We start from the raw sequence: 72089 nt of genomic DNA on the forward strand, positions 1-72089 counted from the left end.
TTCTGAAGAGTCCGTCTTCCTCTTTTTTTAACCGTTAGACGAATTTCATCTGTTAAGCAACGGTTGAAAAGGAACAATCACCAAAACGAATGTCCTAGTAAAATACTTAAACGTAAATCCAAGAGTAACTATAGGGACCACTAAAAAGCAGAAATAGCTGACTTGTCCTGCTCTGAGGTCCGGGGCCACCATAAGGAGTAATTAATAGTACAGTAGTAGTATGATTAATAATTTGAAAATTTTAATTGAAAATTAGAAATTTTAGGAACGGCTATAAATATGGCGAACTTCACTCCCTGTCCTCGTGTCCACAAATCTCCAACATTTCCTCTGCAACTTCTCTTCTCGCCCTTCATTTTCTCTCAGAAAAAGACCGCTTTATTTTCAATTTAAAAATTTGTCCATTAAAAAATGGCGCAGGTTCGTATCAGCAGCGCAGCCTTATGCGTGTTCTTCGCAGCGGGCCTTCTCTTATTGGGTGTTGTGAGAGCGCAAGATAACGAGCTGGCACCGTCGCCGTCGATTGAAGCTAGAGCAGGGTCTCTCGTCACGGTCTCAAGCGTCCTCGTTTGCTCTTCATTGCTCTTCTCCGTTCTTGCTCTTCTTCGGCATTAAATATTCTTTACTTTATTAATTAAAATTTTCGGGGTTGAATATTTATGAGAGTCCGAGACAGAGTGAGTGTGGTGGTGATGTATTTCGATATCTTCTTTCGTCCCTAATTTTCAGTTAGGGATCTGAGTGCTATATTGATTTTATGTGATAATAAAAAGATCTATAAACATAATTATTTTATTTATTATGTTTCGAATATGTTTTTCCTTTTTTACTATTTTTTTGTATTAATAATTCAAATTCAAAAAATTCCGTTTGGTGACAATGCAAACGGCCAGATATTTCGGTATTTTAAGATTTAGGGCTTAGACCACCATATTGTCATAAAATTTTCAAAATGGAAAATAATTAAATTGAATAAAAATAGGAAAAAAAACTTGGAAGAATAATGTGCTGAAATTTGATGCAACGTTTTTATGGTCTTAGTTATTATATATTTGGTTTTTTTTTATAATGAGTTATTATTAAAATTTGAGAGTGGATCTCTATGGCTAGTACCTTGATGTACATTTTTTTTATTAGTGTAGATTTCAGATATCGAAACGACCAAATTAACACCAATCAAGCTGTGGGCATATTATTCATTTTTTTTTATAACAATGAGTTATTATTAGTACCTTTTGATTTTAGCAACTCTTATATTGTTTAAATTTCACAATCAAACTTAAAATGTTGTCATATATTTCTTAGGTTAAACTATAATAAGATTATTATGATACATCTTTGAAGTTTTTAAATTCCATAATTGAGATTATTATATAATTGTTATAAGTTTTTTAATTTTTTTTAAAAATACTACGGTGGAGCCCACGTGTTGATGTGGATCTATTATTTTTAATTGGAGTAATTAAAATTATGAGTAAGCATAATATTTGTTTATTAATAGTTAAATGAACACATGCTAATTTCAACAGAAAAACTGCAAGAAGCACATTAATGAGCAATAAAACAAACACTATTTTCTAATTTAATCAAATAATCACAAATATTAACAGTACATTATTTATATTGGATATTTTCAACATTAATGAGTGTGAGATACTATCTCACATTGAAAAAAAAAAGTCATTTAAATAAAGAGGAGTATAAGTTCATTATAGTTAGACTTTAGTAGCCAATGGATCGTGGATGGGTTTTTCTGGACTTGGGTGAGCTTTAAATTAATTAAATTTAATATTTAATTAATTATAATGACATTTGGCACTTGCAGACAATTAGAAATAATTTTTAATTTTTTGCCAATAGATAACTATAATTGTTGAAAACAAACAAAATAATTATTTTTGTGATTTGAAAAATAATTATGTCTAAAAATAGATAGAAACAAATTCTATTTAAAATAGTCACAATTGTGTTTGTTGAAAAACCGTATCGGTCACCTATAAATAAGACCCTTCTTTGAAACAAAAAAGACATAAAATAACCAAAAAAGCATTCCCTTCCTTTCTTTTCAATGTTTTACATATTTTCTTTTATATCATTTTACTGCAAAAAATCATATAGAAGTCTAAATAATCTTGCCATTTATCAGTGGATGCTTAGTGGATTTACTTCGTTAGTGCAAAAAGTAATCAATCATTAGGCTTGTTGTATCCTCAATGTTTTTCGCCTGTAACCTTTTTACACACAATCAATGAGGGCAAATAAAACCTTAAGGACAATGGTTGAAGCCATTTTGGTATTTTCCAGTTTGATGATTTAACAATCTTTAGGTTTTACTCATTTCAAAATAGCTACCGCAAGTAGATCACTAAGAAAATTGGCTTTCGACTTTGTGAAATTGGATCAGTTTGATGGTGGTAACTTTTTAAGATGGTAGAAAAATATGCATTTCTTACTATCAACATTGAAGGTATTCATTTTCAGGAGCAACAAAATGATAACTCGATTATATAGAGTTATCTTTCCGTATTTTGAGAGATAAAATGGCTAAGTCTTTGAATTTAAGCAAAATTTTAAGTAGTTTTTTCATTTTTCTTTAATTAATTAACACATGATTGAGTTGGTTTACTTCAAGTTATTTTAGGTCATTTGTAAGGTAAAAATGCCTATTTTTAACTATAGCTGATTTAGTTCCTATGTTTTGAAGGCCTTCAAAAGAGATGGGGTCAATTAGCAAGGAATTGTACAAGTTGGCAGGTGTAGACTTCATCAAACATGCTGTACTATTTCACACATAACACAAGCTATAGAATTCCAATCAAAGTGATTGTTGGACCATTGGAAAGCTAAGACGAAGGGTTACAACTTTGCTTAGTTTAGATTAGAGCATGGTTGAAATTACATTAGAAATAGCTAGACCATAACAATTCTGCACTAGGCAACTTGAAAAGCCAAGACTACTTGTTCCCACACAAGTTAAAAAGTTTGGCGCTGCAGCACCATACGAGCCTCAGTACTAGGGTAAATAGAAGGTTTGGTGCCACAACGCCAAACATTTGGCATTGTAGTGCCAACATGGACTTAAAAACATCTCAGCCTTCGATTGTTTTATCAAATGGCTATGATAAGGGGTATAAAAGGTAGCTTTTTGGTTTAGAAAAAAGGGTCGGAGGCAGAGAACTTTTTGAAAGAAAAAAAAAAGCTTTCTACAAAAGAGGAAAGGAGAGAAATCAAGGAACATTGGATTCTAAAAGTTACAGCAACTCATTTCTCTCACTAGTTTTCTCTTTTTCTCTTTACCTTTTATTGTAGAAATGATTTATTTTTTGAGAATATTGAACTTTGCTGTAAATATGATGAGCTAAATATTTTTTTCAAGGATTGTGGTTGATCTCTTAATATAGTTTGGATATTTTAACTTTCTTTTGCTTATTATTAATGGGTATTGTGTTGTTTATTTCAAATATAAACTTATTGCCTCTAATTGCTTGGTCAACAATTAAATTGATTTGAGTCTCTAAATGCAACTTGACAAAGGAAGTTTTGAATAAATCATGGTTTGAATAACACGTGTTCATTTCTCTTAAAGATTAGGTGCTTTGATTAGTATTTAGGATAGAAATATACCTAAATACCATATGCAGCCAAATTAAGAGTATAAGCTTAGTGAACCTACCCTTAATTAATTTACATAAATATATGGAAAATTAATTATGAGATGTATGTTTATAATATCTTGATAGAAACTTATAGATAAATTAGACTTTAGGCTAGCAACTAACCCACTGATATAAGTATAAAGAGAGAGATTAAATTCAAATGAAAGGTAAAGTAATTCCACAATCCTAAGCCTTACTTCACTGATCCTTTAGTAATTTTTAGCATTAAGTCCTTAGTTTAGACTTACTATTTTAAATTTCATTTTTAATTAATTTTCAAATTACATTTACTTGGATAAGATTAGGATGCCCAATTTTAGTATTTACTAAGAATTTAGATACAATTCCCTGTGGAGACGATACTTACTTACTACTATAGTACTTATGCAACACGTGCATTTGCGTTTGTATAAAACCAGTAATAAGTTTTTGGCATCGTTGCTAGGGAGGGAGTTGTTTTTCTATTCGTTTGCTAATATTAATACCAAACAAACTAATCTTAATTCAAGTTTTGTTTTTTTTTTTTTTTCAAGTACTTCTTGGCCAATGTATGAAAAGAGTAAGGAGCTTGGAAATTATCTATTGTGATTTAAAAATCGAGAAGACATTTCAAAGATTAATTAGACAAAACTCTCAAAACTCTAATTAATTGGATACAATGGCTGAGAATCGAGTTGAGTAACACATTCAAGGACATGTAGTTGATAATCAATCATTGAAGGATTATGTTGTTCCATTAGTCCAAGAACTTCATTCAAGCATTTAGAGCCCTACAATTCAAGCCAACAATTTTGAGATTAAGTCGACCATCATTCAAATGATTTAAACGTCTATTCAATTTGAAGGCCTCCCGCATGATGATTTGAATGCACACATTTCAAATTTCTTGGAAATTTGTGACATCTTTAAGCATAATGAAGTTATTGATGATGCCATTCAATTGAAGGTGTTTCCTTTCTCACTACCAAACTAGGTTAAGGTTGGTTGAATTCTCTTTCCGTGGGGTTTATCATTCCATGGGATGATCTTGTACAAAAGTTCTTGTTAAGTTCTTCCTTTCGACAAAGATGGCAAAGATAAGGAACAATATCACATCTTTCACGCAATTTGACTTTGAATCTTTGTACAAAGCTTAGGAAAGGTACAAAGACTTGCTTCGGAGATGCTCACACCACGGTCTACCCAACTGGCTGCAAGTGCAAATATTTTATAATGGGTTGTGGAACCCTAGTCAAACTACTATGGATGTCACAGCTGGTGGTGCTTTAATGCCTAAATCCATTGATGACGCCTATGACCTTTTGTAAGAAATGGCGTCTAACAATTATCAGTGGCACTTTGAGAGGTCATTACTTAGGAAGGTGGCTAGAATTCTTGAGTTGGATGCAATTAAAGCCTTAACAACTCAAGTAACTACCCTTACCATGAAATTTGAGATTGTTGGTGTTCACTCCATTCAAATTTCTTTTGTCATATATGATTATTATGAGGATAGGCACTCAACTGATCATTGTCTTGTGAGTACTGAATTGGTTTAGTTTGTGAGAAATTGACAACAAAAGAACCTATACTCCAACACTTACAATCTCAAATGAAGGAATCACCCAAATTTTTCTGAAGGTGGCAATCAAGGATCTTTATTTGCTTTAAGACCAAACTTTCCTTTGGATTTTCAACCTCAAGTGAAGCCTCCTGTGCAAACGAAGAAATCCTCCATGGAAGAGCTATTGATAAAATACATAGCTAAAACTGATTCCCTTATCCACAATCATTCAGCTTCAATCAAAAATTTGGAAGCTCAAGTTGGTTAGTTAGTTAACTTTATCAATGTTAGGCCTTAAGGAACTTTGACTAGTGACACAAAGCCAAACCCTATAAGAGAAAGCAAAGAGCATGTGAAAACCATTACTCTTTGGATTAGGATAGTATTGGGTGAAAGTAGTAAGCCAGTTTAAAGGCAAGAGAAGATAGTGGAAAAAGAGGTAACAGTTGATGATTCAGATAAATAGATGTAAGAAAAGGATGTAAATGCAACACACCTTCATCTTCCATTTCCTTAACACTTTTAGAAGCAAAAGTTGGATACTCAATTTCAAAAAATTTTAGAAGTGTTTAAGAAAATCTATACTAACATTTCTTTGCTAAAGACTTGGAGAGCATGCCTACTTATGTTAAGTTTTTGAAAGACATCTTAACCAAGAAGAGGAAATTGGGAGAATATGAAACTGTAGCACTCATTGGGAAGTGTAGTGCCATAATCCAAAACAAGCTATCACCGAAGCTTAAAGACTTAGGGAGATTTTCAATCCCTTGTCATTGGTACAATTCAATTACTTAAGCTTTGTGTGATTTAGGTGCCATTTTATCTGTCATGCCTTTGTCTATTGCTAAGAGTCTTGAACTTAAAGAAATCAAGCTTACTATAGTGACTTTACAATTAGCAAATAGATTGATTAGGTACCTTTTTCGAATTATTGAGGATTTATTGGTTAATATAGGGAAGTTGTATATTCTTGTGGATTTTATTATGCTTGGAATGGAAAAAGATGTTGAGATTCCACTAATCTTGAGAAGGCCATTCTTAGCCATTGTTGGTGCAATCATTGATGTGAAGGAAAGCAAAATAACATTTAAAGTTGGACATGAGGTAGTTGAGTTCAATATTTTCAATGCAATTAAATATCCTGCCTTTTTAGTTAGTTGCTTTAAAATGGACGTGGTTGATGAAGGCAAGAGTAAGCTTATTTCTCCACTTGTAACTGATCAAGCACTAACCTTTGAGTTACAACCACCACCTCCACAAATAAAAAACGAACAATTGCCTAAGGAGCGTCATTCACCACCTCCCAATCATCATGATTTTCATTTTGGACAACAAATGTTACTCAATAATTCTAGCTTCAAACTTTTTCATGAAAATATAAGGCAAGATGGTTTAGTCCTTTAAAAGTGATTAAGATCTATCCGTGTAAGATAACAGTGATTAAGATCTACTAGAGTGCTTATGGTTAATGGAATGAGCCTCAAGCTGTATGTTATGGATGAAGAAATGCAGAATGGGGTGCCATAATCAAGCTAATGACTATAAAAAAATGCTTCATGGGAGGCAACCCAAGTTTTTGAAACTTTTACTCTTTTTACTTGAAGTTATTTTTTTAAGATTTTCACATTAATTTGTTTTTGTTCTTTTTCTTATTTAGATTTTTGTCACCTTAATGGATCCTCCTAACAACTTTGGATATAATGAGGATGAAAAGGAAGATTAAAGCATTTTCCCTACCCAAGGGAGTATTCTTGACTTTTCTTTTTTCCTTTTTAATATTGAGGACAATGTTAATTCTAAGTTTGGGGGCAACTTTTTAGTTTTTAAGCTTTATTTTCTTCTTTTTGCATTTATATTTTTAGACTTTAAGTTTGGTTAAGTTATTCATCATTTAATTTATTTGCATATTTTAAGATTTTAAACTAAAGTTAGTCGTGCCAATTTTTTTGATTCACCTATCCAATGATGAAAATTAATTATCTTATTCTCTTTTTCTTTTAGTAAATGTGTATATTATTTGATTATTATGTTGAACTCTCATGTTAAGCATTATTGTAGGATGAGATTTTTCGCAATTTGAACTATATCTCTTGCATTGAATTATTGTGGACATTTAGAGAAAATTTATATGAATGTAAATTTTTTGAACAATGTCTTAAGTTTCAAAATTTGTTTAAGTTTCTTTTAAGGCGAAATCCTAAGCTATATTTAGTTAAGGAAATGATTTAGGCCATCTTTGGACTGATCGACATTTTCAAGCCACCTTGCTTTATATTTATCCTTAGATTACCCCTTTAATCCTCATATAGCCTTTTCTTTGTTTAAACACTTAATTATTAACTTAGACCCTTACATGAAAAGTTTCAATTTTTGCATGCCTTACTTCAAAGTGCATAAGTCAATTTAAGAAATATAATGAGCTAGATAATGAAAAAAGGTAGTAACGATGAAAAGTGATTAAAAGTTCAACAACATGATTGTATTCATTTCAGAACCCAATAAAAGAAATAAGTTTGAGGGTGTGATATTAAAAAAATAAAAAAAGAAAGAAAAAGAATGAAGTGTTGATCAAAAGAAAACATTTGATGAAAAAGGAGTGTACTTAGTGAAGGAAAATAAAGCTCTAAATAGATTTTCGGTTGACAATGTGCTTAGGCTGATTTGAGCCACATATTATCCTGTATCTTACCTTGACCTTAGCCATACGTTACAAGCTTGATAAAGTCCTAAAGATCCTTGAGTAAGTGTTAGTTTACATTAGTGGAGAGAAAGATGAAAAGCAAACATTATAAACCCATCTGAATGGCATGATATTCATTGTAAAAGACTACTTACACACACATGAGAATCCATTTGAAAATATATTTGCAATCAAGTTAAAATGTTTTCATCTTTTATGTTTCTTTCTTTTATTTTCAAGGTAAAATGTGAACTTGAATAATATTTATTCTTTGCTTTGAGTTGAGAAAATAAGATAACTTACGAGGAAATTAAAGATGAACATTGATTTGGTGCAACAAATTTGTAGTTAAATGTTTTCATCTTTTATGTTTCTTTCTTTTGTTTGAAGGTTTTGCTCAATGACTACCAAAATATTAAGTTTGAGGTTGTGATAACTCTATTATATAGAGTTATCTTGCTATATTTTGAGTGATAAACTTTGAGTTTAGGCCAAATTTTAAGTAATTCTTTTTATTTTTCTTTAATTAATTAATGGATGATTGAGCTAATTTACTTCAAGTTATTTTAGTTCATTTGTAAGGTAACAATTCCTATTTTTAGCTATGGCTGATTTAGTTCCTATATTTTTAAGGTCCTCAAAAGAGAAGGAGTCAAGTGGCAAAGAATTATACAAGTTGGCTAGGTGTAGGCTTCACCAAATATGCTGTAGTATTTTAGACATAACTTGAGTTACAAAATTCCAATAAATGTGATTTTTAAACCAATGGAAAGCTAGCAAGAAGGGCTATAACTTTTATGTTTATCACGTTTCCTTGTTCAAAACAAAACATGGTCAAAATCATGTTATAATTAGCCTGACCGCAATGGTTCTAAACTAGGTAGCTTGAAGAGCCAAGAATTCATGTTCTCCACACAAGTCAAAAAGTTTGTTGCCATAGCACCAAGCTTTTGGCACTACAGCACCAACCGAGCATCTAGATAAAAAGTTTGGTACTGCAATGCTAAATGAGCCTCAATACTAGGGTAAACAAAAGGTTTTGCTCCAAAACGCCAATACGAACTTAAAAACATCTCAACCATCGATTTTTTAACCAAATGGCTATGATAGGGGGTATAAAAGTAGCTTTTTGGTTAAAAAGGGGTTAGAGGTAGAGAACTTTTTGGGAGAAAAAAGGAAGTTTTCTACAAAAGTGGAAATGAGAGAAATCAAGGAAGATTGGATTCTAAAAGCTGTAGCAACTCATTTCTTTTACTAGCTTTCTCTTTCTCTCTCTACCTTTTATTATAAAAATGATTTATTTTTTGAGAATATTGAACTTTGCTATAAATATGATGAGCTAAATATCTTTTTCTAAGATTATGGTTGATTTTTTCATATAGTTTGGATATTTTAACTTTCTTTTACTTATTATTAATGGGTATTATATTTTTTATTTTAAATCTAAGTTTATTGCTTCTAATTGTTGGATCAACAATTAGATTGATTTGAGTCTCTAAATGCAACATGACAAAGAGAGTTTAGAATAGATCATGGATTTGAATAACATGTATTCACTTTACTTGGAGATTAGGCAATTTGATTAGTATTTAAGATAGAAATATCCCTAAATACCATATGCAAAAAAATTTTAAAACATAAGATTAGTGAACCTACCTTAATTAATTTACATAAGTATATGTAAAATTAATTATGAGATGTATGTTTACAATATCTCGACAGAGACTTGTAGATAAATTTGGACTTTAGGCTAGCAACCAACTCATTGAAACAAGTATAAAGAGAGAGATTAATTCAAATGAAAGGTAGAGTAATTCCATAATCTTAGGCCTTACTTCACTGATCTTCTAGTAATTTTTAGCATTAAGTCCTTAGTTTAGCCTTGTTATTTTATATTTTATTTTTAATTAATTTTTAAATTAGATTTACTTGGATAAGATTAGAGTGTCCAATTTTAGTATTTAGCAAGAATTTAGATACAATTTCTTGTGTGACACGTGTGCTTGTGTGTGTGTAAGACCAACAACATAAAACATGTGTGCGATGACAAGAGTCTGTTCAAGAATTTCGTAACAAGTGACCATGGAAATTTCCTGTACATGGGAAATTCTTCTACAGCAACTATTAAAGGCAAAGGGACTATTGAACTCGAGTTCACTTCTGGAAAATCTTTAATTTTGAAAGATGTATACTATGTTCTAAAAGTTAGGAAAAATTTAGTGTTTGGAAGTCTATTGAATAAGTTTGGTTTCAAGCTTATATTTGAGACAGATAAATTCATTCTATCCAAAAGGAAATATTTGTTTGTAAAGGTTATATCTGTGAGAGAATGTTCAAACTAAATATTATTAATAATAATAAAAATAAGACTATTGTTTTTGCTTATATGGTTGAATCCTCCTATTTATGGTATTATAGATTAGGCCATTTAAATTATAAAAGATTGGATGATATGTATAAAATGGACATAATTCCCAAATTTAATCAAAATATTAATAAATGAAATATATGCATACTAACAAAAATAACTAGAAATCATTTTCCTAGAGTTAAAAGAGATACTAAATTACTTGAACTAATACATAGTAATGTGTGTGATATGCATAGTACACCTACATTAGCTGAAAAAAAAATATTTTGTCACATTTGTTGATGATTTCTCTAGATATTACTATATATATATTTGTTGCATTCTAAAGATGAAGTGCTTGATAAATTTAAGGTTTATAAATTAGAAGTTGAATTACAATGTGAGTCTTTTATCAAGTGCTTAAAATTATAGAGGGAGAGAATATTATAGTCCAAGTTATTTTACCTCTACTAAGTAGTCCATCATATTTCAGCACCTTACATACCACAACATAATGGTGTGGCAAAATGAAAAAAATAAGGTCTTGATTCGAAATGGTAAACTCTATGTTATTATACTCAATTATTGAAAAAGATTTTTGGGGAGAAGCTTTATTAACAACTTGTCACATATTAATTAGAGTTCTTAAAAAGGAAATTAAGATAACTTTATATGAGCAATAGAAGAAAAAGAAACTAAACCTTAGTTATTTGAAGGTTTAGGAATGTAAAGCTATGGTTAAAATTCTAGAACCCAAAAGAAAGAAATTGGATTAAAGAGGGTTATAATGCATATTCATAGGATATGCAAAATATAAAAAAGCATCTATGCTCATGGTAATTAAATCAAATGATTCAATTCCAATCAACACTATTTTTGAATTAAGAGATGCAATATTTGATGAAAATATATTCAAATCTATTTCAAGACAACTACAACTACTACAATCAGTTCAATCAAATGTCATTCCATTAGAACAAAATGAAAATAATAATGAATCTAGTCCAAAAACAAAGAATAACAAAAAAGTTAAAGTAAAAGATTTTGGTCCAAACTTTTATATGTTCCTTGTAGATGGAACAAGAGAAAATATAGATAATAAAATTCCTTATTGTTTTAATTTAGAATCAGACCTTATTACACATGATGAGGTAATGAAGTTTCAAAATTCTGTATTTTGGAAAGAAACAATCAATGATGAGATGGACTCAATAACGAGAAAAAATACATGGATATTGGTTGATCTTCCACCTGATTCCAAACCAATTGCTTGTAAATGGATTTTCAAAAAGAAAATGAAGGTGGATGGAACTATGGACCTATGGACAAGTTCAAATCAAGATTAGTAGCCAAAGGCTTTACATAAAAGTAAAAGATTGACTAATTTAATACTTATGCTACAATTAGACTTCTAATCTCCCTTGCATCAATTTATAAGTTGGTAATTTACCAAATGGATGTCAAAACAATATTTTTTAAATAATGAATTAAAAGACAAAGTCTACATAAAACAATTAGAAAGGTTTGTTGTTTTAGGGCAACAACATAAAGTTTGTAAAGTTGTCAAATTATTGTATGGGCTTAAACAAGCACTAAAACAATAGCATCAAAAATTTGATGAAGTTGTTTAGCCAATGGCTACAACATAAATGAATCCGAAGTGCATATACAGCAAATTCCAAAATGACAAAGGTGTTATAATTGACTCATATGTGGATGATATGCCAATTTTTGGCACAGATTTGGAACAAGTCGAGGAGAGAAAAAGCTTTTTGTCAAATAACTTTACAATGAAAGATATGGGTGTAGTGAATATCATCTTAGGAATTAACATATTCTGAAATGAAAATAACATAACTTTCTCACAAACACACTACATTGAAAATGTGCTTAAAAAGTTTGATTTTAGTGATTGTATACCAACATCTACACTCATGCATCCTCAAATTAAATTATTACTTAACGCTGGTAGGGTTGTTGATCAAATATAATATGCAAGATTGATTGGTTGCTTAATGTATGTAATGACATGTACAAAGCCAGATATAGCATTTGTTGTTGGAAAGTTAAGTAGGTATGCAAGTAATCCAAGTACTTTACATTGGTAAGCTATAAATTGAATACTAAAGTATTTAAAAAAAACAAGCAGCTATAGTATTTACTATAATGGATATCCATTAATATTGGACAGATATTCGAATGTTAGTTGACTTACAAGTTTAGAAGATCATGCTTCCACAAACGGATGGATCTTCGTGCTTGGTGAGGATGTCATTTCTTGAGGGTCCAAGAAACAAAGATGTATAACAGATTCTACCATGGCAACCGAATTTATTACATTGGCTGCTACCACCAAAGAAGCCAAGTGGCTAAGAAATTTACTTTATGGTTTACTTTTTTAGCGTAAACCAATTTCACCAATTTCTATTTGTTATGATAATGAAGCAACTTTAGCAAGAGTGCATAGCCAAGTGTATAATGAAAAGTCTAGACATATTAGATTAAGACATAGTTATGTCTAACAATTAATTTTTGATGGAGCAATCATTATAATTTTTGTGAGGTCTAATGAAAACATGGCAAATCCTTTAACGAAAAATCTTGTTAGAGATATTGTAAATAAGACCTTAAAGAAGATAAGGCTCAAGCTTATAAATTGAAAGTCACCCATGGTTAAAACTTGACTCAATGCTTGGCATAACATCAAGTTTTAAGCTCAATGAAACAAAATACATTATTTGTATGTGGTTGCTATCACTATAATATGATATATTATATTCCATTCCAAGCAAAGTTTTAAGTACTCGTAATGGTAAGGAAAATATGAGCTTTATTCTCTTAATAGACCTATAACATAAAATTGTTTGAATGATTTAGTTACAGAGAAATTTTTTTTGGAATCTACCTATGTGAGTGCGAAGTGTAGTTGTTTCTAGGAGCTCATGAGCTTAGCTTTAATAACATTCATGAAAAGAGGATGCTGACGCATGGCCATAAAATTGTCATTGGATATTATGCATTCATTGGTATTAAAATCATTGTGTGAGATGTATACGATTAACTAAATGGAATACTTGATTCAAAGCATAGTCTACCATGCAATTTCAGTTAACTTTAACTCATTGTCTCTAAGTGAAGATTCAATGGGAAGACACATTCATTTATGCAATCAAAAATTATCAAAAATTTGGATTATTTTGAAAATAGTGGGAGATTGTGTTGTCTGTTTATTACATGTAAGTATACGTATTAAACAAGTAATATAGATAGTAAGTCTATAATTGTATCTCACAGAGATTTGCTCTTAATTGTTTACTAAGTACTAAAATTATGACAAATCAATCTTGTTTAAGTAAATCTATTTCGTAAACAATTAATTAAAACTAAATTTAATTAGAAAACTAAACTAATTAATGAAAACTAAAAATTCACTAAAGAAAGGTAATAGATTAAAACTTAGGATTATGGGTTCATTCAACACTTCATTCAACACTAGTTTCTCTTATTATTTACATTCATGGGTGGTTTTACGAACCTAGAATCCAAATTATGCACAAGTCTCCATTGAGATGCTTATGCAAATACCTAACTTAATTGGGTTACTATACGTTTATATAAATCAATTAAATAAAGTTCATTAAGCTAGTGTTTAAATGTTGCTGTGTATGGCAATTAGGCATATGTTTACCCTAATTACGAATTAAATCACTTGAGTGACATTAACAGACACTGTTCAAATCTTAGTCTAATCTAAAATTACTTTGTTGAGTCTCATTTTGATTTACAAATCAGTTAATTATTGGTCAGACAATTAAAAGCATTAAGAATATATTTGAATAAACAAAACTATACCCATTCATAGTAAATAAAAGAGAAACAAATATTCAAATTACACGTTGAAATCCACTACAATCTTCAAAAAAGTAAATTAGTTCATAGTATCTAAAAAAAAAAATCAACCAAAGAAAATTAACCATTAATCAAAGTTAAAAAAAAAAAGAGAAAAACAAAAGTAGAGAGAAAAACTAATAGTTGAAACTTTATGATCTTGATTCTCTTTCAAATTCTCTTGCTTTCTTACTTTGTTTTAGGCTTTTTTTTTTTTCCAAAATAGTTGCTTGTTAACTCCCTCAAGAAACCTCTAAAAAAGGTTCTTCCAAAATCCTATCAAAAATTTATTTTTGGAAATCTGTCGAGTACTACGACCTTGGTTTCTCAAGTGCCGTGACCAAGTGCGCAACCTTCCCTCATTAGTGCTATGGCCTCATGCTCTCAGCTACAATATGGGACTTTGCAACATCAAGGCCCTGCAGCCTTGACCAACTCAAGTTTGTGGCTCTCATTCCTTATCTTGCCTTGTACAAAACTACAACAATCCAATCTTTTCGAATGTGATTTTCACCTTAATTTTTCAGAACTAAGCAAAGTAGTAAACATGAAAATTGTAACCCTTTCTCTTAGCTTTCTATTGGCTTAAGAATTAAGTCAATTTGACTATTGTTTCTTAAGTTATGCTCTAAACACTACAATATATACGAATAAAACCATCACCATACTTGCGCGATTTTTCATCAAGTAAGCCTTTGTCATCAAATTTCTTAAAAAGCAATAACGAAGTCAACAATAATTATACTTAAAGTAATTTAGAACCAAATAATATAAAATAAAACAAAAAAAATTTAAATTAGACTAATCAACATGTAATCAAACTTAACTAAGAAAAACACCTAAAATATTAAAATCCAAGTATAAAATCTCAAAGACATAGTTACTTAAGTAGCAAAATGCGTCAAAATAACTTTATATAACAGAGTTTTTAGATTGTTGGATATTTTCATCAATAATGAATGTGGGAAACAATCCCACATTGGAAAAACAAAAGAAAAAAAAAGTTATTATAGTTGGATTTTAGTAGGCAATGGATCGTGGATGGGCTTTTTGAGCTTAGTGGGCTTCAATTTAATTAAATTTAATATTTAATTAATGTTAATGGCACCTCAAAATGATTTTTTAATTTTTTGTTCATAGATAACTGTAACGAATGAAAATAGATAGAACAATTATATTTTGTGGCACTTAAAAATAATTTTTTAATTTTTTGTCAATAGATAACTGTAACGGTTGGAAATAGATAGAATAATTATATTTGTGGTTTGAAAAATAATTATGTTTGCTAGTTACCAACAGATATAACTACTAAAAACAGACAAAAACAAATTCTGTTTGAAATAGATATAAATAGATTTTGTCTAAAATAGATAGAAACAGATTGTGTCTGAAACGGATATAATTGTGTTTATTGGAAAATTATCTCGATTGCCTATAAATAAAACCCTTCTCTGAAACAAAAAAGACATAGAAAAATAAAAACAAATTCTGTCTGAAACAGATGTAATTATGTCTGTTGGAAAACTGTCTCGAATACTTATAAATAAAACCCTCCTTTGAAACAAAAAATAACATTCCTTTCCTTTTTTTCAATATTTTTTTAGATTTTCTTCTATATCATTTTACTGGATAATATTGCCATACATCAGTGAATGTTTAGTGGATTAACTTCATCAGTGTAAAATGTAGTCAATCACTAGGTTTCATTGTATCCTCGAGGATTAACGGCTATGTCTGTGGTTTGAAAAATAATTATGTATGTTGCTACTTATTAAAAACAAACAAACAGACTCTGTCTAAAACAGACAAAAACAGATTTTCTTTGAAATAGATACAATTGTGTTTGTTGAAAAATTATTTCGATTGCCTATAAATAAAAAACTCATTTGAAACAAAAAAGACAAGGAAAAAACATTCCCTTCCTTTCTTTGGAATATTTTCTAGATTTTTTATATGTCATTTTACTGTAAAAAATCATATAAAAGTCTAGATAATCTTACCATACATTTATTGGTGTTATTGTATTCTCAAGGTTGATTGCTTGTAACCTTTTTGCACACAATCAGTGGAGGCGAACAAAACCGTAAAGACAATGATACTGTTACATGTCTTGAAGCCATTTTGATAGTCTCCAATTCGATGATCTAACAATTTATATAAATTATTTAATTATAATTATTATACAATATTATTATTAACTACAATATCTAGTTAAGAGTTATATTATAATATTGTTACTTAGATAGAGTTAAACTATAAATAAAATTAAAATTAACTTTATATATAAGTTAGATTTTTTAATACACATTTGAAATTTATAAAACTTATAGAGTTAATGTAACACATGACGAAATCACCTTTTTAAAAAAAAAAACAGATGACAAATAAAAATAACACAATATGAACATAATATAAAATTGAAAAAAAAAGTTTAAAAGGCAAATTTAAACCGTAAAAAGCTTCAAAATTTTCATCAACAGACTAAGAAAAAGATAGCCATGAACAAAAAACAAAAAGAAAAGACCATAAGCTGAAAGTCTGGAGAATGAAAATGCCAAAATCTTGTAATATACAGCTAAAATTGAGAACAGAGATGAACTGTAATTGAAAATAGAAACAGAAATCGAAAACTTCAAAAGACAAAACTAAGCAACTTAAACCGTTTTAAAAGTTGAAAGAAAATTTAGAGCAAATTTCTAAAAGTTACATCTAACGTAATTAGAATTGAAGCCAAAAATAGAGATCCTAAATTCCTTATGGATCTTCAAAAAAATAAAGAAATCAAAACCACAACCTCCAAAACAATATTTCATCAAAACTAATTATTTTTTTCTTTGCTCTGAAAAACTGAGCAGAAGCCAAAGAACCTCCTACACAGGGGCGGAGCGTCCCATGACCCTTCCAAATTTTTTAAAACTTTTTATATATTATATATATATTTTTAATGATTCTTTTAAAATAATATTTTATTAAATAATTATTATAAATAAAAAAAATAAAATGATCTGGACAACTGCTCTATAAAAATTTTAAAATTTTTTATTTATTATATATATATTCCTCCAATTATTTGATGAAATTGGAATCAGATAGTATATTGCTAATTATCATACAAATTCTAACTCAGTATGCTAACCCTATCAAATTTAAAAAAATAAAATTGAATCTACTAACCAAACTTATTAAGTCTTAATATAAATCTAAACCTATTATAAAATATTATATTTTAACAGTTCATGCCAATAGCCTATCATAACATATTATATCTTAATAATTCAACATAATAACCTATATGTTAATTACCAATTTAAGAAGTAAATAAAAAAAAATAAGAAGAGAGCTTTGTTAAAAAACTACACATTTCGTATAGAACACACAAGGTAAAAAGCAATTCATTTGAGCTTGAAAAATTATTTTCTTCTACTTTTGCGTCTAAAGAATGAGAGAAACTCCTTTCATAATTTTGTTTGGTTATATATATATATATATATATATAATTTCGTTATTACTGTTAATATGTATTTTTTTTAAATATTTAATGTCTTTTAAATTTTATTTAATCTTTTTAAATGATTGAAAATTAAATTATATATAATTTTTTTAATTATTTAGTATTTTTTTTGTTTGACCCATTTTAGAAATGTTCTAATTTCACCCCTACTTTAGAAACCAAAAAGAAGAAAGAAAAGCCAGGAGAAAAAAGTGAGGAAGCAAAAAAAACTCTTCTAGATAATGAGAGACGAGCAAAGTCTCTCACCAATGCTTCCCTGGGTATGGAGAATCGAGCCATTTTGACGTCAAGAAACCAAAATACAGCAGGGAAAGCCTAACGATTTTGTTTTTTGATTTTAAGAAGTTTTCCCTTCCCAGCCTTGTGCACGTACCGGCAGAAAAGATACCCAGATCAAGCCCAATTAAAATAACCCCTAACATCAGCTCAAGTAAATCAATCCTTGTAAACCAATAAAAATTATTCTCTCAAATCTATAACATACTCCAGCTTTAGTCACTTCGTGGCTCTCTTTGGTTTGACACGAGGCGTTACCAATTTAGGAAGAGCTTGATGAGTAGGAATACTTGCATGAGTAGAAAAAAGATTTGGTAGTGGGTAGAGATATTAAGAGTCATTTGAATGTGAAAAAATATTTAAAACGTCCCTTGAGTACAATTTTAGTAATAATAATCCAAAGTCCATTTAACAATTAATTGCCAAATGTCAGCAGATAGGAGTCCAATAGAGTGACACGTGTCAACTAAAGGCAGCCATTCAAAACAGTTAGTCTGGGGCAAGGATTAAGCAAGAGGTAGATGGGCCTTAGAAGGGCCGGCAGTCAGCCCTACCCTTTTCTGAGCTTTGAGTCGTAATAAGGGTAGGAGAGAAAGGAATCCAACAAATCAAAAATGCAAGCAGCTGCATAAGACAATGGGTTGACGTTAGGTATAGACTGTAGAGCAAGAAAATGGTCGTTAATACTTAACACCCTCATGCCCCTGCCTCAACTTGATTAGCATTCTATTTCTTCAACCTCTCTATCAATTCATCTCTTTCTTTTTCTGCAATTATTCTTTCTCTATTGCTTTATTTGCGTGTCTGTCCTTCACAATTACTCATTATTATTATTCTTATCTTCCTAAGCATATGTTTCTGGGTAGTTGCTAGTCAATTTCAGTCCAAACCCACCAAAGCCTTCCAAGAATTATCAATCTCCACTACCAATTTCAACTCCTTTTTACTTCGCTTTTTTTTTTGGGAGTGAAGCAATAGAGAGAAGCAAGATTTTCCATGGATTCTCAGGTGATGGTGGCGCTTGCTCTCTCACTTGTTGGTGGATTCAGTACTTCTCTAGGTCAGATAACAAGTCTTTTTTTTTTCACCTAATTTTGCCCCATTTATTATAAGCTTTGGGAAATGATAAACCTTTAATTGTTTGTTTGTGATATATGTGCTGTCTGGATACTTTCTATATTTGTTTTAGCCTTTGTCTGTGCGCGTGTGTGTGTGTGTGTGAGAGTGTGCTAGTTATGTTTTCGAATTTTTAGATAAATTTCTTCTATGTGATAAAGCAATTATACTTTTTTAGAACTGTATTGACCATCACAACAATGCTTCTAATGTTTGTTTTCTGGATTTTATCAGAAAGTGAAAAGAATATACCTAATAATAGCAAAGAAATAATTAGATGGCTGTGAGCTAAAAACTACTCCTGCGAAAAGATACAGACCTAGTGTGTAGTCCAGGCTAGTTTTGGTGTATCATTTAACCAGACATTTTCATGCAGAGAATATTCCTCTTGAATTTACAAGCAGAGAGTTTCCTATATTAAGATTTTATAAAAGTTTTAACTTTTAAACAAGTTAACACATGCTCTTATTGGTTAATTTTCCATAGTGAGATCTTAAAATTGATAGTTTGTGATATAGGTGGTGTACAATGACAAAGAATGTTAGAGACCATCCCTGTTTATTGCAGGAAACCTTGCTGTCTTGTGGTAAAGGAGAAAAAAAGAATAGATAGCTGATACCAGATAGGAGTCAGATTAACCTCTAGCATTGATAGTTATCTGGCCAGGTTTAGGTACCTGATATCTTGTAGCAAATGAGGTGATTTATTGTTGGGTATTTTATCTCAAATATCACTATTTGTTTAGTTAACAACATCATGACGTTATACTTTGAAATTTTGTAGTTAATTTTAATGCTTAAGCATAAAGCAATATGTTATTATCATTGAGTGTATAACATTCCTTTTCTTCATAACTTAGTTATTTGGTGGTCATTTTAATACAATAAGAATTATATGCAATTAGTTGCAGAAAAGTTTTGCTCTTTACTCTAACAGCATATCCTCCATCATGGAACAGGTGCTCTTTTTGTTATTCTTAATCAAGCTCCCAATTTAAAAATGCTTGGGCTTTTACAGGTAATGCCACAAGGTCTGGTTCCAATGCAGAAAGCTCAAATCTTTTATTACTTCCTCATCTTCTTTATTCATCCAGACTATCAATTACTTGGATGCCATATGACAAATGGCAAATTTGAATGCTAAAAGTTCGTTCTTAAATTTTTATTTTTGAATTTTTTGGGTACTCACTTTTGCATACTGCTAATGATTAATAATTGAGTAAATTTTTTGATTTTATCTTTTGCAAAAGAGATTTATGAAATTTTAAAGATTTTAATTCAGTAAGAGTTAAAAACAAGATGTATAAAAAGAACTTTAACTAGCATAGGCTAGTTTAGACAAATAATAAAAAGTTTTAAAAAATATACATTCAGTCGGTTCTAGATATTTAACATTTTTAACTATTTTTCATTGAAAATATTCTTTTTAACTGATCTCGAAGTAACATAACCAAACACATTAAAAAAATTTTAAATTATCAAAAGTTTTCAATGTGTAACAAACAACATCTTGTTTTTCAATGAATCTTTTGTTAAAGGATTCTACAGCGGAACATTTGTTGGGATGATTTTTATTTGCTTAGCTGCTAAGGTTTTTCCCTTACATTATTGTAAGTCCTTCTCAGTTATAATTTCCCAGTTTATATTTATTTAATCATAGAATGCTAGGCAACATTTAAAAAATCTGTTAAAGTTAGAGCCTTCTGTATATTGACCTTTTCTCTTTTGTTTCAAGAAGTCGAGAGATTTTATTCAGATATCTTGTCTAATACCCTGGTGTCTTCTTCATGCAGGGTTTTGCTGCAGGTCTAATGTTGAGCATATCATTCCTTGATTTGGCTCATAATGCTATGAACTCGATAGGGTTCTTAAAAGGCAACTTATGGGTTAGCTATATCTTATCAGTTTTATTCTAATTACCATGCACAACCTCTATGTCATGATCCTTTTGTATTTTCTCTGAAGCTAATTTCTAGTTCTTCAATGGTGCAGTTTTTTGCTGGTGTTATCTTCTTTGCTGTGGTTGCCAATTTTATACCAGAACCAATACTTTCTCAGAGTTCTGAGGTGAAAAGCAAAAAGGTTTGGATGATATTATTAATGTGTTATATTACTGCATGATTTTTCCAAGTTGGCATGTGATGCACCTGAATTTAGCCAAAAATGTTGAATGGTGTATTAATGGCTTGATATTGCTCTTGAGAGCAGAAAAACAGTGATGAAGGGGGCAAGGACATGATGAAAAAGCATCGTCGCCAGGTTTTATTTAGTGGAATTATTACAGCAATAGGTAAAACTGTCTTTTAGACATGTTTCAAATCTATTGCTATACCAATTATGCATACTTGATGGCAAACAATTCGTGAAATTGGCCATTATAGTTCATTATTTCAATGCCTATTTGACTGATATAGCTTCAAGTAAAGGGCATAGGCATCTTTCAAAAAAAAAAAAAGTAAAGGGCACAGGCTTTATTATCTAATATTATCAAATCTTATGTGGTCAATGATAACTTATAAAATTCCATTCTTGTTTTCATACATGATTTTCGATACCTGAAGGCTGTTTATGAGTTATTTTTCTGCTGGATTAGGAAAGCACAGAGTGAATTGTTTGGTACTTGCTACCATATCTTTGATTGCTTTTAGTTTGTGGCGTAAATTTATTTTGTGCTGAAAGATGCTTGATTTAACTTGTGATTCTGAGTAAGGCTTACTATTACATTCTTCCTCTGCTTTAAAAATTGTATTATTAATGGTTTTAGGGAAACTTGGTTGCTCGAATATTGTACTTAAAGTTTCAACAATTTGTATTAATCAAGGGATGGAGATCTAAAAATACAACTTGGTTGCTTGAATATTTCTATATAAAGTTTCGATAATTTTTATTATGAAGGGATTGGAGATCTAAAACTCTAACTTGATTGCTCAAATATTAATATATAAAGTTTTGAAAATTTGTATTAATCAAGGGATAAATCTAAAATCTAAGCTCTTGTTGGTTCCTTTAATTTGGTCTAGCCTTTTGCTTTTTACTAACCGTAAGAAGTGCTCATATCTGGCAGGCATAAGCTTGCATAATTTTCCAGAGGGGATGGCAGTTTTCCTTGGATCCATGAAGGTAGTCCTAACCCACTTTATTCACTGTGCAAATATTTATTTAAATTTATCACAGGGGATGTTCTACAACTAAAATGTGTTGAGATTGAAGCAAGAATAGCTTAACTTACCTTTCTCATCTAATTAGCTGGTTAATTTAGCGGCTATTTGCTTTTCTTTTCTTTTGTTTTTTTTTTTCAAACTCCAGAAGTAGTTTTCTTGAATGATAATTTTACGTTTTAATGGTTATCAGTGGTTCTTGGCATTTTGAATGCTTTATCCTTAAATGTTACTGGCTTAAAGACCATTATTCTTTAGTGATTTTTCTATGATTTTAAATTATTGATGTGCCAAGGATGATGATTGAATTATTCACTATTTGATTTGAATCTACTCCATAGAACCTCTTTGTTTGGATTGAGTTGATTCTGTAGCCAATCAAAACCCCTACCCCCCTCAACTGCCCTCCAGAAAGAAAAGTGAAATGCTACCATGCCTATTGATATACGATGGCGTGTAACTTATTGTTTCATGGAAGTAATTTCAATACATAATTCAACAAGTTGGAACATACTTCTAATTGGAAAGAAATGCTGGTTCTAAAATACTACATTATATTTTAAGGGAATATCTTCTTGATACTAGCAAACTTGTTGGTTACTATGCTGCATTCATGTTGGCTAGTAGAAGTTTCTTATTTACTGTAGGAATCTTGGTTTGATATATAGTTCTTATCAAGAGCCCCTGATCTTTTAGATGTATGCTAATGAAACTCTTTGCTTGCCTATATGTGTCTCTTGTAGGGCCTTCGTGTTGGTTTTAATTTGGCTTTGGCCATTGCTTTGCATAACATCCCAGAGGTACATTTCTTAAATCCATTATTTTTTAAAATTGGCGTTGAAAGCAACCCACTTAAATTGCTGGTTCCCAGTTTAACTAGTTCAACATAAAATATGTTTTCTTATTGCAAAAATATATTGAATATGGTAATGATGACAACAATGTGCATTTTGGTTGATGTTTTAATAATTGATTCATCAACTACCAGGGCAAGGTTTATGTCTCATCACTTGCAAAAAAAATTTATAATCTGGTTTTAATGAACAGGAACCAGTATCACAGGGTTGACCTCTTTGTAAAGGGGTTCCAGGCCTTACAAGTTGCCTGGTCAACCAGTTGAACTGGCCAGAATGGTCTGAATTTCAGGAAACTGCTTAAATTCTGTTAACTGCTGCTTACGCATACTAGGTTTCTTGGATGGATGTTGTATGGAAAATTAGGCTGCGTTTCTTAAATCAGTTTATGCATGCATGTTGAAATATTTCATAAATTGGTCAAACCTGAATTGGTTATGCATATGCTAGCAATCTTCTGATAGATAAATATAATCAGAGAGTAAGTATTTTGTTGTTTAACATCTTGATGGTCATTTTACAGGGTGTTGCTGTTGCTCTTCCTGTTTATTTTGCTACCCAAAGGTGAGAATTTGTTGAGACATTGATCAGTTCAGCTTCTTGGAAATCCGTGTTCAGGGCCCCAAAGTGGACACTCAAATGGTTAGAATTAAGGACTTTCAACTTGGAGGTCATAGGTCTGAATTTTGGGGAGGGAAGATGGGGTTTGTGGAATGGGAGAGAGTTACCTCCCTTTGTGGATCTCAAACTTCTAGCAAATAGATTAATGGTGAAAAAGGAAAGGAAAATGATATGTTTTTTCATTTAATTTTTTTCTTCTGCCCTCTGGTAAGTATAATAGGCTGCCAAAAGATTTTGCTTGGTGCAGTGTGAAAGAAGTGGTACTGGAGGTTCATACCAGTGGCAATGATTGTGGAAAAATGTCTGTAAGTGTAAGGGTTGGCAATGTGATGTATAGATGGTGGTCTTAGGTAAAACGCTGGTTGTAAGGAGGCACTAATATTGATTTTACCTGGAGGTTCTGGAGTGATGGTGGTGATATTACAGATGATAGTGCAGGTGGTAATGCCAGTGTTGGAGATGATGGTTGTGGTTAGGTGCTAAATTGTATTGCAAGGATGGTGATGAAATTCTCATAATTGACAGTACTGTATGTGTGTCTATGAAATAGTTTGTGTTGATGATTGGAGTAGTAAACTTCTTAAGTTCTGTGTTCGTAACTTTGCTTTTTCTCAGGCCTACCTTATTGTTTTTGACTTCATCAAGTACTGTTGTTGGGGAAGGAATTTCAAAATGGTCCTTTGGGTGTAATTCAACCGTTCTTGTTTATTGGGTGGATCATTACAAGCTTTTTCCATCCATTCTACAGTCATCCAGGCATGGCAGTATGTAGATCTCCTGCCATGATAATTGGATTATGTTGCCTGTTCTGTCACAGGCATTAGCATTGTGAGATTGTTGGATGAACTCTTTTAATGCTTTTAAAGTGGTCTTTCCTTTTGTAACTATGTAAACGAGTTAGAACTTATTCGTATGATGAAATTGTTAACTGGTTGGTTTGGATTCATTTGTCAGCAAGTGGCAGGCATTCAAATTGGCAACGCTTTCTGGTTTTGCTGAGCCACTTGGTGTTGTAATTGTTGGTAAGTGAACAGCCTTTTCTTGAAGTACCAGAAAAAGATAAGATAGTGAAAAAATAGAACTAAAACGAAACAATTCACCTTGTAGAAAGAAAACTAGAACAAAGAAAAGGTTGTCTTTTGAAGAAACGTGAAGTCTATAAGTGAAATGCTTTTCTTTTAACTGAAATGTAAATGATGGTTATGAGTTGTAAGCCTCAATATCGGGAAAGCACTGTGAACTATGTGGACTAAACACAATGCCTGTTTCATCTTTGTATATAGGGAATGTTCTTATCTTTTTCTATTTGTTTGTTGTCTAAAATAATTTGTCTATAGGTCTGAATATAATTTACACTTTTTTTTTTAACAATTATAATTTACACTGTTGTAGTTCATGGTGAATTTAGATGCCTTGCTTGCAAGATTTTGTTCTTTATAAATGTCACGATATCTGACTTTGTTGATTTTTCACTTTTCTTGCACCACAGCTTATCTGTTCCCAAGCAACTTAAGTCCTGAAATTCTTGAGGGCTTGTTAGGATCAGGTTTGTAATCCCATCGATTGCTCAGATCTGATCTGATTGGGGAAAAAAACCAATGTAGAATCTAGCTTCTTCCCTGTTATAATCTTGTGACAATTTGTTACTCTGAATTATGTTAAATTTCAGTTGGTGGGGTGATGGCGTTCCTAACATTGCATGAAATGCTGCCATTGGCATTTGATTATGCGGGCCAGAAGCAAGCTGTCAAGGCTGTTTTCTTGGGAATGGCTTTCATGTCTGCAAGGTAATAAAATTCATGGCAAAGTGTACGCTGTTTCAGAAAACAGTTCAAAAGCTTCTTGTTTTCATTGCTTAGCTCATATGCACATGCAATTCAAATTGTCGTTCAAATTCTGGTTTTCACAAGGAGAGATTAAAATCACGCAAAGCGTGTTTTTTAACTCATATGTTGAAAAAAACTATAACTACTTGCCTCATGGGGAAAGGGATTATTAATGCAAGCAAGCACATGATAACCGCAATAGCCAGGCAAATAACTTTAGCAGAACTATGTAGTAAATTGTACTTGTATAAATTCCTATGGGTTTATTTTGCTGGTTAGTTTCCAATCACATTTCACTAATTTGCATTTTCCTGTTTATTATTATTATTTTTTTCTCATGAACAAATCTTTTACATATCTCTGCTATGGTTTTGCCTGCAGCCTATACTTTCTTGAGCTAAGCTTACCTGAGGAGATGAGCTTGTAGCTTCTTTCCCTGAAACAATCAACAAAGTGTTGTAAATTCCAAAATCATGGTGTCTGCTTTTGCTTTTGATAGTGATGGCTTTCTCTGAGTGTTAGCAAAATGCTGAGAAGACTTACTTTGGATCGATCTTGAGAAAAAGGATGAAGACGTCAGTATGTAATGTACAAAATTTCAATTTATTTCTTTAACGAAATGAAAATTGAAAAGGAATAGAAGGGGAAAATAAATTTATGGAGCTTGTATTTTAAAACTGTGCTGGCTAAACCTTGTTTATTTTGTCAACAAACGGAAAATCAGCAATCTGGAATCTTCTTTTTTATGGATCATGCATCTCCAATACATCTAGCTGGTGCATCTCTGTTCTTTTTCTGGTCTATTTGTTTGTTGTCTTTTCTTAGGTAATAGTTTGAAGTTCCTGTGCCAAAAATATTGAAGACTACATTTATCAAGCTGCCTGGGATGTTAGGTATGGTTCTTTATGGGTGCTCAGGAAGTCAGGTTGTATAATTCTGGTAGACTTTTCGTGCACTGATGCCACCAGAAACATTTAAAACACTCTGGGTTTACAGCTCGATTAATCACCCAAACATTTATCATTGTTCCCTGGGAGTCCCACCTCGAGGACTGGCTGACTTGCCAAATTCTCTACCAGCAGTGAAAGAGATGAGAACCATTCAGCCAAAATTAAGATGATGGTAATTACAAATCCTTTTGTTGATAACGAGCTTGTGCATAAGCCAATTTATGTGGAAAATGAAATGAAGCCATCAATTTCTCTGTAATTCTACACGTTAGAAATGGAAATAGAAATCACGTGCTAGACAGCTGAAAGCTTTTGTTTGCCTTGCCATGTTAGATACGCAAGAAAGATAACAGCTAGAGAGAGGGAAATAAAGCTAGAGAATAACACATTCCACCCCACCTCATAATTCCCCTTTACCCTGGAAGAGAAGGAAAAAAGTATATTGGTCCGGCATGCAATTCCATGACATGATCCTGAGAGAATGAAGTATATAAATTCTAAACGTGTCACCAAGGAGTACTCAAAATTTGACCTTAAAGTCCATTTTCCCCCTCATCTTCATCCTTGTCACCTGAGTCTGTTTCTTTCTTTCTTCGTTTTATTTTCTCTATTTTTACATTTCTTTCTTTGCATGACTTCCAGTTGGAACATCATTGTATTTTCTTGGAACTACGAGTCCTGAAACAAGTCTCATGGGAAACAAAAATCTCGTCGAGAGATTCGTGGGATCAAAGCTGTCTAGTCCGATCTTTCCTTTTGTAGGAAAAAGCAAGCTTTTGATTGGATTTGACAAAGTTTAATATAAGAGGTGCAAACGATAGAGGGAAAGGAGCAACCTTAAATTCTTAAAGCAAAAGTGGAGAAAAAGTATTTCATCGTGAGCTAAAGGTAAAAAGAAAATTATTGGGAACAGCAACTTGTTAGATAGACCTACAGATACTGGTTTAATTCAATCATTTGATTGCCGTGTCAATGTATGGAAAATGTTATTAAGTAATTCTTTTTGAACTGTCTGTAGTGATCGCTAACTATGATATTATTATCATTCATTGTTATTTTCTTTAATTAAAAAAGAAACAACACACTCAAGTATTTCTATAGTCTATATATACACCACTTTAGGGTTCATAAAAAACATTATTTATTCTCTATGTTTTTTTTTCTAAATATTCTTTATTTTCTCCATTTTTTTGAACCACTTTATTTACTTTATTTTCTCCATTAAATATATATAGTTCAACATGTATTTTTTAAAATAATTAATGTTTACTTTTTGTATTGCAAGCGAACGATTTGAGATCAACGCAACTCTAGATTCACCTTTCATTTAGAATTTTTTTTTTTCTAAATCAAAAGATGTATACATTATCAAGGGGCATCCTCGTCCTTTTCAAATGTTGCAAGAACAAAAGGTGCAACATCAAAAGCTAACACATTAGTACCCCCAACACTAGAACAAAAACATAGAGGTAAGCACAACCTCTACCCCAACAACATGAGGAATCAGAATGAAAAAACTAGAACATGATACTAGAATACACTTGTCATGGTAATAAATAATAGATGTAAAGGCCCTTGGACACTATAAAGGGGGTTCTTGAAATTAGGAGAGGAAGTATTGTAAATAAGTAAAAAGATGCACCATAGGCGACGGAGAGGAAGATTAAAGTGGTTCCTGAAGTACCGAGTGTCATGGTAGGTAAAAGAGAGTAAGAAAAGAATTAGGGAGTAGAAGAAAATTAGAGAGAGAAGCTCAAGAGGAAAATCTATTAGCTCGAGGTGGAAGCCAAATCCTCGAATGACGTGTGAAGACTGTATATATTGTGCCAAAAGTGGTGGTTACAAGAAAAGACTTTAATGCACATAATGAATGACATTATTAAGAATTTCGTTGGTAATCATTAACTTTTTACAATTTTTTTATTTTGAATTTCCTGCATTGAATAATAATAATAATATTAATATAATAAATATAATAATTTTGTTTGAAAAATTACTCCAAATGTACTACATAATGGAAAAAAACATACCTAATATTTTAAAATTAAAAAAAATGTTATCTCAAAGTCAATGAAAATGTTAATATAAGGAATCTATAGCACAACGGAAAGGAATTAAGATTGTCCACCGGCCAAATCATTAGGAAAGGGATATTGCTGTTGTGACTGAGGATGCGACTGTTGTGATGATGATGACCCGTCAACTGGATTTGGAAGCCTATCAAAGATAACCTTCATGATGGACTTAATATCATGCACGTCAGTCTTCAACTTCTTCACAGCCCTCAAGTTTAAATGATGAAACTTGTGAAGTAGCAGCAGAAGGCATCGAATCATAGGCAGACTTAGATGTCGCAGCTAGAGCAAATAGTGTAGCAGGTCGCATCCTGGTGCTAAACTCGAAGACGTGGGCTCGAGTGGTTTACGACCCTCTAATTGCCTCAAATCACGCTACTAGATCAAACTTTGGTTAGGATGATGGATCATCACTATACATCTACAATATAGCAAATGTATAGCATTCCTACAAATAGAAAAGAAAATGACATTATATATTAATGAAATTGATAAGTAACATGTACACATATTCAATAATATAATTACAATAAATTGACTCATTTTTATTACTTATAGTAACAATCTTCAACTTGTTGTCAACAAACTCTCCAGTACCTTTTTGTCAATTATGAGCACGCTCGAAAACCTTGGAGAATATCGCTAGTCTTTACAGCATCTCAAACTGCAATCACAATAAAAAAAAACACTTAATCGCCAATATGCATGTTTTTGCAATCTTCAACAACACAATGGCAACATGTTTTAAAATCGTAAAACAACGACAACACATAACATACTCCGAAGAAAAACAAACACATCATTAAAACATATGCATGGCTTCGCTTTGCAGTTGTCAACAACACAACGACAACATCAAAATGCTCACATTATTGACTTTACGAGTTAAGAACATGTTTTCTTCTAATGTAAAGCAAAGGTAAAAAACCCCTATGTGCTTTGCTATGCTACCATCCTTCTCTATTAGGCAGTTTTGCTTGGCTTTTACAGATCGATGCTGCCAATCCGATGTGGCCCACACATTATCAACTAGTTGATCCTAAACCTCTACAATGATCCAAGGGTGTGCCTTCCTTTTAGTCAAAAGGATATCATGGCGAGTGCCCACGTCCCTTTTGGCTTTCTCGTGTTCGTTTGCTAACAGATCCTTTAATTGGTTTTTGTAAATCTTCTCCCATATGTTGCAGAACATCGAAGCATCAGTATCAGCCCATGTAAAAAGCCCTTACATTAAAAATAAATCTTTATATTAGTATTGTTAGAGGAAACCTTGATAAATATACAATAACAATACGACACCTCAAATTTATGCCACATGGCATCTTTCACAACGGTAGGAATCAGCCTCTATGTAGGCTAGGGCTCACTAAAGTGACTATTGATTATTCTCATGATGGTTGGAGTCACTCCAGTCTCCACAAAAGTACTACAAAATCAGTACACCTTTATTAAAACACATTAATGAAATTACTACATATAATGAAATAAGCTAATAACTGTAAATTACCTCTCTCTGATAGGATGCAAAAGAATTCGTCGGTCTAGATTGGTAGGACTAGGCAAGCCTACACTAGGCCCTCGGCCCCTAGACTGTGATACAGAGTTTGACGCATCTACGGTGGTAGTCATAGTTGGTGGTATTTCTTCTAGATGGAATGGAGTAGTCGCCGGTGTGGACATATGAGTGGACATCGATAGTATCGATGATTGAGGTGGCATCGAAGGTCACACAACTGGTGGTGAAGACTGAGGAGGTGGAATCGAAGGTTGCATATCTGAATTACCTACGCCATTTGACCATGCTCGAAGGCCAGTAGTAGTTTTGCATTTAATCAAGACTATGCAAAAATCTGTCATCACATTATTGACTAACCATTGTTATGAACTAACAATAGATGTCATGCATAATCATTAATATTAAATATTGCCAATAAATGTAATTTCACAATCATAAGAGAGATGTTAATAATGGTTGATGTTGAAACAAAATGACATATATAAATAAATCAGCATAAAAAAGTACATCATGTCAACATCTTTAAATCTGTTGAATATAAAAAGAAACCATCAACCATCAATCATCATCTGAACATACAAACTCATTTTCATTGTTCTCATCTTCAGGATCATCGTTTTCATTATCATCATCTTTTTCTGCATCTTTTTCTGTCTCTTTGTCTTCTCATTCAACTCTTTCATCGTCATCATCTTTTTCATTATGTTCGACCTCAACAAACGTATTAACTTCTTCATATTCACTACTAACAAGAATTGTATTGCTATCAAGGTCGTTTAAAGGATCATCAAATCGTGTATTGATATTGTCTTCATCTTCTTGATACACCACTTCATTATTAGGATTTCAAATCGACTCCGAGCCTTCGTTTTGAACACTACCCACCAATCATGTCAATTTATTTTGTTTGATGGGTATGGACTATAGTAAACTTGAGTAGCTTGTTCAGCTCAAACAAAAGGCTCATTACTAGCAAGAATTGAGTTGTGTCTAATTTTGACCAACCCACGAACAAGATCAACTCTAAGACTTTTTTTGATATCAAACCAATAACATTTGACAAAACTACTTAATTGTTTACACCAAAGTATTCTAACTCAACGATATCGACCAATAGACTGTAAAAGTCAAGATCGTAATCATTATAACAACTTTTTTTTTATACAAGTACTACTATTCATTGTGGAATGATTTTCTCCATATTCTAATGTATGGAACTTGTATCCATTCACACTATAACCTTTGCAACACATCATCATACGACCAAGATCATGAGACATGTCGACCAATTGAGAATCAATTTGGTTCGCATGTTGGGCCATTTACGAGAAAGTGACATGTCATGTAATTATTTTAAGTGTTATTTTAACACTTACAATTAGATTGATGAATGATAACTTGCATATTGTTTAAACCAATTTTGAAAGGTTGCATCACTGATTTTCTCTAATTCCTTGTTGGAAAATACCATATCGTTTTTTTTTCACCATATCATCGAACATCCTAGACATAAAATGGAACATATAGTGAAATAATACCATTAACTTTTCATAATTTTCTAAACTCGTAATCGACTTAAAGTTACTCAATGTATAGTAATATCTCTTTGCAATTCATAAGTACATATAGTTCTACAGCATATAACTCATCCTCCTTTAGGTATCGTTGTTTCTCTAATGAACCTAAAGGTCAACCAACATGGGTGAAAATCGAATGATGACCAAATGCATCAAAGTCTCTACCATTATCATTTCATGGGACTCGATTCATTCTTGTTGGGATTGTAGGTTTGAAGTACATCAAGCAAAACGTTGATATTTCCTCGATGAGATATGTTTCACAAATGGATCCTTTCACAAATGCTTGATTATGAATTTTTTTTAGATGATGCAAGAACCTAAAAATCAACATGATTGTTAGATTCTCATATTAGCCGTAAAATAATAAGTAAATTACATGTGTGGCTCCCAATACCTCTCATATGGATACATCCATGGATAATGGACCGGTCTTCCAACCGTAGCTTCGTATGCAAAGTGGATCAGCAAATGTTCCATTAAGTTGAAAAACCCAAGGGGAAAAATCTTCTCCAATTTGCATATGGTTTTTACGATTTTTCCTTCCCATGCAGTGATATGATCAAGTTGTAGTTCAATTGCATAAATATCACAAAAGAAATGTGAGATCGCAACAATTACACTCCAAATAGCATGATGAACCATATCATGAAATGCAATTGGGCGTAAACACTACATGAAAATGTGACAATTATGACTTTTCATCCCATAAAATTTTCACTCTTGCTCATTCACACAATTCTTTAGTCAAAGTGTAGAAGGCATTACACTCAATATGCATCACATCCAAGTTATGATGAATGAGATTTGTATTCCAATATGGTAACTCCTAAAAAATGCTTTTCTTCATCCAATTATGGGTTTGACCAAAACCTAGTAGCTTATGGTCACCAACCTTTGCTCCACACGTGATATTAGGAATTGTATCCAGTTGTTCCAAAATCTTAACACTAGATAAATGAGGAATTGAAAGGTCCTTTGTAACACTTTTTTTAAATTTATCTCTTTGGTGACGAAATGGATGATCCATTGGTAAGAATTGTCTATGACAATCAAAGAAACAAGGCTTTTTCCCATACTGCAAGATGAAACTTTTCCCATGTTTCATGCAATACGAACATGATAAATGTTCGTAAGCGCTCCGCCCAGACAACATACCATATGTAGGGAAGTCATCAATCATCCATAAGAGTATTGCTTATAGAATAAAATTTTGTTTCGTAAAGGCATCGTATGTGACAACACCTTTATCCCACAGAACTTTTAACTCATCTATCAAAGGTCGTAAGAAAACATCTATATTTTGTCCAAGACTTCTGCTCCCCGAGATGACCATATTCAGAAAGATGTATGGTTGCTTCATGCATATCCATGGAGGTAAGTTATAAACAGTGAGCATTACTAGCTAAACAGAGTACGATTTGGTTGTCACACCAAATGGACTGAAACGATCAAAATATAAACTAAGTTTGACATTGTAAAGCTCTATCGTAAAAGTTGAATCGGTTTGATTAAAGTGTTGCCAAGCCTCACCATCAACAAGATGTCTAAGCACTCCATCATTGGAATAGTGTGTAGCATACCATGTCATGTGTTCTACAGGTTTTCCAGATATATGAAGTCTTTGTAATCTAGGTATTAGTGGCAAGTATCACAAAGTCTTATAAAGAATATTCTTCACCCTTCCTCTTTTTGATTTATTCGGTTTATACCGAGGATGACCACAACATCAACAATAAGATAACTTGGAAGTTTCGTTATAAAATAACATGCAATTATTCTTACATGAATCAATTTTCAGATAATTGAGCCTAAGTTCCTTTAGTTGTGTCTTCATTCTATAAAAGTTCTTTGATAATGCTTCATCCGATGGCAACATCTCCTTCACTAGATGCATCACACGATTAAAGCATGTCTCACTCATGTTAAACTCTAACTTCACATTCAATAATTGGGACATAGCTAATAGTTTTGTGTGTTTGGTGCATCCGAACCACAAAGTTGACCCAACATCATTAAACAAAGAAAAAAATGTTGCAGCATTCGGATTTGGATCTTCATGAATATCCATTCTTTTTCATTCCCAACATTGGATTGAAAATCCGAGCGTAAAGCATGCATAACCATTTCAACATATGGATTTTCTACTTTGGCACCATACATTACTTCTTTGACATGATCATGAACAAACTGTCCTGATGATTGTCCGACATGGAATAATTCACCATGTGAATCCCATATTGTGAATGCACTGGTAAAACCTTTATGAAATAGATACTCCCAAACCTTATCAGCAATTAAGAACTTGCTATTCATACACCGAGAGTAAAGGCATTTAATCTTATTCCCACTTACATATCTAGGTAGATCAAAGGCAAATGAAATAAATTCTTCAACATCATTCACAAATTTTGTCATAAGAAATCCACTTGAATTCACTCGGGAATATGTCCAACTCCGATCTTGTCCTATTCTGAAAAATGAAGCAGACATATGATGTCATCCATTATGAAATAATAAAAAATTAATTTTAATTAACTACTAAAATTATTAATCTAATCAAAAGAATTTAGTCACATTCATTATATATATATATATATACATATATATAATTTTTTTTACTATAAATCAATAAAAATTATGTATATGTAGTACATCAAATTTATCATTAATATTTTTTTTAAATTTTCAAATTTATCGTTGTATATAATTTATAACCCTATATATATAATCCATGTTCTTCTAAATCATTAAAAATTATGCATATATAGTACATCAAATTTTTTGTTAATATTTTTTTCCCATTCATAATTGTTGTTATTGTACAACAATAAAAAATTTCGTATATATAGTACATCAAATTAATCATTATTATTTTTTTTTGTAAAAGTTTCAAATTTATCATTATANTACATCAAATTAATCATTATTATTTTTTTTTGTAAAAGTTTCAAATTTATCATTATATAAGTTATATACATATATAAATATATAATTTTTGTTATTGTAAATCAGTATAACTTACGCATAAATAGTACATCAAATTTATCATTATATATATACTATTACATGTATATTTTATTTATAACCTTTTTTATTATACATCAATAAAAATTTTGTATATATAGTACATCAAATTAATTTATCATTATTTTTTTTAATTTTCAAATTTTCATTATAAATAAGGTATATACTTATATATATAATTTTTGTTCTTGTAATCAATAAAAATTATGTCTATATAGAACATGAAATTTATAATGAAATTAAAATTTGGTTACTGATTAATTTTAATCAAAATTATTATATTATAACACTTATTGCAAAATAAATGTGACTAAATTCTTTAAGTTGGAATTATGTATATCTAACCAATACCTGTCACAAAAAATTTTGGACATTGGCAACATACATGAGTTGGGGTTAATACTAGGCAAATCTTTATATATAATTTATCATTATTGTGTATGTAAACTATTTTGATGAGCTAAATTTCCAATGTTAACTTTGAATTAAATTTAATGGCAACACCATTCGCAATCCCCCACCCTTTATAGTTAATTAACAAGCAACTCCATTCTAAAAACTAACGGTTTCACAAAATAACAAAAAACACTCAACCACAATACAAAAAAAATTATATCAACAGCTACAGCTTCTAGCTTACATACAACAACCAAACTCAATAATTAAGCAATGGCTTCTAATCAATAAACAAGCATAAATAAAAAATCTTCAACTCAATTCAGCAACGCAACCCCCCACACTCCACAATCAATTAACAAGCAATTCCGATCCATCCAACTTATGTGCTCAACTAGTTTTATAAAACAATAAAAATAACAACGTACACAATCCAAAAAATAAAGGGCAAAATTAGCAACAAGATTAATAAAAAAATTTGAAGGAATAAAAAAAGTTACCTTTCTTGTCTCGACAAGGGAAAGGGCAATTGACAAGGAAAGGTAGAGGTGGTCGGTACTGGATTCAACTCCAGATGGGGGGAGGGGTAGTCGATCTGCACAAGATTCAAGCCCGGAGAGTGGCAGAGGTGATCGGTTGCCTATAAAAGTGGGTCGAACTAGCAAATGGGGGAAGGGCTCTTGGTCATGATAGGAGGAAAGGGAGGGGCTCTTCAGCTTGGGAGAGGCCGATACGAGTTGGGTCAACGACAGAGAGTGTCCAATTAAGGGAGGGAGCTATCTGTCGATGCTGAAGAAGGAGGGCTAGGGGTACTTGGTAGGGGAAAGGCAGATCTAAAGGAAAAAAAAAAGGAAAAAGAGAAATGCCTGTAAAGAAAACCTTAACCATTTTATTTAGAATTACTGACAAAAAATTTCATCGATAATTTTAAATACCTTATACCGAAGAAAATTCTATCAAAAAATCCATCGACAAACTCTACAAAAGGACCGATGAGTACGCCAACTGAAATTCTATCTGTAATTTCATCGTTATATAGTGACATTGTTGTAGATGAAAATTCAGTTAGCAATTTTCGTCGATATGGTCAATGCTGACCAAAGTGTTCAGTCAGTATTTTTTTTGCCTTTCAAGTTAAATTGTCGCAAATACGTTACCAACTGATTATCGACTGAAGTATGTCTGTCGATAAATTCGATCGATATTTGGTTGGTAATTTGTCGGTGCTATCTTGGCCTCCCTTCAATTGGTAACCCCTGAATAATCTGATACACTGATGGAGTTTTACCTACGAAATGTAATCCGTTAGTAAAACCTTATTTTCCTGTAGTGTTGTAAGTGTATGTCTTTGAAGCCAATCAAATTGGATTAGAGATACACTCTGTCTCTTATACTTTGGATATTTTTTTTCTTTTTATTAATAAATATTGAGATATTCACTTTCTCAATAAGTCCATGCATGTGAAATAGTTTACTATTTACTTTTTGGAGAAAGTCCTTGGATAAACTTATGCATTACAAAGAAATTGTTAAGGGTTACAATTATGAGACTTTTGTGCATCAAAACATTTATTATTATAGAGACGGGAAATCTATAATTCTCAAAGGTCAGTGCATGTTATGTTCTTCGCATTGGTGGGTAATCAATCTTTTAGATTGATAGTATAGGGTTACTTAGAACAAACATGTGGGTGCTTGTTCAAGCTAGAACAAATTCATTGAACATGACTTAACAAGAGAATTCCATTTGGTATCTCACACAAAGTGTCTATGAGGATAATTCTCTAGTGATAATTGTGTAAATAATCCTTAGACTTGTGACACCATTATTATCTTGTATAAGGAATGTTATACTTTGATTCCGTATCTCCGAGGCCTAATCAAGGATGCCCAAAAAAGATACTGTTGGGTATAACATAAGTTATATGGTGTTATATGAATTGTCTAGAGAGAAATCATCATCCTGAATGATAAGTAATGGGAAATATCTCATAGACTAGTTAACTTGTATTTGCTTTTATGCAAATCCTTGGCTAAGGTATAATGAGAATTCGGGAAAATTGAGTTTTCATGGAATCTTCATTGTGCAAATTTCAAGGTCAATAGCAAACATGCAAAGACATAAAGAGTAGACACTAACTATGGTTTTTACTCATTCTGAGATACATTATGGGATTAAATTACATAGATAAACTGTGTAATGACTAGGTTGGTCAAACCACATTGACCTTTCTAATAATTAGGGCCATGAGGTTTTGCTAAACACCAATTTTGGTCTATAAGTATAGATTGATCAATTAAAGAATTAAGGATTAATTAAATAAAGATTTGATTAATCCAATTCTAAATACAATTTATGATTACAATTATACTCATTGCCAACATAATTAGAAACCTAATAGGTCACACACATAAGGTGAATTGTCGAAATTAATTTAAATTCAATTGGATGTGATCTAATAGATATTATAGAGGCATAATCCAATTAAGTATTGGGCTAAATCAAATATGATTTGATGGAGTATAAAGTGGAGGAGAAATCGACAAAATCCATAAAGCATGGGATTTGTGATTTCTATTGCTTGGGCAAAGAATATCATCTTAGCATGAATTAATCTCTTTAGCTTTGTTTTGGACTTGATTTAAGTGTTTTAATACAATTGGGCCTAGTTACACATAAGTCTAAAAATTATTTAAATTATATAATTAAACAAAGATCTAATTAGGCCCAATTAGCCCAAGACATTTTCTAATTATTGTAGGACATGAGATATGTCAATTCACTCTATAAAAAAATCTTTTAGGTATCCCTTGAATGTACAAACGAGTTCTAAATTTACTTTCTCATGTGTTGAGATAAGATCACAACTAAAAGAGAGAAACACAATGGAGCTTAAAGTTAAGAGTTTGCTAGCACAAATTTTGGCTAAAAGATTCACTCACTCTTAGTGACGAGATTTCGACAAATCACTATGTGGATCACCATTAGAGGCAAGAAATTGTGCTGTTATAGTTTGATAAGTCGTAGTTGGTATACAAGAAAAGAAAAAACCAAGGAGGACTTAACTAAAGGAAAGCAAACATCAAACTTTCAAGTATATGTGGAATTCTTTCTCTTCTAATTTTTATAGATTAGTTTCAATTAAAGTGATCCATAGCTTAGGGGATGAAAAATTTTTAATATTCTGCTGTAAATGATCTGTCTTAGCACGTTTCAAATCCCCAACATATAATTTAAAACAAAACAATTTTTCTTAAACTTACAAATTCTCTAAACCATTTCATAAATTTTGTGTCAAGTACCTTTTCCAATTCTTCTTTCCTCTTTAGATATATTTAATACATCTTTTTTCATTATTTCATTAAATATTTTATCATTGTGCTTTTCAAAAAAAAATTCTATCATTGTTACAAGTAAAGATAATTATGATATTAACTATTACACTGTAATTTTTTTTTAATTGAGGGAAGGGGGATTGGAATTGTACTCTTTAGGTAAGGGTATCATGCACCAACTAATTAGCCAAATGTTCGGGTGCATACTATAACTTAAAATGGTACTTAATTAATGTATAGGAGTGCTCCTCGCAATTCATTAAAACATATATTTCACTAGCATTATAATCATCCTTCTTTAGAAATCAAGACTTATATTTGTGTACCGAAGGCTCACCCATGACAAGTGAAAATTGAAAGACTAACCATACCCATATCATCATTATGTAGCACCTAGTTTAATATTGTTTGCATAATGGGTTCAAAAAACAATGAGTAATATGATGAGATTTTCTCTTAATATATGCCTTACTATTGTCAAATTTATCCACATAAGTATTCGTATCGCAACAAGGAATATAATAGTAAGTAGAGTGTCGAATCTCACAGAGAATTGCACCAACTTTTTCTAAATAGTAAAATTAACACAACCTAATCTTATTCAAATAACCAAATTAAAGTGATGAAATAAAAGAAAAACTAAAACTAAATAATAAATAAATTAAATCTAAAAGCTGATAAACAAAACTTTACTAGAAAAATTCAATTAATAAAAAGCCTAGGATTACAATATCCCTTAACACTTTATCTGAACTTTGTTTCTCTCTCTAAACTTACTTTAATGGATTAAGTTGCTAACCTAGAGTTCTAATTTATTTATAAGTCTTTGTCGAGGTTCTACAAATAATAGTAAACTTTATAAATTGAAAGCCTCTTACACTTTGACTAAGGAGCAAAAGAAAGTTGTGTGCTTAGGTGAAACAGTTACAAGTACCAGATGGTTTTGCCTCTAACATAATGAAGTGTGTGAATGAATAAGAATGCAAATTTTATCGGATGAAAAGTCATGATTGTCACATTTTTAAGCAGTGTTCGTGTGAGACCTTGACCTTCATAGACTCATAGTTAGTAATAGACACGACATCCCTAATCATGGGTAATTTCGTCATTTCCTTAGTAAGCTCCTAAAAGTAAGTTTTAAACAATATTAAGGCCTAAGTAGGCCAAACGCATAAATAAATGATGAAAATATGGGTAAAATGACAAGGAAATAAAAATTTTGATGATTTCGACGGTGGGCGTAAAAAGGTCATTTTTCACTTCGGGTTAGAATTTTTAAGTTTTCATGAACCCAAGCATTTGTAGACCATTATGGACCTTGTCCCAGTGTCAAAGGAGTAAAAAAATTGAATAAAGGGTTAGAGGAGAACAAGCTAATTTGTGGAGGGGCATTTTGGTAATTTAAGTGAAATGGATAAGCATGGGCTATAAATATCTCTTCCTTCCAGCAGCTTCTACATTCTCCAGTAGCTTCTTCTTCTTCTTCTTCCTTCTTTTCTTTCACATTGCTTCCATACTCCACGGAAGCTTGATATGAAACTTTCATAACTTTCTCTCTCTAGCTTTAATTTTCATACCTTTGTGCCCTTTTGACTAGAACCCTTGTGCTCTTTCACTTTCCCACTTTAAAACCCTTGAAAAATCTTGTTTCCATACTCTCTCTCACTAGTTAGGTGTTTTAGAGAGAGAAAAAGATAGCTTTTATATTAGCTTGGAAAACTATTGAAAAGAATTTCAAAATTTTCAAGGCTATCGAGGTGAGCAGTAAATTAAAGTTGATTTTAAATGTTGAGGGTGGCTAGTGAATAGGCTTGTGAATGTTATATAGTAGGATGTTTATTCATTTTAGAGTGGTTAAGGTAGTGAATATAGATAGCCATTTAAATGGCAATTGGAAGCTAGCCAAAAAATAGCTTTTAGAATCTATAAGTATGTGAATTGACATAATGGTGATGTTAATGTGATGGTAGGTTCCAAGGAAGCCCCATCATCCCATTTGAACAATTAGGAAAGTTAGAGTCGACTAAAGGTTCAACAAAATACCGATGAGTGAACTGCATTTCAAAACTTGTTTTGGGAATATGAATGTAGCTGCACAAACAATTGAATGATTTATCCAACTTTTCTTAAAACAAGTGCTTTTGGAACAACCCTTTGATAAATTGATTTTATGTTGTGACATGCGGTTGTTATGGATTCATGCACTACTACATTATGTTGGTATATATATATATATATATATATATGTTGTGCATTATGGTTGATATTGTGTGATGATTATAACCGTGTGTGTGCACGATGTGAGGGGATGCACATGCCTGTAACGGTGGTGGGGAGGGAGATGGATGATGATAGTGCTCGTGTGCACAATGTGGGGGGATGTACATGATGGCACTGATTGTGCACGATGTGGGGGGATGCACATGATGACTCCGGCTATGTGCACGATGTGGGGGGATGCACATGAGCTGGATGTGATGATAGTGGTATTGGTATTTATCCATGTATGTATATGTATATATATGTTTAGAGAATGAAAACTCATGTATATGGTTTATGGTTGAAATGCATATGAATTTAGCATGTTGAACTTTGGAAACCTTTATGTGTTTTATGTTGAATTTGTCATTTCAACAGGATGACTTTTCTTGAAAGGAAGGAAATTTTTTCTCACTGCTCTGTTTCTCACTGCAGCGAGAAACTCTCGGGTTGAAGGGGTAAGGTTGCCCGAAAATCTCACTGCAGAAAGATTCAAGCGAAAAACTTTCTGTTTTGCTTCTCATTTGGTTCGGTTGTTGCCCTATTTTTCATTTTTTTTGATACCATAGTTGAGCATGGACTTCCAACATTAAGGAATAAATGAATTAAGTTTAAATTGAGAAGATTTGGTGAGAAACCCTCGGCTAGTTGATAATTTAAGTCAAGTGTAGCTACAGCAAAAATTCATTCTCGCTGTACAAGGACCCGTCGTTTATTTGACTTGATTCGCATGAATGCTATTAAAGTTTTCACTCTCCAAACCCTTTGTTGAACATGGATCCTTTTCATAAGGTGATTTACTCATGTGGGGTACATGAGGGGTTTTAATAAGAACTAAAATAAATTGCATTGTTTTGAAAAATGAATGCATCATGATTTCGTTAAACATTCCTTATTGTTTGCTTGTTCCCATTCTTGTTCACTCACTGGGTTTATACTCACCCTTTTCAACTTCATGTTTTCAGATCAAGAGGCAGCCGGTAACTAGGTTGAGGTGACCTCGTAGATTCGTACCTTTGGTAGGTATCAATGGCATTCCGTAGCTACACCTTCACTGTGGTCACTCTATTGGAAACCTAGAGTCATTTTGTTGTAAATATGTACAAGTGATGTAAATTATTAAATTGTACGTTTAGACAATATATGTACACTTGATCGGTATGCCACTATGAGTTGGCAATGTTTAGTATTATTTTGATTCAAAGTTATGAAATGTGACTTAGCAGCTTTTGATGGAATAATGAACAGGTCACATAAATAGGCTTGCTTGGGCTTAGTGGGCTATGTCCATTGGGCCCATATACCGGTCATGGCTCGAAATTTGGGTCGTGACAGTTCGCGCCCAATTGCATTCTGCGATATGGTTTTCACGCTATTTGGAGTGCAATTGTTGAGATCTCACATTTTTTTAGTGATATAAGTACAACTAAACTGCATTTTTGATCATATCAATAAATGAGAAGGAAAAATCGTGGAAACCATATGCAAATTGGAAAATATTTTTCCCCCAGGCTTTTTTGACTCAATGGAGCATTTACAGATCCACTTGACATACGAAGCTAAGGTTGAAGGACTAGTCCATTATCGATGGATGTATCCTTTTGAAAGGTATTGGGAGCTACACATGTAATTTACTTATTGTTTTAGGTTTACAATTAAAATCTAAGAATCATGTTGATCTTTAGGTTTTTGCATCATTTAAACAAAAAATTGAAAAATTGAACATCCATGGAAGGATCCATTTATGAAACATATATCATTGAGGAAATATCTTTGTTTTGCTCGATGTATTTTGAAACTATAATCCCATCAAGAATGAATCGGGTTCCACAAAATGACGATCATGGATATGTTGATGCATCCTATCGTCTTTCAATTTTCACCGATCCTAGTCAACCTTTGAGTCAATTCAGAAAACGTCAATACCTCAAGAAGGATGAGTTCTATGCTGTATAACTATATGTACTAATGAATTGCAAAAAGATATTACCATATATTGAGTAATTTTAAGTTAATTAATTATAAGTTTAAAAAATTATGAAAAGTGAATGGTATTAATTCACTATATGTTCCTTCTATCTCTAAGATGTTCAACAATATGGTGAAAAGAGAACGCTATAATATTTCTGACAAGAAATTAGAGAAAACCATGACACAACATTTCAAAATTGGTTTAAACAATATGTAACTTATCTGTAAGAAATCTAATTGATTGTGTTAAAATAACACTTGAAATAATTATATGGCATGTCACTTTCTCGTAAGTGGCCCAACATGCGAACCAAATTGATTCTTGTCTAGTCGACATGTTGCATAGTCCTAGTCGTATGGCGATTTGTTACAAAGGTTACTATGTGAATGGATACAAGTTTCATACATTGGACTATGGAGAAAATCATTCCACAATGAATAGTGGTGTTTGCATCAAAGGAAGTTGCTATAATGATTACGATCGTGACTTTTACAAGCTGTTGATCGATATCGTTGAGTTAGAATACTTTGGTGTAAACAATTAAGTAGTATTGTTCAAATGTCATTGGTTTGATATTGAAAAAGGTCTTAAAGTTGATCATGTTCATGGGTTGATTGAAATTAGACACAATTCAATTGTTGCTAGGAATGAGCCTTTTATTTTAACCAAACAAGCTACTCAAGTTTACTACAGTCGATATCCATCAAATAAAAGAGATTGACATGATTGTTGGGCAGTGTTCAAAATGAAAGCTCAGAGTCAACTTGACATTCCAAATAATGAAAGAGTGTATCAAGAAAATAAAGTTTCTTTCGATACACAATTTGATGATCCTTCAAACGACCTTGATAACAATACAATTCTTATTAATGGTGAATATGAAGAGATTAATACATTTGTTGAGGTTAAACATAATGAAAAAGATGATAAAGATGAAGGAATTGAATGAAAAGACGAAGAGAAAAAGGAAGATGCAGACGAAGATGATGATAATGAAAACGATGATCTTGAAGATAAAAATGATGAAAATGGGTTTGCTTGTTCAGATGATGATTGATGGTCATGTTTTAAATGATGTAAAGATGTTGACATTAAAACTTTTTTATGGTGATTTATTTATATGTGTTATTTTGTTTTGACATAAACCATTATTAACAATTAATATTAAAGATTATGCATTACATTTGTTGTTAGTTAATATTGAGGGTAAAATACCATGATCCTCTTACGTTTTGATCGAAATTACATGGAAGTCCATTAGTTTTCGAAATGGAAACTCCGCCCCAAGACTACAAACACCGTTAATAGAAATAATAAAAAGATAAAATACTTTTTTTTAATTAATTTTAAAAATTATTATTTATATTTAAAAAAATAAAAAAATAAAAACCANTTAGTTAATATTGAGGGTAAAATACCATGATCCTCTTACGTTTTGATCGAAATTACATGGAAGTCCATTAGTTTTCGAAATGGAAACTCCGCCCCAAGACTACAAACACCGTTAATAGAAATAATAAAAAGACTAAAATACTTTTTTTTAATTAATTTTAAAAATTATTATTATATTTTTAAAAAATAAAAAAAATAAAAAACACTGATCGGTGCTCCCCAGCTCCCCAAGGGAAGGGAGCACCTACCAGTGCTCCCAAGGGAGGGGAGCATCGGTGCTCCCCAGTGGGGAGCTTTTTTTTTAATTAATAAAAAATAATAAAATTATATAATTGTAATTATAAAAATTAATCAATGATAAAATTATCTTTCTACCCTTGCCATGTCAGCAAGTTGACGAAAATATTGATGGTTGACTAACGGCTAGACTTAGGTGTTCAGCAAAAAATATTTTTTTAAGTCTAAGTGTACATTTCGAAAACTAATGGACCTTTGTGTAATTTTGATAAAAACTTAGGGAGATCAGGCTATTTTACCCTAATAATAATGATCTGTTGGTAATGTGTTGACAGATTTTTGCATAGCCATGGTTAAATATAAGACTACCGTCGACCCTTGAGCATGGTTGAATGGCATAGGTAATTTAGCTATGCAACCTCCGATTCCACCTCTTTGCCTTACACCATCGCTTTTACGATCTTCAATGCCAACTCAATCCTCAAGACCATCAATGTCCATTTTGACGTCCACACCGATGGCTACTCCATTCGATCTAGAGGTAACACCGCCAACTCCAACTGTCATTGCAAGCGCATCAAACTTTGTAGCATAGTCTAAGGGCCAAGGGCCTAGTGTTGGCTTACCCAAGCCTACCAATCCGAACTAATATATCCTTTTGCATACTATCGAAAAGAGGTAATTTCCAGTTATTAACTTATTCATTATATGCAGTAATTTCATTAATATGTTTTAATAAAGATTATTAATTTTATAGTACTTTTGTGGAGACTGGAGTAACTCCAACCATCATGAGAATAATCAACTGTCACTTTTGTGAGCCTTGGCCTACATGGAGGTTGATCCTTACCGTGGTGAAAGACGTCATGTGGTGTAAATTTGAGGTACCATATTGTTATTGTATATTTATCTAGATTTTCGTTAACAATACTAATACAAATATTCATTTTTAATGTAACAATCTTTTACATGGGCTTCTATTGATGCTTCAATGGTCTACAATATATGGGAGAAGATTTGTAAGAACTGACTAAAAGATTTATTAGTGGATGTGCACAATAAAGCTAAAAGGGATGCAGGTACTCGTCACGATATCCTCTTAACCAAGGGGAAGGCGGGCCCCTAGATCATTGTAGAGGTTTAGGACCAACTAATCGATAATGTCTGGACCACGTCCTAGTGGCAATGGCAATCCAAGAAGACCCAGTAGAACTACTTGACAGAGAAAGATGATAACACAGCAAAGCACACAAAAGGTTCTTTACCTTTTACATTACATCAAAAGAAAATGATACATGTTCTTAACTCATATTAAGATAATGTGAGTCATTTGTTGTTGTCATTGTGTTGTTGACGACTGTGGGGCCATTCATATTTTTGATGATGCATTTTTTCTCTTGTGACTATGCTATGTGTTGTCAATGTTTTACGCTTTGAAAACATGTTGTCATTATGCTGTTGAAGATTGTGGAAAATGGTATATTGGTGATAATGTGTTTTTTGTTCTTATTGTCTTGTTGTGATTGCAATCCAAGATGCTGCAAAGATCGACGACATTCTATCGGCATTTTGAGTGCACTCACAAGAGATAGAAAGGTGCTGAAGAGTTTGTGGACAACAAGTCAAAAACTGTTAAAATAAGTAATAAAAATGAGTCAGTTTATTTTCATTATATTATTGTATATGTGTATATGTTACTTAACAATTTATTTAATATAAATGTCATTTCCTTATCTATTTATAGGAATCATACACATTTACTTTATCGCAGAAGTACGATAATGATCCATCATCCTAGTTGAAGTTTGATCCAATAGCATGGTCTAAGGTTATTAGCAGGCTGTAAACCACTCAAACCCATGTTTACTAGTATAGCACCAGGATACGGTTTGCTACACTTTTTGCTCTAGCTGTAACATTTGAGTTCGCCTATGGTCCAATACCTTCTGCTGATGCTTCACAAGTTCCTTCATTTAAACCTGAGGAATTGAAGACCAAAGTGAAGGAATTGAAGACTGATGTGCATGGTATTAAGTCCATCATGAAGGTTATACTTGAGAGCTTCCAAATCCAATTACTGAGTCTTCATCCTCACAATAGTTGCATCTTCAGTCACAACTATAGTCACCCCTTTCTGAGGATTTGGTCGAGACATAGTCGTAATTTCTTTTCGTTGTAATATAGATTTCTTTTATTAATGTTTTTTCATAGATTTTGACATAACACTTCTTTTTTCAATTTTTATAAATTTTGTATTTTTTTTCATTTTATAATACATTTTGGATGTTTTTAATACAAATTACTTGCTTTTAATATTAATACGATTATTATTCAATAAAGGAAATACAAATTTACAAAAAATCATAAACTTAATTATTATCGATGGAATTTTCTCAATACCGAAAAAAGTCGTTACTCATTTACCGATGGATTTTGTGTCATTTTCGATGGAATAATACACACCTATGGAATATATAAAATAAAACCGGTCAGTAATTCCATCTGTAAATTACCAATGGATCTATTGATCGAAATTTTTCCGTCGATAAATTACCAACGGATTTGTCAATTGAAATTTTTTTGTCGGTGTTTTTACTGACCAAATTTACCGATGGATTCCCTATATCATCGATGACTTTTCCAGCCGATGGATTCACAACTTTATAGATGGAATTGTTGACAGAGTTTTCTAGTAGTAAATTTATCGACAAAATTTTTAATCATCGATGAAAATTGATTATCAATGAAGGTATTTTTGACTGATTATCGACAAAATTTTCTTTAATAAAACCATTATTTTTAATAGTGAAAATATAAACAACCCATATCAAAACCAATATCAAACAGCCCCAAATCTAGTAGCATACCAAATCAGATCCATTCCACGAAAAAGCTCTCTTTGTCCACACCTCCTTTCACAAGGTTAGGTGCTCATCTATTAGCTTTCATGCATATGTTAGAAAACTATACACTACCAATGATGTCTCGGAATTCACCAACCTGTTGGAATGTCTTCCACTATTTCCATGATCAACTCAATGGTTTTAGTACTAACTTATGACTATACTCGAATCAAACATAATTAAAACCATCCTCCCTAACCACTTTGATTGACGAACGACCTTCAAAGCCACTTTAACAGCCATTAACTCAGCATAATTAGATTTGCAAACCCTTCTAAATCTAGAAAACAAAGAAAGCATACAACCTCCCTCATTTCTCAACACTCCTCCTAACCCCATAAGACCTGGATTCCCCCTAACAAACCCATCAATATTGAGTTTCAAAAAACCTTCACTAGGCAGTTGCTATTATACCTCTTTCCTTTCTCTAATCCTTCTCACACAAGATATCCCAATCTCTACTCTCGAGTTTACCCACCACTTAGCCTCATTTACAATTGTTCCCTATGCCTACTTGGAACCAACATATTCTATCAATTTATATCTTAAAATTGAGTAAAGGAGTTTTGGGTTTTTTTTTTTTAATAAAAGAGAGAATCATATGGGTAATAAAAGAAAAATATAAAAATAAAAATAAAAATATGAAAATTGTTATGAAAAATAACTCAAAAGAACAAATAATGATAACTGAAAGAACAATTAAAGAAAAAAAATATTTAAGGAGGAGAAAAGAGATCTTATTGAAGTGTGTGTTTACAAATGAACTGAGAGGGCCTATTTATAAGCAAATAACCCTCTTATCTTAATAAAATTTACAAGATGAAGATAACACTTAGAGATTAGATGGATTAAATTCTAATCCAATCTAATTTACATCAAATCTAGATATAGATAGAATAAATGGATATTCACAAAAATATTCATAACACTCCCCCTTGAATATCCATTGTATTAAAAATATGCCTCGTTAAAACCTTACAAGGAAAAAATCTTATGGGAAAAAATCCGAGTGAAGGAAAAAAAGTACATAATTCTTTTCAAGAATACGCTTATGAAATATTGCCTCATTAAAAACCTTATCAAGAAAAACTTAGTGGGAAAAACCTTGATGAAGGAAAAGAGTACAATGCGTATTTTACTCCCCTTGACAACTGCATTATTTAAGATCTTTAAAACGGCGCATCCCAATCTTTTGTATCAACTTTCAAAATGTTACAGTAGGAAGGGCTTTAGTAAACAAATCTACTATATTGTCACTTGAACGAATTTGTTGAACACTAATATCACCCTTTTCTTGAAGGTCATGAGTGAAGAAGAATTTTGGCGAAATATGTTTTATTCGATAGCCTTTAATGTATCCTTCTTTTAACTGTGCTATGCAAGTAGTATTATCCTCGTATAATGTTGTTGAAATTTCTTTCTTGGTTGACAAACCACACATTTCTCGAATATGTTGAGTCACAGATCTTAACTAGACACATTCATGACTTGCCTCATGAATTGCTAAAATTTCTGCATGATTAGAAGAAGTAGCAACTATAGTTTGCTTTACTGAACGCCATGAAATAGCCGTACCTCCATATGTGAATAAATAACCTATCTGGGATCGAGGTTTATGTGGATATGATAAATATCCTGCATCTGCATAACCAATTAAATCTGATTTTAATGCATTTGAATAATATAAGCCCATATCCATTGTTCCTCGAAGATATCGAAGTATATGTTTAATTCCATTCCAATGTCTTCGAGTTGGAGAAGAACTATATCTTGCTAATAAATTCACTACAAATGAAATATCAGGTCATGTATTGCTAGCAAGATACATTAATGCTCCAATTGCACTAAGATATGGTACTTTAGGACCAAGAAGTTCTTCATTATCCTCACGAGGTTGGAAAGGGTCTTTTTTCATATCTAATGATCTTACAACCATTGGTGAACTCAATGGATGTGCTTTGTCCATATAAGATCGTTTTAGCACTTTCGCTATATAATTAGATTGATGGATAAAAATGCCATTTGTCAAGTGTTCAATTTGAAGACCCAAACAAAACTTTGTTTTTCCAAGGTCTTTCATCTCAAATTCTTTCCTTAAATAATCCACGGCTTTTGATAACTCTTCAGGAGTTCCAATAATGTTTAGATCGTCAACATAAACAGCAATTATCACAAATTCATATCCGAATCTCTTTATAAAAACACATGGGCATATATGATCATTTTTATAGCCTTCTTTCGATAAATATTCACTAAGGTGATTATACCACATGCGTCCAGATTGTTTTAATCTGTATAAAGATTTATTTAATTTGATCGAATAAATTTCTTGAGATTTCAAATTTTGTGTTTCAAGCAACGTAAATCCTTCAGAGATTTTCATAGAGATATCATTATCAAGTGAGCCATATAAATAGGCTGTAACTACATCCATCAAACACATTTCAAGTTTTTCATGTATTGCCAGATTAATTAAATATCGAAATGTAATTGCATCCACCACAGGAGAATATGTCTCTTCATAATCAATACCAGGCTTTTGGGTAAAACCTTGTGCGACAAGTCGTGCTTTATATCTCACAATCTCATCTTTCTCATTTCGTTTTTGCACAAATACCTATTTATATCCCACTGGTTTTACGCCATTTGGTGTACAGACTATAGGTCCAAAAACTTCACGTTTTGCAAGTGAATTTAATTCCACTTTGATTGCGTCTTTCCACATTGACCAATCATTTATATATCTACATTCTTCAACAGATGTAGGTTCAATATCCTCATTTTCTTTCATAATGTTAAGCGCTACATTATATGCAAAAATATCGTCGACGTTTATTTCATTTCGGTTCCATCTTTTTCCTGTTATGACATAATTTATTGAGATATCTTCATTTTCACTAATTTCAGGTATCTAAATTTTTTTTGAAATTATGTCAAAGGTCTCTTCTAGAGTTTTTGTTTCCTCTTCTTGACCATCTTGAATATTTGCTCCTTTTCTTTTTCGAAGATTTTTATCTTTGGAGCTGATTGGTCTTCCACGCTTCTGACGTGTCTTAGACTCATTAGCAACAACAGATTGTCCTACATCAATTCTGATTGGAGCATTTGCAGCTGGTATATGAGATTTAGTTACTCTTTGTAGGTTAGTAAATGCATCTGGCAACTGATTTGCTATATTTTGCAAATGAATTATCTTTTGAACTTCTTGTTCACATTGATTTGTGCGAGGATCAAAACTAGATAATGATAATATATTCCAAGATATTTCTTTTTCCAGCTGCTTATTTTCTCCCCTTAATGTTGGAAAAATTTTTTCATCAAAATGACAATCAGCAAACCTTGCAGTGAATAAATCTCCTGTTAAGGGTTATAAATATTTAATTATAGATGGAGATTCATATCCAACATATATTCCTAACCTCCTTTGAGGACCCATCTTTGTGCGTTGTGGTGGAGCAATTGGAACATATACCGCACATTCAAAAATTCTTAGATGGGAAATATTTGGTTCTTGACCATAAACCAATTGTATAGGAGAAAATTTATGATAACTTGTTGGCTTGATGCGTACAAGTGATGCTGCATGCAAAATGGCATGTCCTCAAGCAGAAATTGGGAGTTTGGATTTCATAAGTAATGGCCTTGCAATCAGTTTAAGGTGTTTGATAAACGATTCTGCTAAACCATTTTGTGTATGAACATGACTAACAGATTGTTCAACATTTATTCCAATAGACATGCAATATTCATTAAAAGCTTAAGACGTAAATTCACCAGCATTGTCAAGGCGAATAGTCTTGATTGCATGATCAGAAAAATGTGCTCGTAGACGAATTATTTGTGCAATAATCTTGTAAATGCCAAATTGTGAGTTGATAACAAGCACACATGTGACCATCTTGTTGATGCATCAATTAAAACTATAAAATATCTGAATGGTCCACATGATGGATGTATGGGTCCACATATATCACCCTGAATACGTTCCAAAAACATAGGGGATTCAATCCCAACTTTTGCTGGTGATGGTCTTATAATTAATTTACCTTGAGAGCATGCAGCACATGAGAATTCATTAAATTGAAAAATCTTTTGGTTTTTCAATAGATGACCACATGAATTTTCAATAATTTTTTGCATCATTATTGATCCAGGATGGCCTAACCGGTCATGCCAAACATTAAAATTATCAGTAAACTTCTGGTTTACATAAGTTTCAATTATTTTAATTTTTGTATAGTACATTCCAGAGGACAAAACGGGTAATTTTTTCAATACACATTTTTTACCTAATATAATAGATGTAATATAAAGATATTCAATGCCTCTTTCATTTGTTTTCTCAATATGATATCCATTCAAACGTATATCTTTAAAACTTAATAAGTTTCTTTGAGACCTTGTAGAAAATAATGCATCTTTTATTGTGAACTTTGTTCCTCCAGGTAGTGAAATATTGGCTTTTCCAGAACCTTCAATTAATCTTGTACTACCAGATATTGTATTGACATTAGCTTCTTCCATTGTCAAGCAGGAAAAATATTTCTTGTCTTTAAATATAGTGTGCGTTGTAGCACTATCTATTAGACAAATATCTTCAACATTGATATTGGATTTAACTAGATGAATATCCATATTTTCGGTAATATCAAGAGCCACAAATTCAAGCTTTGTAAGATTTGACATTGTGATAGCTGAAGAAAATTTGAACATCGACTCTGTGAAGCTTAAGTGTGAGAGATTAGAGAATCGTGCTGATAACGTGTTATGAAAAATAACTCAAAAGAACAAATAATGATAACTGAAAGAACAATTAAAGAAAGAAAATATTTAGGGAGGAGAAAAGAGATCTTATTGAAGTGTGTGTTTACAAATGAACTGAGGGAGCCTATTTATAGGTAAATAACCCCCTTATCTTGATAGAATTTACATGATGAAGATAACACTTAGAGATTAGATGGATTAAATTCTAATCCAATCTAATTTACATCAAATCTAGATATAGATAGAATAAATGGATATTCACAAAAATATTCATAACAAAAATTTTGTTATCATATTTTTTCCCAATTTTCCTTTTCTTCTTTTTTTATTTAATTTATTCCTTTTTTCTTTTTGAAAATTTTCCTTGCTTTACTTTAATGTTCAGAAATGTTTAAACAACAAAGCGTTGGGTGGTTTTACTAATGTGAATTGAAGTACAATATTTTAACTAGTAATTTTTTAGTACTAAATTAAGAATAAGGATGAACTAATGTCCTTCATGAGATTTTGACATTATTGCTCTTTATATTACTCAAAACGTAGTGGAGTCTATGCGCACAAAAAAATTTGTCACCCTCACCGTCTACATTCCCCATCCAACCCTAGCTAGCTAGCCTAATTAATTAGTGAAGTAATTGGTAGGTGGTTGTAACAAAATTCAATTTTTTTTTTATTTTGCTCGTTCAAATAAAATGTTCCTAAGAATAAAAAAATGATACATAATCTCGACCTTCGTCAAGAAAATAGATGTAAACTTACAAGCATAACGCTACCCTAAAAGAGGAAACCATACAACCTCATTCAAGACCACTGCATTCTACCACTATGCAAAAAGCATCTCAGCTCTATTTATTCCAAATTTGACAATAGAGCTCGTAAAGGCATGGATTTTTCAAAAGGCATGCATAAAAACAATGTTCTTAATTAATAACTTTTACAAGTTGTCAATTTCGTTAAAGATATGTCATTCATTCTATGACTAAGTTTTTCATTGCACACTCATGAAACCGCCACTTTGGCATCAGATTCAATAGTCGTTCTCCTCATACCAACACGAGATGATGATGCAAATTGTTGGACTGCATGCTTAGTAGCCATCAATTCCGCATAATTAGAGTCTTGCATCTCAAGAGAGCAAAAAAAAAAAAAAAAAATTCAATGACTCAGAAAAATCCTTTAGAACTCCTCCACAACTCGCGAGCGCACGTCTGCCTGTAACTGATCTATCAACAATGAATTTAAATTCATTTTCAAGGGGAGGAAGCCATGGGGTACCTAAGCACATGTTGTTAGAAGTTCAAGTAATATAAGAAATCCAAAGGTTAATTCGTCAACCAATATTATCAATATCCCTGTTACCTTCGCTTGCTTTCATTTAAAATAAAGATAAAATCAAGGCCGACCCTTGGTAAGGCCACTTAAGCAAGGACTTTAGCCCTCAAATTTAAGGAGGCCCTATAATTATATAATAATTATAATATAATTAATTATATTAAAAATATATAAAAATTAAGATAATTAATAAAATATTTACCTATTTCCTCATGCCTAATAAATATCTATTTTCTCTCACTTTCACATCCTTATTAATTCTCAACTATTTATCTCATTTCCTATTAAAAATATGTAAAAGTTAAAAATAATTAATAAAATAATATAGTTTCCTATTTCCCTAATTATGTGCCTAATAAATCTCAATTTTTAACACTTTCTAATTCCTACATTGCTATTACTTCTCAACTTTTTCTCCTATTTCAAATCAATAGGGATTTGCATCTGTTATGATTTCTTCTACAGAAATTGCATCTAAAATGAACATATATAGAACCTAATTTCCATGATACACATATCATCATAGAAAAAAACAATTTGACGAGAATGTTGATAATGAAATAACAAGATCTCTTGAAGAATAATTTAGAATTAATATATTAGATCAAAAAAAATTTTCACTCCAAAGTAGATTGAAACAATTTAAGATATATTAAAGTATTTTTATTTAACANTCAATATGGATTTGCATCTGTTATGATTTCTTCTACAGAAATTGCATCTAAAATGAACATATATAGAACCTAATTTCCATGATACACATATCATCATAGAAAAAAACAATTTGACGAGAATGTTGATAATGAAATAACAAGATCTCTTGAAGAATAATTTAGAATTAATATATTAGATCAAAAAAAATTTTCACTCCAAAGTAGATTGAAACAATTTAAGATATATTAAAGTATTTTTTATTTAACAGTAAAATGTTGAAGTCATTAGACAATAATATTTTGAAAGGATATTGTCTTAATCTTGAATATTTCTTAAAATATAACAACTATTGCGATATTGATGGTGTAGATTTATTTTCAGAATTAAAAATTTTAAAAGAAATTATATAAATAGAAGATAACAATCCAATCGAGATACTCAATCATATAAAAAGATTCGATTCTTTTCCAAATGCATATATTGCTTTTAGAATAATATTAACAATTCTAGTAAGTGTTGCTTCAGGAGAAAGAAGTTTTTCAAAACTAAAATTAATAAAATCTTATTTAAGATCAACAATGCTTCAAGAAATATTAAATAGATTGACTATATTATCAATTTAAAAAAAAATATTAGAAGAACTTCATTATAAAAGTTTAATTAAAAATTTTGTATCGCAAAAAGTTAAAAAAATAAAATTTTAATTGAATTTTTTTCTTAATTTTAATTAAAAAAAAAAGCTTCATTTGAACATGTCACTTTAAGTGTTTGAAGTTATTGGGCTGCTTTTGGATATAATCTTAATCAAAAAGAATATTCCATCATATCTCAGACTTTCGTTTAACATCTCGTTCCTTACAAATCATAGTGACCACAAAGTTGCCCCACACGCCACAAGCCATCTCTTTTTCAAAGCATCCCAAGAAAAACAGTTACGCTAAGACCAGAAAAATGATTCAACAGAATTAAGAATAATCCAAGTTAAGCCCCACCATTTAAAAATAATTCAACATTCAAAATTATTGGAATCTTTGCCTTCCCCAATGATAGAGGTCTTAGGCTGGGGGGTTGCTTCGAATACCTATCCACTAGAGAATTTTATCCCTTTTGATAACGAATTTATGTGCTCAGAATATATATATTTATACAAGAATCCAGAGAACTAACACACTTTCCATGCCAAAAGACATTGGTATTACCTGCCATAATGGCTGATTCTTGAGTTGTTAATTTGCATATCCTGTTTGATCAATAAATATTGCTTCTTTCCCTTTTTTCTGCTAGGAAATAAGTGCTTCTTGTATAAAATTGGCACATATCTCTGAGTTTAATATTAAAAAAAATTGTTTTAAAATGTTTAGATGCTAAATTCTCAAAAAAAATAAATAGAAAGGAATAAGTAAAACATAAAAATGAATAGATAACAAAAAACTACTAAAAACCAAACATTAAAAATTTTAACCGAACAAAATATTAATTATTGGAGATGAGATAAAACAAAAGTAAGAGCAGACAACAAAACCAACAAAAATTAATTTAATTGATAAATTAACGTGTCAGGGTACGTAGTGAGTGTTTAGTTTGAAATGCGTAGTGAGTGCTTTGTTTGAAAAGTTTCGACGGTGTCATTACGCTTGCCGTGACGTTACACTTGGGACAAATAAAAGTAATGGACTCATTGGTCTTGTTGGTGTAACACAAGTACATGACCAGGATACAAGGATCAATCTCTCAAGTTTACTTGACGGATCAAATGTCATCTTTCGAATATCAAAGATGATGAAAATACTATGACAGGTCACTGTATAACCTAGAAAACAAGAAAAGAATCATAAAAAAAAAATATTCTGTTCATCATCTCCTTTTTAACACTGTTGCGTTATACTACACCTACAGTGAAACTTTAACAACTCTCTCTCTCAAAAGACTGCCAAGCTTGCCTCACTATAAAGTGGAACAGATAGGAAGCCAGAAGCTGATGACAATGAAGCCCCAGTTCTCTTCGGTTTGGCTCAATCTGAGACCGAGACAACTGCTTAAGCAAAATACAAATAGTAAATGCTCTGATGAATTTATTGTAGCTTGACATGACATTTCAAGGGCAATCTTTCACTCTCTTTCCCACTCCTTCTATCTCTCTCTCGAGTCTCAGGTCAAAGCAAATTCCAAGTAAAGCTGCCACCAAGATCCATTCTCTTCCAAACCTTTAGATTGTAGTAATAATAATACTTACAAGACATGTACTTTTACTATTTGCTCATCCTTCCCTTCCCTTCACTTACCTGAACCTTGGGGGGTTCATCCTTCCCATCCCTCCTGTCTTTCTCTCTCACAAAACTCGCAAGCTAATCATTTGATTTGAATTTACTTTTGTGAACCTAAACAAAGGACTTGTTCTGTCCATCAATGAAAAACTCTTTCAAGTTTCAACTACTAACCAAAGGAAAATGGCATCAAATACACAGCAGAAAAGCTGATGCCTTTATTTTAAAAGGGTTGAAAAGCTTTTCATTCAAAACCGCATTTTTCACATTTCCCCCCNACCTTTGCCACCTTCTGTTGGAACATTATTTGAACAACCACTCTTGTCCAAAATAAATCCCACAAGAACAGAAAAACTCACCCCCCCCCCCCCCCCTCCCCCCAAATTATTCAATCCGCTTATTCTCTTTTAGTCTTTATCTTATCCAGGGCCAGGCCTGGGGCATCCTACCACCTAGGCTATGCCATTGAGTGCCCATACAGAAGGAATTAGTTGATGACCAAGTGTTGGCTACAACCCCCCTCCCCCCATATGAACAATTAATTCATGCCATTTGCATCATTAACTTACCTACTTTTTCTTTCAAACTATTGGTAATACCAGACAAGGAGAAGAAGAAAACAGGAGAGGGAGTACAGCTTCTCGTACAACCCTTCCAGTTGTACATATGATCGAATATATACGTTTTTGCTTATATAAATCTATATATTTGAGCACAAAAACAAAATTGAATCTGAACTGTTAAGACTCAGTTTTGACCTGCTAGACTGTGTTTCGATTTTCATAATTTTTATTAGATTTAAATACTAAAAAAATTGAACTATTTTATTTTATTTTATTTTTATTATATTTAAAAAAATTATTTTTTGATTGATACTTATAATACAAACTCTTAACTCTAATAAGCTTTAAATATAAACATTAAATTCAATATCAATTGATATTCTCTATTTAAATAATATATGATCAATTTGATAACGTGACATTATGACTATTGACGAAGAATGCAAAAAGATTTCGTTCATTTCATTTATTTTAATGTTATGTCAATTACCACGTAATCACGTAATTATGTTATCAAAACAAGTTATATATCATATGAGTAAAAAATGGTAATTAGAATTAAGTCTAAAAATTATTTATTTATCATTTAAAATTAAAAAATTTATATGGATATAAATTAAAAGATAAGGATTTCCTTATATATAATAAAAATTTCACGATAAAATGAAACTTAAAGGTTTTTTAAAATTTAAGTCTTTTTATTATTATTAATTTTTTTGAAACAATTATTATTAGTATTTGCTCAAAGGGCACTTTTATTAATAGGAAAAGCTTGTAAGCATCACAATTCAAAACAATGAACTAAAAAAGGAAACACCTAATATAGAATCGCCTTTACAAATATAAAATATATTACATTAACTTCTTTGAACATAAAATCACAATGACTTGAAAGATCAAAACAATCCTCAAATGATCGCCTAAAAATAAAAACACTTTGCTACATGTGTCCAATTAGCAAAATGCACTAGTCATAAGCCATTTAATTAACACAATGAACTTTGTTTGAGCAAAAAATTTTTAAAAAAAATGCACCAATCATGTCAAGTAGATCAATGCCTACTTTTCAGTATTTATCTAATCACACTCGCACTAAACATTTTAAGTCTATCCATGCCCATTTTTACAAATGCATCCGCAACATAATTAACCACTCTGTAAATCTGTTTATATTTAACTTCATCAACCATCTTATGTAACATACACATATTAGCAAAAACCTTTCACAAAGCCAATGGCCTAATATTCGAATTAAGAATCCATGAAAATGTAATGCATGAATTTGACTCAATCATCAAAGATTTAGTACCTTTCCACATAGAATCAACATAAAAATATAAAAAATTTTAAATGGCTAAAATTTCTGCATAATTAAACCCTTGTTCACCCAAGGATCAAAGGACATACCCATTACATTACCATTACTATCTCTAAGCACTCCCCCACAACTCGTCGACTAGAGTTTCCCTCTAGTTGATTCGTCATCATTAAATTTCAGTTCATCCTCATTTGAGGGGCTCAAATAGCCTCTCTTCTCGAATTATTTTCAACATGGAGTCTGTTAAGCACCCAAAGTATAGTCCACCATCCAATCTCCTCAATAGCATTTTCCTTCTCAAAGGCATTAATCCAAAACTTAACTCTCATTTGGATCATAAAGACTACCTCATCTTTCTCCAATCTCTTATTATTAAAAACCGAATCATTTCTTGCAAGTCATAGAGACCACATTGTAGCACCCACCCCTGATATCCATCTCTTTCTAAATGTGCTATTTGAAAATAGGTTTTCACAGAACTCCACCAAAATCAGAATAGAGCAAGGAGCCACCCACTAAAGATCCTACCAACTAAACGTCGAGCTCCGTATCTCCCATGAAAAGTGACGTGCAAGAAGAATACGCACACATTCTTCCTCTAATGGTCTACACCATGGACATAACACATCTTCTTGTTCAAAGGAAATCCCCTGAATCTTAAGAAAACTCTTTGTCAGGTTATTTTCCAGCATCAACAACCCAAGAAAGCACTGAACCTTAGGGGGATTGTAATATTTCAAATAGAGGAATATCAAACTTTAGGATTCTCCGCATGGGATTGATCTCCTAAAACACTCATAGCTTCCTTAACTAAGAATTTGTCTTTTTTTTTTTTAGAAGATCCTCTTTCTCATCATCAATTACCACCTTTTGCAACAATGTCGACAGCTCCTATATATTATTGTTATTATTCGGATAGTCGCTGAGTTAAAACAATGAAATATCTTTGATTGGCTGAGAAAGAAAAAACAATGATATCTCTAGCATGCAGTTCAGTAACAAGTAAATTTCGATGAGAATTCCACATAGCCTTGAACCGAGAAAGAAGAAAGCAAAAATAAAATTATAGGAACTTGTTCTAGCATTGGTCTAGTGAGGAGCTTCTAGTGCTAAGCAATATCTGAATTAAGATAGGCAAAAGAAACAAGTACAGAAGGTTAAGAAAAGGATAAAAAGTTCATTATGGCTCCCCATTTGATTTTTATTAAGCATAGACTTGCTTGGTTTTACTTGCGGAGCCATGTCTACAAAAAAACAGTGCGTGAAAATATGAGTTCATTGTGATCTGAAGATAAATTGACGGGCACTTTCTATATGTCACTGAGAGGATTCATTATCTTGCTCAATTTCAGACGCTGGCTCATCTTCTTCATCAAAAGAGTCAATGCCATAAGGTGCATGGCCATTCCCAAATGCCCTAATATGATCTTTCAAAGACCGCTTGTGCTTGAAATCAGACCCACAAGTGCAATACCAAAGCTTCCCACAATTCTTCTCATGGGTTCTCCAATCACCTCTGACAGCAAAGGTCTTCCCACATTTTCTACACATGAAAGGCTTGATTCCATGCTTTCTCTTGTAATGGGTTTGAAGAGTTCTGAAATCTTTGAGAGGTTTTGACCTTGGATGATCAATGTTGTTCCTGCATCCCGGTGCGCAACAATAGCAAGGAAGCCTTAGCATGGCCGTTGGTTGTGTGCCTCTTAAAGACTCTGGCCCTTTTCTGTACTGAGATCCATGCCCCCACATATGCATCTACATATTACAAAAGCAAACAAATTAAAAGCTAAAATTACAATTTGCAGACAATAGCAGGTCCCCTCGTTCAAGAAAAAGGAAAAAGGAAGAAAGAGCATCCACTAATTTAACTAGATTATATTAGGACTTGTGCCAAAAGATTTAGATGATTATAGGCACTCAGCGAAAAGCAACAAACATCGCTTAGGGCTTTTCCAAATACTAATAAGTACTGTACTATCTTTCTAAATTATGGGTTACCCTTGAAAAAATGATTAGTTCAGGGTGCTTGCTTGCATTGCATGTATGGTGCATGAGATACGCAACTTTAGCAATCAGTCTAAATTACACTCGTCAAAATTTTTCCCAAAACAACAATTTTTTTTGAACTGGATAGAACCTGGATTGATGAGGGTTTGTTTCAGATGGGGTAAGGGACGACAGAGACATGGGTGTGGTTCCAATTGCGTTTTGGAATGTATTTTCTCTGCGTATTCTATGCATTAAAAGAAGGGAAGACATGGCGCTTGTATTGATGAGGATGTAAATCAAAAGGGGTCTCTCAGGCTCAGATGTACATCTGATTTGCTTCACAGATGAAGCAATTCTTCCTCGGCAGGGCGTAATTTCATGAAAACTTAGATGGTCCAAAGCTTGTGGTTAATTAGAAAAAAAAAAAAAAGACTCTGGCTTTTCTTGCGATTGAGTGTTCACAATGAGAAAAATTTTTGTCTCTGGGGATTTTCCGAAGATCATCTGATACGTCCGGGAAGAAACTGGGATCCCTGCAGTTCTCCACATCTGCCAATGTGTGGAGCACAAACTTCAAGGTACAAAAAAGCGAAATGCTTGTGTTGTTCAATCACATAAAGAGAGGTAGTGATCTTATTCTCAGTTTGGACCAGGTCCAGATTTATTCTTAATTTTCAAATCCCAAAACCCACAAATCATGCAAAAATAAGGGATAGAATAATGGAAGATTTAAGAATATGAAAAAAAAAAAAGCATTTTTCAGAGTGTCAAAGCAGGAACAAAAAAAAAAAGAGAGAAAGATATGCATTAAAGTAGAACAAAAGAAAAAGGATAAACCCTAAGGACCCATATGTTTCTATTTTCCTATCTGAACCAGCGGTGGAATAAAAGCGAAGGGTTGAAACCAAGCTAGAAAAGAAGTGTACCAACAAAAGAAAAGAATGGGCTTTCTCTTTTAGCTGCAAAATTTCAAAAGGGAGAAAACAGAAAGAGATAGGTCATAGGAAGAGGGCAAGGAAAGGGAAGCTTTTTCTTTTAGATTGAAGGTTCATTTTAAGAAACATACCTGCATGTTGTTGTATCTGTTGAAGGTCTTGAAGCAAAGAGGACATGAAAACTGCGTAGGTCCAATCAGAATCTGAGCAGGAGTTGGGATCCAATATTGACCCTTGTTAAGTGTATTTAATTGGTACTCTGAAGCTACAGTGTCATCTTCTTTATCTGCGGCAAGAGCAGCTGAGACCTCATCAGCAGTAACTGAAACCCTTGAGATCAAATCAGCAGAAGTAGCGCCGGGGAGTCCCAAATGTAAAGCCACAGTAACAGTTTCATCATCTGCAGTGCTAGAGAAGCAGCAGCTTTCTTCTTTGTCCTTGTTTTTCTCCACCTCCATGGCACTACAGGAAAGCTCTTGGTCTTCATGCCTTGTGGGGCTTAAACTGAGAAGGGGAAGAGCTTCTTTAAGAGGTGGAGAGGGAGGTGAACCTTGAGAATTATACTGAGTGAAAAAATTTCCATGGATGATATTTGAGTAAATATTATAGCCATAATTAGGAGCATATGAAGATGGATTTGAAGTAGATGTGGAGGGAAAGAAATGGTTGAAAGGGTTGGGATTGAACCATCCATTGAAGTAATCGGAGTAGGGGTCAGAATCAGACATGGCTGATAGAGGTTGAAGAAGATAGTTGGGTTAGACGGGGTAGGTTGAGAGAGGAAGAGAGAGCAAAACAAAATAGAGGTGACCTCCCAAAAGTTTATACGAGGGAGACTGACCGAACAAGATCATCAAATTAAAATAAGCGTAAGGGCCCAAGTGTTAAAAGATAGTAAAATGAATAAGATCAAGGTTGATAGAGTAAAAAATCCAATTGAGTAAAAAGGAGAGACAGGATATCACTTATGATGAGCTGGTGAGTGGTGACTGAACCAAACAAAAATGCTACTAAAAAGCTACGAGGGGGAGAGACAAAACAAAAGAGAAACATGCGAGAAAACGGGTATGTAAGTGGGTGAAAGATAATCTTGAAAGTTGAAAGAAGATAAAATATTTAACAGAGTGTGAAAAGATTGCAAGAAAAGCCATACAAAAAAACAAAACAAATTGAATCCACCAGTCCAAGAAAATGGAGGTTGAAGAAGCAAGGGAGAAGAAAGGAGGGCAAAAGACAAACTTAGTAATTAGGGTTTAGAGTTTGTCTCCCAACGTTGCTCTCTCAATCTCATTTGTCACAAGAGGGAGATTGTACAAACTACAAAAGAGTAGAATCATCGGTACAAATTCAAAAGCAAAAGGGGTTTTCTTCTGGTTTTATCTATTTCCCCGCTAGTGATTGTGATTTTCTTTTTTCTCTACATTGGGAAACAAATAGTAGTCTCAATCCAACCCAGCACTTGCTTTGGTGGGCGCGCCATGGTCGGCTTGGCTCAGTACCAGCTGAGAAACTGTCCCCAACCAACCTCACTGTTCAACACTCTTACATGCATCACATTTCACAACAACAAACACAATGCATTACTCTCTCTCTGTCTCTCTCACATTATTAGTTCAGTGCTCCTCTTACGTCTTAAGCCCCACATGCGGTTTCTTACCGCTAGTAAAGCTTATGCATTCAACAACATGCACATGTACTTTGATTTCTTGTTATATATGGTACTTTCTCATCATGTAAATTGTGGCTATAACTGTGATCTTCAAACGACTTTCTTTTCCTTTTTGTTAAATTCCCATAACAACCACATATTAATTCAATTGAAAAAATTACTCGTCTCCATAATCAATTAATTTTATTCCAATCTGGTGGGGGATGTTTTGATGCTATTGATGTAATTCAAAGCATCTGCATCTTAATATAAAGGTTTCAGTAATCTGTTTGTCTTTAATTTTATTGGAGTAACTCATGTAATTAGTAAATTTTCATAGCCGCTTTTACTTTTTTCTTATTTTTTGCTTTTGAACTTTTTCAAGTGAAGAGAGTAGCAGATGCTTGAGTGAAAATTTGCCGCAGGGATTGTAAGTAGATAAATACACAGGATTAGGAACTTCAAGATACTAGTGGAGAATGGCCACATCACTTGCCTCGGGTACACAGATCCTGTGGCGGTCATTTACCTTACGCACACGCCCAAGCAAAATGGGATAAGTACGTATGGGTTGGATTGAAATATAAATGATTGTAGGACCTTCATATATGTACTAAGCTATATGTGACTATGGCAAATGAGAATGTAGGCGAAGGGAAATTGATTTCAGAGACACAATTTGGATCTCCCCTCTCCTCTCATTACCAAATTCTAATTCAAAAAACAATGTTATAGCATCAAATTAGTTACTCTCTTGCTCAGCTTTTCGTTGTGCAGTAGTGAAAATAATCAGAAATAAAACTTCACACTTAATTGAGTTGAGTCGAGTTAATTCGATGCCACACTTCGGCTTAATTCAAAAAAGTCAAGTTCTTCAATTTGATCGAGCTTTATTTTTTTAATCAAATTGATTTCATTAATTATTTGAGTGACAACTCAACGATAAATAAAATATCAACAACATCATCTAATGGTAAGTTTTATCTTAGTAGTTCACAAGTAATTACTTATTTACATCCCTACTCATTTACAAGTGATTACATATTTAAATTTATAAATTACTCAAGTCTACTCGAAATTGACTTTGTTAATAGCTTATTGATACTTGTGTTTAAGACCTTTTATATTATTCACAATTCAAAATTTACAATACATTATTACAAAAAAAATATTTGTTTTGTATTAAAAATCAAATTCCTTATATATATTGCTAGTCAAACGCATACAGCGAATCCTATTGTGAACATGTATGGTGTCAATTAAATTTGTACCTACATAAATATACGTATCGAAAATATAATATAACGGTAAGCAGAGTATCGATCTCATAGACAATTGATCTAAAATTTTACTAAGTACTAAAATTATAACAATTTAATCTTATCCAAGCAATCAAAATTAATTAATTAACTAAAATTAATTAACCAAAATTTAAACTAAAAGAAAAATCAAAATAATAATAATTTGAGTAAAAATCAAATCAAACAAGCCTAAGATTACAGTATCATTCACACTTCATCTAAATCTTAGCTCTCTTCCTTAACTTATTTCAATTGGTTGAATTGCTAACCTAGAGTCCTCAATTATTTATAAGAGTCTCTCGATTCGTCTTATAAAAATATATATTTTAATTAAAATACCATATCCCCATATAAATTGAAATTAAAATAGACTCATTAAGTTCAGGCTCTAATATGACTACATATGACTTATAGGTATATTCTTATTCTATACGCAAATCAATTAATATGATCATATGCTTTCCGAATTTTAGTCTACACTAAACTCTCTTTCTCAAATTTGTTTAGGCTCCTAAATCAATTTAATTGGTGATCAGGAAATTAAAAGCATTAAGAATAAATTGGAATAAATAATTCAATTATATTGAAAACAACCAAGAAAAACCTTAAATTTTCAGATTACATGTGAGTTCAATTGCGATTTAGAAAAATAAAATTAGCTATTCATAATTGCAAAGATAAATAAAAATATGTGAAGTTTAACCATTAAGAGTAATAAGAAAAATAAAAGCTAAGGAAGAAAACAAAACAAATATTTGCAGCCTTATTCTTCAAGTTTCAACCTCAACTTCTAACTTGTTAAATCTCTTAGGGTTGTCTCCTAATGTCTCTTAAAATATTCTATTTATACTAACACTTTTAACCTAAAACTCCCTAAGATTCTAATTTTTGAGCTTAAAAGCTTAAAAGTGTAATGAGGCCCAAACATCAAGTATCATCTTCAAAATTTCTATTCCTTCAGCATTACACCTCATCATCTTCTGATGTGATTTTCTCTATCTTCGAGGCAGAACTGGGAAAAGTGATCTTCATAAAAGTTGTAGCTCTATCTCTTAACTTTTCAATGTGCAAGAATTGCATCATTTAAAATTCTGTAGTGAGAGTTATGGCCAAAATACCAAAGTATATGCAAGCAGATTTTGGATCCTTCAAACACCTTACTTTCCAAAATTAAGTCTAATTTCCTTAAATCCTACAAAAGCATAAAAACTAATAAATAATGGCTAATTTAAAATAAATAAACATAAAATTAAAATAACTCACTAAAATTAAAGTAATTATAAAAATAACTAAGTTATAATTAAAAATTAAGGACTTAGCTAATATTTAATAACAAAATTGGGTTAAAATAATTTTATAAAATAGAATTATCACACCCCCAAACTTAAAATTTTGCTAGTCCTCGAGCAAAAGAAAATAAAACAAAGGAAATAAAACATAAAAGAAATTTTTATGAGAGATAGAAGTACCGAATCATGATTTCTCAATTTTTCCTTCAGAAATTATCTCCAATTCCAGCTTAAGGTAACACATAGCTAATCCTTAAAGTCATGCATCAATTCAAGTAAAAACTTATTTTTCAAATGGATTTCTTGTGTGTGTGTGTGTGTGAATAATCTCTTACAAAGAATATCATGGAATTCAGATTATTTTATGCCAAGTCTAAGCATAAGTTAGTACTAGAATCCCATAAGTTTATCTTTCAACTCTCTCACCACTAATGTAGAATAATAATTATTCAAGGATCAATGCATCTTTATTTAGCTTATAATGTAAGGCTAGGGTTAAGGTATGATAAAAGATATTTTTAGGCTCAAATTCACCCTAAACACTTAATCAATCTAAGACCTATAAAGAGTTCAATAAAATTTTATAGCACGCCCAAACTTGAAGTAAAATTTCCTTTGTACAGCATACTTTATTTTTTTTCTTTTTTTTTCTCCTTTTTTGTTACACTGCCAAACTTATTTTTGACAATTGTGAACAAGGGGTAAACTTCAAACACCTATCACCTTTTTTTTTCACCTTTCCCCTCAATTTATCTTTAAGCTCAATACGCTTCCTAGAAAGATCAAAATATTTAAAGGTAAAAAGTTCAAACTGGTGGAATTAAATAAAAAGGCTAAAGCTAATATAGTTGTGTATATACAAAGAAAAGGCAAATTAGGCTAAAAATAGGTGACTAAGGATAAATGTATAACAAGATAGCAAAATAAGACTCAAACGATCTAATGATGGCCTAAATCGCTTTCTATCCTAAGTGTTTTCTAAAATTTTACCGCGAGAGAGAATCAAACAAATTCTAGAATTTTTGACTTCACTATACTTTTTATCAACATAAACTTTCTTTAAATCACATAATAATTCTAAGTAAAAAAAATATGGTGCTCAAATCTTTGGGAGTCACATTATAAAATGAAATGAACACAAGAATATCTCACAAAATTAAATCATAGACATAAGTTTCCTCAAAAGATAAGAATCACAAGATAATCAAATTATTATCCTAGGTTTGGAAAAATCATGGATAAGGTGCAAACTATCTCAATTTTTTTTGACACAAATAAAACATGCCAAACATAACTTAAAATAAAAGCAAAAACAATTAAAAGCAAATAAAAATAAATAAACCTAACATAACAAAAAAAAATAAACTAAATAAATAATAAAAGTCTCCCCTAAACTTGGAATAAAACATTGTCCTCAATGTGATAAAAGAAAATTAGAAAGAAAGATAAAGAATTCTCTCCTATCGTCAAAGTTGCAGTCTACTGGTCATCTTCTTTGTTCACACCAAAATCATCACTAAAGTCAAAAGTTGTAGTGTCACGACCCGGTACTCCCCTCGAGCCCGTGACAACAGCCGCGGTGTCCTGATAGACACTTATTGCTCGGAATGTCAACCCGAAATCCCGCAAGGCTTTACTATCAGTTTCTCATTTCCCTTGTGAGCAACCATTGTCAAATATCATGTTCTAAAAGATTTTAAACTGTTTCCAACTAAAAACAAATAAAATATTAATTTTTATCTTACAGGGGTATTTTGGTCATTTTTTAAAAAAATTTTTGAAACTGGCTAAAACGTAATATACAAGTACAAAACACATAGTTCATTTTCAAAATGAGTTTAAAAGTCTAAAATCTTCATTTAAAACGAAATTACAGTTATTTGAATATAATAAGAAAATTAAAGAAATATTAAGTAAAATATTCTATTTTCTTATAAAACAATATTTATAGAGTTATACGTGAATAATTTTTATAACGTAAAAGCTAAATAGATTTATACATACTGAAATACAGTAAGTCAAAATATTTAATTTAATTTACAATAACAAGAGGGCCCCCGATTAAACAAAAGTAAATAGGACTGTGAACCTACGATTTGGAAAATGCAGATCCAACGGTAGTCCTCGATGAGATCAGCTATCTACAGTCTATACTGAACCTGAAATGGGTGGAAAGGAAGATGGTGAGATTATAAAATCTCAATGAGTAAACAGACATCATCATAAATATCTAGAGTTGAGTACATGGAGACAATAAAATAAATCATCGTAAACTGGGCCACAACATTAGAATACATTTCATTTAAAATATATAAAGAGGCTTATGAATCTCATAAAAACTAGGCTTGTGCCATAAATCCATTCTCGGGGACACCTTGGCCGAGGCATCCTACCGAGACCGCCAAGGCTATTAAAATTCACATTTCACATAAATCATGTTTTTGTTTTGAAAACATATCCATTCCTTGGCGTTGGCTGAGTTCCCCCTCACGTGGTGGTTTGGCGTGAAGTGAACCCTAAGCTTTACCCCAGGAGATACCCTACGCGCCTCTCCGTTCGAAGTAAGAATATAATGGGGTTTACCGTACCCCTCTAAAAGGCTGATCCACAAAAACCCCCTTACTGTAGTGATTAATTAATATATATAATCCACCATACAATAAAACTCAATAACATGATATGGCAATTTTGTAATTCACAGTCTTTCAAGGAAATCAAACAATTTGCATTTCAACATAATTGTCAACTAGCCAATCATGCCCGATTTATCATAAGCCAATCAATTTAAATAATCAAATTGCCACAATTAATAGTCTCCGTGTACTCTATTTTTCAAAATCACTATTAATTTCAAAACAATTTATAATTTAATTTCATTGAAACACATTTATTCATAAAACATGAAAATTTACCTTTTTAAATTCCTTTTTCCATAGAATTCATGAAATCATCTAAAAACTACCTTAGATAATTAAAATGACAGTAAGTTTACTCACAATGTCTAGAATGCAGACTTTCGACGCACTCTATCTACTGGTTCTCGGATGCAATTTTCTTGCCTTTATCAAAGGACTCACCACCTTGGCGCAGTACAAAATCGAGAAATTCACTACATTGGTACTAAATTGAAATTAAACTAATTTAGACTATTAATGCATAATATGGAATGCAAAAATGCACTGGTAACTATCTAAACTCAGTATTGGCCTAATTCGTCTTATCACCCCGATTAAATTACTAACGCATCCAATTTAATCCCAAATTAATTTTTTTTCAGTTTCTATACCTCAATTGCACCCAAATTGACTTAATGTTCCTTAGTGTGGTGCAAATTATCAGTCTCGGTAGTAAATTACGAAAATACCCCTAGTGGGTAAAAATTCATATTTTTGCTCTGAAAATTTTCATTATTTTTCTAGGCTCATAATTCATCATTTCTTAACCAATTCTCCTAGAATAAAAATCAAACTCATCCTCACTCATACATGGTAAATTCGGCCATTAATGGTTGTGGGAGAAAATAAATTCTTTTCTTGTTGTTTTGTTTCTAAATATGCTAAACTAACTAAAAACACTAACATAACTTAAAATCAAATTAATCTAACAACTTTCTCTCTCCTAACCCATTTTGATCAGCCAACAATTCATCATAAAAACATGTAATTTAAGCATGGAAAATAAGGAGAAATGCTTAAGGAAAATAGATTTCAAGCTTAAGTTGAAAAATCCTACCTTTTTCACTTGTTTTCCTTGATTTTCCACACTTTTTCTCTTGAAATTCCTCACCTAGGGTTTGTTCTTCCTCTCTTTCTCTCTCTTCCTTGCTTGGCCGAATATTTGGAGAGTAATGGGCTGATTTATGCTGATTTTTTAGTTAAATAATAAAATATCCTAAGCTTGACACATGGCATTTTCTTATTGGTCCATTTTTAAAATTTTAAAAATTTAAACATTTTATCTCCACCACATGATTATTCAAAGGTCAAAAATGAAGATAAGGGAAGACCATGTGCTGGAAAAATATCCTAGTGGTGGAAAATTATAATTTTGCCCCTGGAGTGACAAAATTACCATTTTACCCCTATACTCCAAATTATACCGAAATTAAAATTTTTCACTTCTAAACCTCAAATTATACTCCAATAAGTCAAATGGGGACAAATAAATCGTTTCTAAAATTACCATTTTGTTCCTAGGTGGCAAATGACTATTTTGTCCCTAGATAGTGAAAATTTCGGTTTGACTCCAAATTGATCCTCAAACTCCGAATTACCATTTTGAGTCATCCTTGGACTGTGACACTCTTAATTTCACCTTAAAATTCCTATTTGATCTAGTTCGAGGATTAAATCAACTTTGTTGTACCTCTAGGTACAATACCGACTTTTGTAAATTTTTCGGGACTCTCATAGTATGCAATCATGCTATCATCACATGTATGTCATGAATAGTATTTTATAAGGTCAGGCTTTACATGTAGGCAAAGAAAGGAGGGAAGGAGGTGGACAATTGTAGAATAGGAGAAGAAAATAGAAAAAGAAAAGTTAAATAGGGGTTCGGGATCGACCCTAATCCAACGCCACGACTCTTATTCGTTTAGTACTAGAAGCATTACACTTCAGGTTTTAGGGCCACAACACTGGAACATTCTGTTTCAGACCCTTTTATCATTAATTACCCAATGTTGGGACTTTCCCCTTAAGGGCGGCAACACTTTCTCTCTTTTTTTTTTTTTACAAAATAAAATAATATTGAAATTGAGATTGCAATTAAGATTGATGTTGATGGTCTTGCAAGATGAAGACAAAAAATTAGACTAGACAAGAAACATCCAAAGACACACAAAAGAAATAAATCACAAATTAAAGAAAATAAATACTAAAGTGAGTGAAGTTTAGGAATTTGGGTTGTCTTCCAAGAAGTGTTTTTTTATAGTCACTAGCTTGACTATAACACCCTCTTTTGTAGTTCTTCATCCTCGAAATACGACCTGAGCCTTAGTCCATTAACCATGAATGTGCTAATATCCTCACTATAAATCTCTAGTATTCCACAAGGATACGCTTTACCACTTTGAAAGGATCCCACCATCTTACTTTGCATTTCCATGGAAAAAGCTTGACGTATGATCGAGAAAGCATCATTACTTGTTGTCCAATCTCAAAAGGACAATTAGATGGTGGTGGAGGATGCTCCTTCGGTGACTGCTTGGGTCTAATGGGCAGAGGTGGTGGCATAAACTCAAAGATTGGTGCTTGCTCACTTGTAGGTGGAGAAATAGCTTCATCCTTGCCTTCATCAACTAACTCCACTCTATAGCAACAATATGTAGAGCTATGATGTTTTATTTGCATTCAAAATATTAAACTCAACTGCCTCCTCTCCAACTTTAAAAGTTATCTTGCCTTCCTTCACAGCAATGATTACACTTGCGATAACCAAGAATGGTCATCCCAAGATTAAAGGAATTTCCACATCTTCTTCCATTTCAAGCATAATGAAGTCCATCAGAATGTAGAGATGCCCAACTTTAACCAATACATCCTCAATAATTCCAACATGGTACCTAATTGTTCTATTTGCTAATTGCAAAGAAACTGTAGTAGTTTGTATCTCTTTAAGTCCAAGTTTCTCAACATCGATATAGGCATGATGGAAACACCTGCACCCAAAGCACACAAAGCTTTAGTAAATTTAAATCTACCAATAGTACAAGGGATACAAAAACTTCGTAGATCCTTAAGTTTTGGTGGAAACTTGTTTTGAATTATTGTGTTAAATTCCTTAGTAAGTGCCACTGTTTCAAAATCTTCTAATTTCCTTTTCTTGGTTAGGATGTCTTTCAAGAATTTAACATAGCTTGGCATATTTTCCAAAGCTTCAGCAAAATAGATATTTATGTGGAGCTTCTTGAAGACATTGAGAAATTTCTCAAACTATTTATCAAGTTTTACTTTTGTAACTTTTGTGGGAATGGTGGTGGAAGATAATTTGCTTGAGACTTCAGTTAATTTGTAGCTTTCCCATTATCTTTTTGCTTCGCTTCAACTTCTTTCTCAATAATTACCTCATCATCATCCACATGCTTCTTTGAAGATTCAATTGATTTTTCACTCACCCTTTCAACTTCTTTTCCACTCCTAAGGGTAATAGCATGACAATGCTCCTTACCTTTGGGATTGACTTGTGTGTCACACGGTAAGGCACCTTGAAGTTTATTGTTGATGGAATTCACAAGTTATCCCATTTGGGTCTCAAGATATCTTAATAAGGCTCCATAGCTTTGAATTATAGCATCATTCTTTGATATATATTGCAAAAGAAGTTCTTCCACTTGGGGTTTTTTTTCAGGAATTGGTGATTTAGCTTGTTGTTGCAAACTAAAAGGCATGATGGGTTTTTGATTTGAAGGCCTAGGATTATTATTCCATAAAAAATTTGTGTGGTTTCTCCAACTAGGATTATCTATATTAGAATATAGATTATTTTACTGCCTATTAAAGTTTCCCACAAATTGGACTGATTCAGAATTGTATGGACATGGATCACTTAAATGGCCAGCTCCACACATCTTATAAACTGTAAATGAATTTTGAAAAACATGAACTCTCAATGTATCAAACTTTTTAGAAAGTGCAGCCACTTGTGCAGCTACATGTGCAATTAAGGAGCAAGTGCATCAATTTCATAGGCTCCAACAACTTTTATCGGACCAAACCTTTCTAAAGGCCATTGGTAATTATTTAAGGTCATCTTTTCCAATAGATTATAAGCATCTGTAGCATTCTTACCAATTAATGCCCCACTAGTGGCAACATCAATTATGGATTTTATTGAACCAACTAGCTCATTGTAAAATGTCTGAACTTGCAACCAATCAGGAATTCCATGATGTGGACATCTTTTCAGTAGTT

At 32.0% G+C, this 72089-nt stretch overlaps 2 protein-coding genes across 3 annotated transcripts; one reads left to right on the top strand and one right to left on the bottom strand.

The window, feature by feature from the left end:
- LOC18589789 (zinc transporter ZTP29) lies at positions 18435-26268 on the top strand. Of its 2 annotated transcripts, none has more exons than XM_007014916.2 (12): positions 18435-18964; positions 19979-20037; positions 20813-20905; positions 21012-21101; positions 21228-21309; positions 22084-22139; positions 22921-22977; positions 23555-23595; positions 24607-24674; positions 25142-25198; positions 25322-25439; positions 25860-26268. In XM_007014916.2, exons 1-12 carry the CDS (start codon positions 18901-18903, stop codon positions 25903-25905), a joined length of 831 nt encoding a protein of 276 aa, XP_007014978.1. In that variant the 5' UTR covers positions 18435-18900; the 3' UTR covers positions 25906-26268. The 2 variants fall into 2 exon arrangements, with proteins under 2 accessions (XP_007014978.1, XP_017983661.1); XM_018128172.1 differs by having other exon boundaries at positions 18437-18964; positions 19979-20050.
- LOC18589792 (zinc finger protein WIP2) lies at positions 59198-61799 on the bottom strand. Its single transcript, XM_007014921.2, has 2 exons — positions 61069-61799; positions 59198-59768 (listed from the first exon to the last, which is right to left on the bottom strand). Exons 1-2 carry the CDS (start codon positions 61663-61665, stop codon positions 59331-59333), a joined length of 1035 nt encoding a protein of 344 aa, XP_007014983.2. The 5' UTR covers positions 61666-61799; the 3' UTR covers positions 59198-59330.

Source organism: Theobroma cacao, chromosome 9 (assembly GCF_000208745.1).
Source record: "Theobroma cacao cultivar B97-61/B2 chromosome 9, Criollo_cocoa_genome_V2, whole genome shotgun sequence".
Classification (NCBI taxonomy): domain Eukaryota; kingdom Viridiplantae; phylum Streptophyta; class Magnoliopsida; order Malvales; family Malvaceae; genus Theobroma; species Theobroma cacao.

Bases quoted from the DNA above. Each gene is read 5' to 3' on its own strand.
- LOC18589792 (XM_007014921.2), bottom strand. From the start codon at position 61,665: ATGTCTGATTCTGACCCCTACTCCGATTACTTCAATGGATGGTTCAAT. The intron at 59,769-61,068 runs GTATGTTTCTTA...TGTAATATGTAG, and splicing joins ACAGATACAACAACATGCAG to ATGCATATGTGGGGGCATGG.
- LOC18589789 (XM_007014916.2), top strand. From the start codon at position 18,901: ATGGATTCTCAGGTGATGGTGGCGCTTGCTCTCTCACTTGTTGGTGGA. The intron at 18,965-19,978 runs GTCAGATAACAA...ATCATGGAACAG, and splicing joins TGGATTCAGTACTTCTCTAG to GTGCTCTTTTTGTTATTCTT. The intron at 24,675-25,141 runs GTAAGTGAACAG...CTTGCACCACAG, and splicing joins ACTTGGTGTTGTAATTGTTG to CTTATCTGTTCCCAAGCAAC.